Source organism: Vulpes vulpes, chromosome 5, assembly GCF_048418805.1.
Source record: "Vulpes vulpes isolate BD-2025 chromosome 5, VulVul3, whole genome shotgun sequence".
NCBI lineage: Eukaryota > Metazoa > Chordata > Mammalia > Carnivora > Canidae > Vulpes > Vulpes vulpes.
In genome coordinates this window covers 76,856,577-76,928,665 of record NC_132784.1, presented here as the reverse complement: position 1 = coordinate 76,928,665, position 72,089 = coordinate 76,856,577, and the positions used below count along the sequence as shown (strand labels likewise).

Sequence of the window (72,089 nt, the reverse complement as noted above, 5' to 3'; positions counted from 1 at the left end):
ATGACTGATGATATTGTGGCCACAGAAGCATGTGTATTTTTTTTGTCTGCCTTTGTCAGGTGATGTGTTGTTATAGGTAGTTCTAGATTGCTCATTCTCATGTCTGTGGACAGATCCATTTTATGAATACATCACAAATTAGTTATTCATTGTGCTCTGATAAAATGTTAGAATTGGTCTCAATTTGTAGTTTTATGACTAGGGATATAAATATTCCATTTCATCTGATTTTGGTGAGCATGACTTACTTTTTCACATCGTTGGGTTATAAAAAATTAAATTTGGATTTTTGTAATGTATTCATGAAAGAGAATTATTTACACATTATAAAAAATATTGCCCTGATACACAGACACATTTCCTGAAAATGGTAGTTAAAAACAGCTACTCCCACAGCCTTCATATCCACACTACTATTTAATCGAGATCAGTTTAATCTTGGATGTATTTCTATTTGGGTATATCCTTCATACTGAAATTTTTGAGTAGTAAGATATACATATCATCATTAATAAATACTACCTGATGAGTTTGCAGTTTTTATATTGATGTGCATTCCTATTAGCAGTGCAAATACTTATGGTTGCTTAATATCCTTGTCTACATTCAGTATTTTCCATCATTTTCTTTCTTGCCTGTGAAAATGTGCATGGCATCATTGTGGTTTTAGTTTGTATTATTCTAATGTGGAATGCAATTTAAAGCCTTATATTTCTTTAATGGCAATTTAGATATTTTCTTTGAAATATGATTGTTAAAAATATCATTTGTCACCTTTGTATTGTATTTCATGTAAATTCTTTATGGATTTGTAAGAGGTACATTTATGTTTGGAATATGAGTCCCTTCTCAGCTCTTTGTCTGATTCTGTAGGTATGATAAAAGTATCCTCTTCCACTATGAGAGATTATTTTTATCATAATTAATTTTTTTTAAGATTTTATTTATTTATTCATGAGAGACAGAGAAAGAGGCTGAGGCATAGGCAGAAGGAGAAGCAGGTTCCAAGTGGGGAGCCCGATGTGGGACTCGATCCCAGGGCCCCAGGATCACAAGCTGAGCCAAAGGGAGATTTTCAACCACTGAGCCACCCAGGTACCCTTCACATTATTAATTTTAGCCAACAGAATTTCTTAAGATAGTTCAATTGATCATTTTAAATCTTAGATAGCTATTGGTTTTTGTGTCCTATTTAAAATGATGTACATATTTAATATCACAATTATGTCCTACTATGTTTCCTTTTAAATGCTGTTTGCATTTCACAATTAGATCTTTAATCCAAGTAGAAGTGAGTCTCCATAGGGTCTGGTTACAAGTCCAGATTCTTTTTCTCTCCCCACCCCAAATAAACATACAAATTACTTAATAGCATCTATTGAAAAGATCATTCTTTCTCATTTAGAAAACAGGGATGAATCTATCACAAGTTAGGTCACAATCTATGTGTGGATCTGTTTCTAACATCGCTCTTGTATTCCATTAATCAGTCTGATTTCTGGAAAAGATTTTATTTCTTTCTTTTATTGAAGTATAGTTGACACACAATGTCACATTCTTTTCAGAAATCCAACACAGTTAATGAACATGTTTATACATTCTGTTGTACTCACTGCAAGTGTAGTTACCACCTGTCACCATGCTGTGCTATTACAATACTATTGACTGTATTTCCTATGCTGTACCTTATGCCCCATAACTTACTCATTCCATAACTGGAAGTCTGTGTCTTCCCTTCCCCCTTCCCACTTATCTCGTACCCATTTATCCCTGCCCTCTGGCAAGTATCAGTTTGTTGTTGGTATTTATGGGTCTGTTTCTGCTTTTTGTTGGTTTATTTGTTTTGTTTTTAGATTCCTTAAGTGAATTCAAAATGTATTTCTATTTGTCTGATTTGTTTATCTTAGTATAATACCCTCTATGTCCATCCGTGTCATCACAAATGGCAAGTTCTCATCCTTTCTTTTTTAAAAGAATTTTTATATTCTTTTATTGGAGTTCGATTTGCCAACATATAGTGTAACACTCAGTGCTTATCCCATCAAGTGCCCCCCTTACTGCTTGTCACCCAGTCACCCCATCCCCCTGCTCAACTCCCCTTTCACTATCCCTTGTTCATTTCCCAGAATTAGGAGTCTCTCATGTTTTGCCACCCTCTCTGATTTTTCCCACTCAATTTCAGTCCTTTCTGCTGATCCATTTCACTATTTTTTAATATTCCCTGTATGAGTTAAACACAAAAGCATAAGATACCTATGAATAAACCTAACCAAAGAGATAAAGGATCTATCCCCTAAACACTACAGAACACTTATGAAAGGAATTGAGGAAGACACAAAGAGATGGAAAAATATTCCATGCTCATGGATTGGAAGAATTAATATTGTGAAAATGTCAATGTTACCCAGGGCAATTTACACGTTTAATGCAATCCCTATCAAAATACCATGGACTTTCTTCAGAGAGTTGGAACAAATCATCTTAAGATTTGTGTGGAGTCAGAAAAGACCCTGAATAGCCAGGGGAATATTAAAAAAGAAAACCATAGCTGAGGGCATCACAATGCCAGATTTCAGGTTGTACTACAAAGCTCTGATCATCAAGATAATGTGGTACTGGCACAAAAACAGACACATAGATCAATGGAACAGAATAAAGAATCCAGAAATGGGCCTTCAACTCTATGGTCAACTAATATTCCACAAAGCAGGAAAGGCTATCCACTGGAAAAAGTCTCTTCAATAAATGCTGCCATGTAGACAGCCACATGCAGAAAAATGAAACTAGACCATTCTCTTGCACTATATACAAAGATAAACTCAAAATGGATGAAAGATCTAAATGTGAGACAAGATTCCATCAAAATCCTAGAGGAGAGCAAGGCAACACCCTTTATGAACTTGGCCACAGGAACTTCTTGCAAGATACATCTATGAAGGCAAGGGGAACAAAAGAAAAAATGAATTATAGGGACTTCATCAAGATAAAAAGTTTCTGCACAGCAAAAGAAACAGTCAACAAAACTTAAAGACAACCTACAGAATGGGAGAAGGTATTTGAAAATGACCTATCAGATAAAGGGCTAGTATCCAAGGTCTATAAAGAACTTCTTAAACTCAACAGCAAAGAAACAAACAATCCAATCCTGCAATGGGCAAAAGACATGAATAGAAATTTCACCAAAGAAGACCTACACATGGCCAACAAGCCCATGAGAAAATGCTCCGCATCACGGGCCATCAGAGAAATACAAATCAAAGCCACAATGAGATACCACCTCACACCAGTGAAAATGGGGAAAATTAACAAGGCAGGAAACCACAAATGTTGGAGAGGATGTGGAGAAAGGGGGACACTCTTACACTGTTGGTGGGAATGGGAACTGGTGCAGACACTCTGGAAAACTGTGTGGAGGTTCCTCAAAGAGTTAAAAATAGAACTGCCTTATGACCCAGCAATTGCACTGCTGGGGATTTACCCCAAAGATACAGATGCAGTGAAAGACCGAGACACCTGCACCCCAATATTTATAGCAGCAATGTCCACAATAGCGAAACTGTGGAAGTAGCCTCAGTGTCCATTGAAAGGTAAATGGATAAAGAAGATGTGTAGATAGATGATAGATAGATAGATGATAGATAGATAGATACATAGAGTAGAATATATATAATAGAATGTTACTCAGTCATTAGATCTCTTCCTTTTATATGACCGAATAGTATCCCATTCTATACATATTCCACATCTTCTTTTTTTAAAGATTTTATTTATTTATTCATAAGAAACACAGAGAGGAGAGAGAGAGAGAGAGAGAGAGAGAGAGAGAGAGAGTCAGAGACACAGGCAGAGGGAGAAGCAGGCTCCATGCAGGGAACCTGAGGTGGGACTCCATCCTGGGTCTCCAGGATCACACCGTGGGCTGAAGGCGGCGCTAAATCACTGAGCTACCCGGGCTGCCCTCCACATCTTATTTACCCAATCATCTATCAAAGGCTATTTGGGTTCCTTCCATATCATGGCTACTGTAAATAATATTGCAATGGACATAAAAATGCACATATCCTTTCAAATTAGCATCTTTATGTTCTTTGGCTAAATACACAGAGTGAAATTACTCGATCATATGGTATTTCTATTTTTAAATTTTAGAGGAACATCTATATTATTCCTTAGGGACTATGACAACTAGGAAAATGTTTTCTTAATTACTAAACCTTTGATATAGGTAATGAGGGCAGCCGGGGTGGCTCAGCAGTTTAGCGCCACCTTCAGCCCAGGGCGTGATCCTGGAGACCCTGGATGGAGTCCCCATTTTGGGTTCCCTGCATGGAGCTTGCTTCTCCTTCTGCCTGTGTCTCTGTCTCTCTCTTTGTGTCTCTCATGAATAAATAAATAAAAATCTTTAAGAAAAAGAAAAGAAATAGGTAATGAAATCTGGTAGTGGAACTCCTGCCACTTTATTTTCTTTCTTCTAGACTATCTTTATATTTTAGGCATTTTGCCTTTCTGAGTAAATTTTAGAGTCAGCTCCATCATTCTAAAAGAAAGAAGAAAAGACAAAGAGGAATGAAGAAATGAAGGAAGAATTAAAAAATTAAAATAGCTCAAAAAATAATTTTAAAACCTAATCTAGTTTTACAAAAGACATTCATCACTTTTTTTGGAATACCTCTATGTTCTTTCTTCTTCTAAGATAGTCTAGATCCTTTGCATTTACACATGATTCTTAAAATCAACATGAGTATCCAAAATACTGTTGTATTTTGAATGTCACTGTATTAAATGCATTGAATAATTTAGGGGAAACAAACCACATGACATTTATTCATCCAAACAACGGTATGGTATATGTAACATTATGTCTTCCTTAATAATTCAAGGTTTTGTAGTTTCCAGCAGGAAAATAATGCCAATCCTTCACTAAAATTTTTCTAAGGTATTATACAGTTTTATTTCAATTAAATTTTTAGTTTAAAATTAATATTTTTATGGATTTTTTTGCTAAGTTGTAGTAAAACAAACAAAAACATAAAAACCCCAGATGTCTTAAATGCTGACCTTATATGCACCAATCTTGCAAAACTCAGGTATTATTTTCTAATGTTTCAGAAATAAGCAATTTTGAATTGTTGCTATACACATTTATGCTACCTAAAATAATCACATTTTTATTTCTGCTTTCCTAAGCATATACAGGTTCACATATCAACATGTAACAGACTGAGATGCAACCCACCACAATGGGTTAAATGTTAGTTCTTAAGGCAGACATTGTTGATTATTCATTGATGTGCATATTCCTTACACAAAGAACATTAAGTTCCATCTTCTCTGTGCCATTTGCCAGTATGGTGGGCATATTTATTTCATATTTAATAAAAGACATAAAATAACTATGAAAAAAATATTATCACGGTGTGATGTATTTAAAAGAAAACAAACAGAGCAAACCAAAACTTGCCTTCAGTTGCAAAATAAGTACTTGGTAATGTGGGAACAGTGGTCTGGACTTGTCTTAGCACTTAAACCAAAGCTGGTATGAGAAGAATGATCACTACTGGAATACCTATGAGTCGAAAACAGGAAAAGTATTTCTACCTTTCCACGACTTCTACACATTACTCCTTTCTAAGGCCAATGACATGTCCTAAACAGAAGTCTGTAACCTATTTTATTACAGGTACTGCCTATATTGAACTCTACATAGGCGGTTTATGCAGGTTTTTCCATATTCTATGCAGGGCATCTTTTACCTCTTTGTTCCTTAGGCTGTAGATAATGGGATTCAGCATAGGGATTATCAAAGTGTAAAATATAGAGGCAATTTTATCAGTATCAAAGGAATGACTGGATTTGGGCTGCACGTACATGAAGAAGAGAGTGACATACAATACAACAACCACCGTCAGGTGGGATCCACAGGTGGAGAAGGCCTTGTGCCTGCCCTCTGCAGAGTTCATCCTAAAGATGGCCATAAGGATGAGGATGTAGGACACAAGCACTATGAGAAGGGAGGAAATCAAATTAAATGCTGAAAAGATCAGTATTATCAACTCAATGTCACGTGTGCTTGAACACAGCAAAGTTAACAAAGGAAGATTGTCACAGTAAAAATGTCTAATGACATTATGTCCACAGAAGGATGACATAAAAATCTTGATGGTGATTATCAGAGAGAGACAGGCACTGTAGACATAAGGGATTGCTACTAGCACCCAGCACACCCTTTGTGACATAACAACGGTGTAGAGCAGAGGGTTACAGATGGCCACATAACGGTCATAGGCCATTGCTGACAGAATGAAAAGCTCACTGATGATGAACAAGATGAAGAAAGCCAGCTGGGTAGCACACCAGTTATAGGGGATTGTATTTTGATCAGCTACAAAATTTACTAACATTTTGGGTGCCACAGCTGATGAGTATCCAAGATCAATGGAAGCCAGGTGTCTGAGGAAGAAGTACATGGGTGTTTGGAGCCTGGAGTCCACCTTGGTGAGGATGATCATGCCCAGGTTGCCCACCACTGAAACTGTGTAGATGATGAGGAAAAGCCCAAAGAAGGGAGCCTGCAGCTCAGGACGGTCGGTGATTCCCATTAGGATGAATTCTGTTAACACTGTTAGATTTTGTCTGTTCATCCAGGTCATTAAACGAAATTGCTGTGGGAACAACCATCACAAGAGTCATTGGGTATCAGGAGACAACATCTGTGGATCAGATTGGTCTAATTTTTTAGATGGGTTAATTTAAATAAGACTCACCTCCATCACTGAACCTGGCACCAAAAATAAGAGGTGTTGGCAGTGGTGGTGCCTGTGGAGATGCCTGGACCTGCAAGATTTCCCAGAATTACTTCTGTCAGCTTGCTAAAGAAGGAGTAGGAGAGGGAGCTTACTTTTAAGGTTGTTCAGTGGACTGATATAGGCAAGTTGGCAAAGAGTACGGTCCCTAAGTCACCTGTCCCCACCAACTTACCTAGATAACTTTCAAATCATCCCAAAAACCTACGAATTCAGCCTGAGATTTAAAGAGACAACAGCTTAAATGCTACAGTGAGGAGAGTTTGTACTTCTATCAAGGTAGGAAGATGGACAAAAAAATAAAGAAATAAAAAAGCATCCAAGGGGGAGGGGCCCTGTGAGGAACTGGCTAAGGCAGAGCAGCGAGTGTCCCCAGGACAGGAAAGCCCAGACCCGGAGAAGCAAGAGCTTCACCAATCTTCCCAGACAGAAAGGCGCTAGCAGGGACCTCGGGCAGGATCCCAGGAGGGGCGGGGATGCCCTCAGGCTCCCAGGAGCACTAACAGAGGACCTGCGTCTGGGGGAGAGAGTCCCACACACCTCGGCCGAGCTCCCTAAAGGGCTGCAGCATGCCCGGCAGGGGGCCTGGGAGCAGCTCAGAGGCAGCTCTGCAGGGAGGGGGCTGCGGGACCCTGGAGCTCAGGGCGCCGGGGGACACAGCCCTGGATCCGGCACTCCCCTGGGACAGGCAAATGCCAGGAGGACACAGGGCAGCAAGGACACTCCTGCGGCAGGGTGCCCTGAGCTGTGCAGGTCATCTAGGACCCTGTGGACTGGGAGCTGCAGTAGTTACTGTGGGAGCTGACTCCAGAGCTGGACAGCTAGCCACCACCACTGTTTTTGTTCCTCCTGGTGTCACCTTGTACCTGGGACTGAGCAGGGGCGCCACAGGATAGACAGCTCCCACTGAGCCATGCACCTGACAGGGGGCTGGGCAGCTCCCCCAGGTGCACACACCTCAGAATCAGCACAGCAGTCCCCTCCCCCAGAAGACCAGCTGGAACAACAGGGGAAGAGAAAGTCCTTAACCAAGCAGCACTGGAAAGTTCCAGGGGAAGTCGAGGGATTTACAGTATATAGAATCAGAGGATTCTCCCCTTTGTTTTTTGTTTACTATCCAAGAGACTTCATGAGTGCAGAATTTAGATCTAATCAGAAATTAGATCTAATCTAAATTTAAAATCAATTAAATGAGATGCAATCCAAACTGGAGGTCCTAACAATGAGGGTTAACAAGGTAGAAGAACAAGTGAGTGACATAGAAGACAAGTTGAAGGCAAGGAAGGAAGCTGAGGAAAAAAGAGAAACACATTAAAAGATCATGAGAATGGGTTAAGGGAAATAAATGACAGCCTCAGAAGGAAAAATCTATGTTTAATTGGGATTCTAGAGGGTGCCGAAAGAGACAGAGGATCAGAAAGTGTATTTGAACAAATCATACCTGAGAACTTCCCTACCTTGGGAAGGGAAACAGGCATTCATACCCAGGAGATAGAGAGATCCCCTGCTAAAATCAATAAAAACTGCTCAACACTTCGACATTTAATAGTGAAACTTAAATTCTAAAGATAAAGAGAAGATCTTTAAAGCAGCAAGAGATTCCTAACCTTTATGGGGAGAAGTATTAGGTTAACAGCAGACCTCTCCACAGAGACCTGGCAGGCCAGAAAGGGCTGGCAGGATATATTCAGGATCCTAAATGAGAAGAACCTGCAGCCAAGAATACTTTATCCAGCAAGGCTCTCATTCAGAATAGAAGGAGTGATAAAGAGCTTCCTAGGTAGGCAGAAACTGAAGAATATGTGACCACCAAACCAGCTCTGCAAGAAATATTAAGTTGGATTCTGTAAAAGAAAGAGGAAGACCAAGAAAACAATCCACGAAAACAGGGAATGAATAGGTATTATGATGACACTAAATTCATATATTTCAATAGTAACTCTGAACGTGAATGGGCTTAATGACCCCATCAAAAGGTGCAGGGTTTCAGACTGGATACAAAAGCAAGACCCCGCTATTTTCAGTCTACAAGAGACTCATTTTAGACAGAAGGACACCTACAGCCTGAAAATAAAAAGTTGGAGAACCATTTACCATTCAAATGATCCTCAAAAGAAAGCAGGGGTAGCCATTCTTATATCAGATAAATTAAAGTTTATCCCAAAGACTGTAGTAAGTGATGAAGAGGGACACTATATCATACTTAAAGGATTTATCCAACAAGAGGACCTAACAACCTTCAATATTTATGCCCCAAATGTGGGAGCTACCAAGTATATCTATCAATTAATAACCAAAGTTAAGACATACTTAGATAATAATACACTTATACTTGATGACTTTAATGTAGCATTTTCTACAATCTATAGATATTCTAAGCACAACATCTCCAAAGAAACAAGAGCTTTAAATTATACACTGGACCAGATGGATTTCTCCAATATTTACATAACTTTACATCCAAATGCAACTGAATACACATTTTTCTCAAGTGCACGTGGAACTTTCTTCAGAATAGACCACATACTGGGTCACAAATCAGGTCTTAAATGATACCAAAAGATTGGGATTGTACCCTGCATATTTTCAAACCATCATGCTTTGAAACTAAAACTAAATCACAAGAAGAAATTTGGAAGGATTTCAAACACATGGAGGTTAAGGATCATCCTGCTAAAAGATGAAGGTGTCAACCAGGAAGTAGAGAAGAATTTAAAAGATTCATGGAAACTAGTGAGAATAAAGATACAACTGTTCAAAATCTTTGGGATACAGCAAAAGCAGTCCTGAGGGGGGGGATATATCACAATAGAAGCATCCATCCAAAAACTAGAAAGAATGCAAATACAAAAGTTAACGTTGCACCTAAAGGAGCTGGAGAAGGAACAACAAATAAAACCTTCACCCAGCAGAAGAAGAGAGTTAATAAAGATTCGAGCAGAACTCAATGAAATAGAGACCAGAAGAACTGTGGAACAGATTAACAAAACCAGGAGTTGGTTCTTTGAAAGAATTCATAAAATAGATAAACTATTAGCCAGCCTTATTAAAAATCATAGAGAAAAAACTCTAATAAAATCATGAATGAGAAAGAAGAGATCACCACCAATACCAAGGAAATACAAATGATTTTAAAGACTTATTGTGAGCAGCTATATGCCAATAAATTAGGAAATCTAGAAGTAATGGACGCATTTCTAGAAAACCACAAACTACCAAAACTGAAACAAGAAGAAATAGAAAACCTGACCAGGACAATAACCAGGGAGGAAATTGAAGCAGTCATTAAAAACCTCCCAAGACACAAAAGTCCAGGGCCAGATGGCTTCCCAGGGGAATTCTATCAAACGTTTAAAGAAGAATCCATACCTATTCTACTAAAGCTGTTCTGAAAGAAAGAAATGGAGTACCACTAAACTCATTCTATGAGGCCAGCATCACATCAATTCCAAAACAAGACAAAGACCCCAAAAAGGAGAATTATAGATCAATATCCCGGATGAACACAGATGCAAACATTCTCAACAAGATACTAGCCAATTGGATCCAATAGTACATTAAGAAGATTATTCACCATGACCAAGTGGGATTTATCACTGCGATGCAAGGCTGGTTCTACACTGGTAAAGCAATCAATGTGATTCATCATATCAGCAAGAGATAAACCAAGAACCATATAATCCTCTCAATAGATGCAGAGAAAGCATTTGACAAAATACAGCATCCATTCCTGATCAAAACTCTTCAGAGTGTAGGGATAGAGGGAACATTCCTCAGCATCTTAAAAGCCATCTACGAAAAGCCCACAGCAAATATCATTCTCAATGGGGAAACACTCGGAGCCTTTACTCTAAGATCAGGAATAAGACAGGGATGTCCACTCTCACCACTGTTATTCAACATAGTACTTGAAGTCCTAGCCTCAGCAATCAGACAACAAAAAGAAATAAAAGGCATTCAAATTGGCAAAGAAGAAGTCAAACTATCCCTCTTCACAGATGACATGATACTGTATGTAGAAAACCCAAAAGCCTCCACCCCAAGATTGCTAGAACTCATACAGCAATTTGGCAGTGTGGCAGGATACAAAATCAATGCCCAGAAATCAGTAGAAGTTCCATACACTAACAATGAGACTGAAGAAAGAGAAATTAAGGAGTCAATCCCATTTTCAATTGCACCCCAAAGCATAAGATACATAGGAATAAACCTTACCAAAGAGGTAAAGGATCTATACCCTAAAAACTACAGAGCACTTCTGAAAGAAATTGAGGAAGACACAAAGAGATGGAAAAATATTCCATGCTCATGGATTGGCAGAATTAATATTGTGAAAATGTCAATGTTACCCAAGGCAATTTACACATTTAATGCAATCCCTATCAAAATACCATGGACTTTCTTCAGAGAGTTAGAACAAATCATCTTAATATTTGTGTAGAATCAGAAAAGACCCGGAATAGCCAGGGGAATATTAAAAAAGAAAACCATAGCTGGAGGCATCACAATGCCAGATTTCAGGTTGTACTACAAAGCTGTGGTCATCAAGACAGTGTGGTACTGGCACAAAAACAGACACATAGATCAGTGGAACAGAATAAAGAATCCAGAAGTGGACCCTCAACTTTATGGTCAACTAATATTTGACAAAGGAGGAAAGACTATCCAATGGAAGAAAGACAGTCTCTTCAATAAATGGTGCTGGGAAAATTGGACATCCTCATGCAGAAGAATGAAACTAGACCACTCTCTTACACCAGACACAAAGATAAACTCAAAATGGATGAAAGATCTAAATGTGACACAAGATTCCATCAGAATACTAGAGAACACAGGCAACACCCTTTTTGAACTTGGCCACAGCAACATCTTGCAAGATACCTCTATGAAGGCAAGGGAAACAAGAGCAAAAATGAATTATAGGGTACTTCATCAAGATAAAAAGCTTCTGCACAGCAAAAGAAACAGTCAACAAAACTTAAAGACAACCTACAGAATGGGAGAAGATATTTGAAAATGATGTATCAGATAATGGGCTAGTTTCCAAGATCTTTAAAGAACTTATTAAACTCAACAGCAAAGAAACATACAATCCAATCATGAAATAGGCAAAAGACCTGAACAGAAATTTCACCAACGAAGACATAGACATGGCCAACAAGCCCATGAGAAAATGCTCTGCATCACTTGCCATCAGGGAAATACAAATCAAAGCCACAATGAGATACCACCTCACACCAGTGAAAATGGGGAAATTTAACAAGACAGGAAAAAACAAATGTTTTTTTTGATGTGGATAATGGAGAACCCTCATGCACTATTGGTGGGAATGTGAACTGATGCAGCCACTCTGGAAAACTATGTGGAGGTTCCTCAAAGAGTTAAAATTAGATCTGTCCTACGACCCAGCAATTGCACTGCTGGGGATTTATCCCAAAGATACAGATGCAGTGAAATGCCGGGACACCTGCACCCCAATATTTATAGCAGCAATGTCCACAATAGCCAAACTTTGGAAGGAGCCTCGGTCTCTATCGACAGGTGAATGAATAAAGAAGATGTGGTCTATGTATACAATGGAATATTACTCAGCCATTAGAAAAGACAAATACCCACCATTTGCTTCCACGTGGATGGACCTGGAGGGTATTATGCTGAGTGAAATAACTCATTTGGAAAAGGACAAATGTTATATTTTCTCATTCATTTGGGAATATAAAACATAGTGAAAGGGAAAAAAGGGAAAGGAGATAAAATAAGAAAATGTCAGTGAGGATGACAAAACATGAGAGACACCTAACTCTAGGAAATGAACAAGGAGTAGTAGAAGGGGAGGTGGGCAGGGGTTGGGGGGCTTGGTGATGGGCACTGAGGAGGGCACTTGACGGGATGAGCACTGGGTGTTATTCTATATGTTGGCAAATTGAACTCCAATAAAAAAAAACCTAAAAGAAAAAAACTAAAAAAAATAAGAGATGCTATAGCCTAAGACATACAGTAGTCAGTTTTTGTGCCGTTTGCTCGCTATTATTACCAACTCAATACCATCTGTTTATGGTCTGTCAACAGGTATCATTAGACGCATCTGGTCTTAATTGGTAATCCTGATATCTTTTTAGATATGCTTTTACTTATCTATAATTGGTTAACACATCATAGCTAGGAAAGTATTCTAATATAAGTAAAAGCCTTTGCTTCTCATCCTTGAAATTTTATCCCAACCTTTGTCCCAAAGAAAACCATGATTAACTCATGCAGTAGACTTTGGTTTACATTTCTCATTATAGCTCTGCATATTTAAGACCATCCTCTTCCCACCATTCATATCATTTTTAAAACTGTATTTTCAGGATGCCTGGGTGGCTTATCGGTTGAGCATCTGTCTTTGGCTCAGGGCGTGATATCGGGGTTCTGGGATTGAGTTCCACATCAGGCTCCCTGTGAGGAGTCTGCTTCTCCCTCTGCCTTTGTCTCTGCCTCTCTGTTAGTCACTCATAACTAAGTAAATAAAATCTTTAAAAAAATAAAACTGTATTCTCATTCTATTATACTTTTATGGGTTTTAAAGAGTGTTTATAATTTTTTATAATAATAGACAACAATTTAACACTCTAACAGAAGTGCCAACTAGTGCATTCTAATGCACATAGATATCTTTTATTTCCCATAGAGTAGTGCATGTGGATTCTCAGCAACTGGGTGTTGACTCTTTCAGTGTGTGATTTGTATTTGTTGATGTATCACCTAAAATCATCCAGTAAGCTGCTATAAATGTACTCACCCTACCAAGAATATCACGCCAACACTGGGTGTGCTATCTCAAATTCAATACAGGCTGGCAAATCACATTGCCTGAAGCAGATGAATGAAAGACATACATAGTAGTGGGAAATGAGGGGAAAGACATATAGCATGATTCAGTAGAAGTATTTACTTTGTATTTGTTTAAATGGCATGGATCAGGACAAATGATTACTTGATCCAGATAAAGCCAACAGGGCATGGCTTTGGGAGAAATGGAATACACTTATATATTTTAATTTAAATCCTATTCTTACACCTTTATTTCATCTTCTATCAACTATAGGTGAAATGTTTCTTGTAAATTCAGTTTATTTAAGGATTGCACTTTATCTACTTCTTCTTTTCCAAGTCTGTTTTCCTTCAGATTGTTTTCAAAAGTAGATACTTCTAAAGTTTTATGGGGAAAAAATCATCTGATTTCATTACAAAGTCTTCTAAAGTATTAAAATGAGGACTACATTGTGACTCATTCTAGGAAACCCTAAATCCTGATTTAAACATACACATACTTGTATATGCAAATTATAATATTTTGTTACTTGTATATGTTAAAGCTCACTAAATATTTGGGCCTATAATTTCACTTATGCAGCTGTAAAACTGTAAACAATATTAATATATTATTTATATATGTATAAAAATGTCTAAGAGTGATAAAACACTTGTTCAAGCTGGGTTGATCCTGTGTTTGGCTGGACAGTTTTCTTCTGGAAAACCTGGAATTAGAATTTACCACATCATCAAAAAGAATTAGGGGATAAACGAGCATCTGAATAGATGAGTTAATACCAGTTAGAATGGACAAAAGCAACTAAAATTAAGAATAAAAGTGAAATCCCATATTGATGGAATATTTCATAGAAACAAAATGTACTCCTCAAAAGAGAAAAATTCAAACCCTTTGGGGATGCATTATAGAAGTCCTAAATAAATGAACAGAAACTCAATGTTCCTGGATTGTACAACCTGATGTGACAAAATGTTACTTGTGCTGAAATTGGTCTATTTGTTCAATGTCCTTACGATCAAAAATCACTAAGGATATTTATAGATTTTGATATTGATTTAAAATGCATTTTGAAAATGCAAACTGTTAAGAAGAAGAAGCAAGACACTTTTGAAGGGACTTGTTTTACCAGATAATAAAACTTTTGCTGGATTTCTTGAGATGATATGGTAGACATCAGTGAAAAAGAATGGGAACCTCGGGAAAAGACCCATGCATGCAAAGAATTGAAACTGTGGGCGACCACGAACTAGCTGGAGTAACTGAACCAAACCAGGCCCGGACTTGCATCCCTCATTCACTCAAAAGGCTCGGGAGCCTAAAGGGTGAATAGTTGGTTGACGCTTGAGAAAGGGCTTGAGCAATGGTTCTCAGGGCTCGCTTGTACATGATCGCCCACATAACACAATAGATACAACTTATTCTGACCTGGTCATAAATGTAAATAAGGGTCTGTGCTGTCCTTGCTGGTCTGTTTACCATACCTAATATTCCTTTGAAATATGCACATATGGAGCAACAAGCTTATCTATTTACCAAGGTCTTCTGGCACCTGTGAGTCTGTCTTGCATGCTGAGAAAGGGGAACTTTGGAGGGTTTCACAAACCTGCTAAAAAATAAACACCTTCTTGGCTTTGTTTTGCTCATGCTATAAAATGTTGTAAAACCTTGAATAAAGCTGGCACTGCTTGGACATCATCCACTGTGTCCCTCCTGTCCCCATCTCTTTACTTTTCTTTTATTTTCCTCATCCCCTTATCCTCAGGACCCTGATCGTGTTGCCACAGCATGCACAACATGTAATATATGAGAAAAGTGGCATATCAGGACAGGCATGAAAAAAGGGTCTCCATTGGATCTGGGGAATGTGATTATCCCTACAAAGGATGATGAACTTGGATGTTCTGTTCATCCACACAAAATCAACTGTAGACTTGTCAGGACATATTGTTATAAGAAACTATTTGACATTCATAACCTTAAAACTAAAAGCTATGGATGCCCTTAAAAAAGGAAATTTTCAAAAAATAGAATAGCAATTTAACATTATTTTGGCAGATGAAACTACTTCACAAAATTTACTCTGTCCAAAAACCTATTCAAATTAACAAAATATTCACAGCAAAGCACTTTGAAACATTCATTAGCAGTGAATGAAATGAATGAAAACGAATGAAAAACTCTAATGCTTTAAGCTACAAAAATTATACCCCAAAGGACTATTCCATAGCAGTTTGTAGAGTTGGCAAATCTCTTCATCTCAACATGCATTTTATTGTGATTTTTACAAATGCCTGCAGTTCCCCTGAAACTCACTTGAGTGAATATTTATGTGGTACTCCTTCCCTCAGTCCTACCCAAGCACTGTCTGGAAAAAGCAAGGGAATTGAGCATCAAACCTGACTCTTATCAGACGGAAGCAGGAACTCAGACCTGTTCCAGGGCTTGGGGTTAGACAGGGAGCCCAAGGGTGCGAACACCTAATCTCAATCAATATTCTATAACTTTTTGTAAATAGCCTCAGCAGAGATTAATGGGTCCAATTGAGAACATTGCAATCCCATTAAAAGGAGAGAGGGGTCCAGAGGGGAGGGAAGGACAGATGAGGATCCTAAGCTGAGGTTGCCAAAGTGCTTACTCCTCCTTCCTGATGTTTATTGTCTAGAATCTCAATCTAAATGTAGAGATAATCAGAAATAGAAATGAGGTCCCTTACCACCTTCAGAGAACATACTAATAGTGGTAAACATATATCCTTACTCCAGGAAATCTAGTTAGGAAAAGAGATGAGTAATATATATGATGTACTAGTTGGCATTGGTGACAATACTCATATGTGTCCTTTAAATAGAACAAGGAGGGAAGTCTAGGTGGCTCAGTGGTTTAGTGCTGACTTCAGCCCAAGGCATGATCCTGGAGACCCGGGATCGAGTCCCACGTCGGGCTCCCTGCATGGAGCCTGCTTCTCCCTCTCACTGTGTCTCTGCCTCTCTCTCTCTCTCTCTCTCTCTCTCTCTCTCTCTCTGTGTGTGTCTCATGAATGAATAAATAAAATCTTAAAAAAAATTGAACAAGGAATCAAGAATCATCACTGCAGGTAATTCAGCAATAATAATCGGTGGCAGCTACTCACCTTAAGTGGTGACTGGCTTCCTATTTTCTTGTGTGATTACCAGCCTGACTATAGTCGGAAGAATTTATGAGCATCTCCTTTATTTGAGACACTCCTCTGGGAACTTGAAAGCAATTCTTGGTTATTCCCAAAGCATCTGAGAGCAGGAAATGATGTCACTCATCTTTCCTAATTATTCCATGAGTTTTATTTCCCTATTGAGGGTAATTATATAATTTTATGTATATATAATTTTATATATATTACATATAATAAATATATAACTTTGCTTCTTATTTGCTATTTTTGTTGTCTTCACTGAAATATCTGCTTTTAAATAGATCATTTCTCAGATACATGCTTTATTCATCTAGAAATTACATAGACTTTCAGCATTTCCCACAAGTTTCTTACATGTGTTATATCTGAGGATTAACAAACTATTTAAACATGTCCTATAGTGTGTTAGAAGGTTCAGAAGGAATAAAAATTATGAATATATGTGTTTCTCCTATTTTTTTCTTTTTCTAATCTAAGGGTTAAAATTGAGTTAATGATACTGTAATTCCACACCCGAGGTGCATACTGAAACTAATTTCCCGTGTCCGCTTCTAGTTCTCTTTCCCATGGGTACCTCTTTTACAAAAGCTGATATATGTCTTTAAAATGGAATATAGCTTTATAAAGTAAAATAACGTATGTTTTAAAGTGCACAATGTGTTATATATAACTCATTCAGATATCTAATGGTTTTCACTCAACTATGTTTTTGAATTATATTCATTTTATTACATTAATATAACTGAATTATATTCATTTTATGCATACCAATATTTTGCTGACTCTGAATAAAATTACTACACTCTCATTCTACCCCCCATTTACTATAGGTTTGCTCTAATTCTAATAGGCATTTAGAGAGATACCGACCTTTGGATTCTCCATATATTATCACAATTAAGAACTTTGAGTGTGGTTCTTGCTAACCCATGAATGCACATGTCTACAATGTATCTTGCATTCACGACTGGGGAAAAATAAGTACAGTTAATTGATTTAAATAAATTAGCTCTAAATAAAGATTTCTTTCATTAATGTGTATTCCACCCTCACTATCCTAGTGTTTTCAGACCCTGGACATCCAACTTATGAATATGCACCACCTGTACAAATGGTAAAAGTTGCAACAAATAATTACATGAAATTTAGCTTGACAGAGCTAAATGGTTTCACTTGTTTTAATACATTATTTTTTCAAGGAATCCAAATATTGTTCTTGACTGGAAGTAGAAAAATGCACTAAGTATAATCCCTGTCATCAAAGAAGTTCAGGGATTATAATGGAGACATATACTATTGATTTTAATATAACTTTAGTATTTGAATGTCTGTCACAGTGATAGTGCGGATGGAGTTGTTGTTAGAGTGACAAACATTCGCACACAGTTTGTAGCTGAATCTGGGAGGGGAGGCCACCAAATCCTACTTTTCCTCCTGGGTACCTGGAAAGCTGACTTCTTCTCATCCTCCTGGCAGGTGTGCAGAATTGACTGAGCTGCAGCCTGACTCTCCTGTGGTGGCACAGCCCCTCCCTGTGTGCAGCCATCCTTTACCCCTGCATGCTGGTCCTGGGGGCCTGCCACACTGCCTTTCTGTTTCAGAGTCTGTAATTCCCTGTGGTTGAAGCATGAAATACACATAAAATGCTGAAAAATCCTGAGAAAAAAAATGCAAGGAGAAAGGTGATTACAAAGAGATTAAGAAACAGAGATTAAGAAAGATTAAGATTAAGATTACAGAGATTAAGAAACTGCGAGTTTGCCCCCAAATTTGATTAGTCTGTGATCTATCACCCAAGTTTTAGGCATCCATATCTAAACATGAAAGTATCTTATTTACTTATTTCATAAAGATTTTAAATTAATATAGCATAATCTCAGCTCATACCTTAATCACTTTTTGGCTGTATATACATTAATAACTTTGATCATTCAGTAAGTTATTAGATCTTTAAATACATATTTTAAGTATTTTTAAAGAATCATTAGTAATGTCTTCTGACAATTATAACTCAAACTACTTTTGTGTTTAGATGCTTTTTAAATAGAAGTACAATGAACACAGAATTCTGTATTAGTTTCAGGTATATTGCATATGGGTTCTATTAATTGTGTACACTACTAGTGCTCATCATGATAAGTGCAGTCACAGTCTGTCACCATACAATACTACTATAATATTATTGACTCTATTCTCTGTAGAGTGCTTTCCATATCTGTGACTTATTTATTTTAAACTGGAAGTGTGTATCTTTTAATCCCCTCTATCTTTTTTGCTCATTTCCTCTCCTCTACACTTCCTTTGTGGAAAAAAAAAAAAGACTAGTGTATTCTCTTTATTTAAGAACCTGTTTGTTCATTTGCTTTGTTTTTATAGTCCACAGATATGTGAACTCACAAAGTATTTGCTTTTCTCTCTTGAATTTATTATACTTAGCGTGATCCCTCTAGGTCTTTCTATGTGGTCACAAATTGAGAGATCTCAGTGGTCGTTATGACTGCGTAATATTCTATTCTGTATGCTTTTAAAGAAGTAGTCATTTTCATATTACATTATAGGTAACTCAATGATGTACATTTTGTGAGCTGAGGTAACAGTTGGTTATCAAAACTATTTTTGTCAACATAATTTCTCTAATCCAAAAACAATGATTGTTCATAAAAATAGCTTTATAAATATTGAAGGAGTCAAAACCAGTCCTGAAGGGAAGGTTGGAACAGTGACATGGAGCATAACTTATGGAAGGACATCAAACTTCATAAACAGTATTTCTGTTTAATAGAAGGAGAGAAAAAATATGTAGCCTTTACTGAGACACAGAGAGAAAAGAAGAGTGGTACAAAGAGAAGGAGTAAAACAAGGAATAATGATAAGGTTTAAAATAGGAGATGTAAGAAGACAGTGGGAAATTAATTTGTGGTGCTGTAGTTAAGTATCTCTAAACATAAAGAGGCAATGTGACAGGATACAAAGTCAATGCCCAGAAATCAGGGGCATTTCTATACACTAACAATGAGACTGAAGAAAGAGAAATTAAGGAGTGAATCCCATTTACAATTGCACCCAAATGCATAAGATACCTAGGAATAAACCTAACCAAAGAGGTAAAGGATCTATACCCTAAAAACTATAGAACACTTCTGAAAGAAATTGAGGAAGACACAAAGAGATGGAAAAATATTCCATGCTCATGGATTGGCAGAATTAATATTGTGAAAATGCCAGTGCTACCCAGGGCAATTTACATGTTCAGTTCAATCCCTATCAAAATACTATGGACTTCTTCAGAGAGTTGGAACAAATCATCTTAAGATTTGTGTAGAATCAGAAAAGACCCCGAATAGCCAGGGGAATATTAAAAAAGAAAACCAGAGCCAGGGGCATCACAACGCCAGATTTCAAGTTGTACTACAAAGCTGTGATCATCAAGACAGTGTGGTACTGGCACAAAAACAGACACAGCGATCAATGGAACAGAATAGAGAACCCAGAAATGGGCCCTCAATAGTCAACTAATATTCCACAAAGGAGGAAGGACTATCCACTGGAAAAAGGATCATATTCAATAATTGGTGCTAGGAAAATTGGATTGCCACATGCAGAAGAATGAAACTAGACCATTCTCTTACACTATACACAAAGAAAAACTCAAAATGGATGAAAGATCTAAATGTGACACAAGATTCCATCAAAGGAGAACACAGGCAACACCCTTTTTGCACTTGGCCACAGCAACATCTTGCAAGATACTTCTATGAAGGCAAGGGAAACAAAAGCAAAAATGAATTATAGGGACTTCATCAAGATAAAAAGCTTCAGCACAACGAAAGAAACAGTCAACAAAACTAAAAGACAACCTACAGAATGGGAGAAGATATTTGCAAATGACATATCAGATAAAGGGCTAATCCAAGATCAATAAAGAGCATATTAAACTCAACAGCAAAGAAACAAACAATCCAATCATGAAATGGACAAAAAACATGAACAAAAATTTCAGCAAAGAAGACATACATGTGGCCAACAAGCCCATGAGAAATGCTCTGCCTCACTGGGCATCAGAGAAATACAAATCAAAGCCACAATGAGATCCCACTTCACACCAGTGAGAATGGGGAAAATTAACAATACAGGAAACCACAAATGTTGGAGAGGATGTGGAGAAAGGGGAACCCTCATGCACTGTTGGTGGGAATGGGAACTGATGCAGCCACTCTGGAAAACTGTGTGGAGGTTCCTCAAGGATTAAAAATAGATCTGCCCTATTATCCAGCATTGCACTGCTGGGGATTTACCCGAAAGATACAGATGCAGTGAAACACCAAGACATCTGCTCCCCAATGTTTATAGCAGCAATGTCCACAATAGCCAAACTTTGGAAGGAGCCTCGGTGTCCATCGAAAGATGGATGGATAAAGATATGGTCTATGTATACAATGGAATATTCCTCAGCCATTAGAAACGATGAATACCCACCATTTGCTTCAACGTGGATGGAACTGGAGGGTATTATGCTGAGTGAAGTAAGTCAATTGGAGAAGGGCAAACATTATATGGTCACTCTTACAGGGAATATAAGACATAGTGAAAGAGAACAGAGGAGAAAGCAGGGAAACCGAGTGGGAAAGTCAGTGAGGATGACAGAACCTGAAAGACTCCTAACTTTGGGAAATGAACAAGAAGTAGTGGAAGGGGAGGTGCAGGGTGATCGGGTGACGGGGTGATGGGCACTGAGGGGGGCACTTGATGGGATGCGCACTGGGTGTTATACTATATGTTGGCAAATCAAACTCCAGTAAAAAAATATACAAAAAAAAAAAAAAAAACCATAAGGAGAACTGATGCTACCGTAGAAACCTCTATCTTGTCTCCTGTCACTCGTATCTGCAGTGATTTCTACTTCTTTATTGATTTTCCTTGAAAGGATGTTTTCCCTTCCATGGAAATGGCTTGTGGAAGCAGACTTTTGGAAACCAGAGATGATAGATGGGACTCATAGCATGGAGATATCTGGCGAAGCCTTATGGACTTGCCGGGAGATGGCATTAGCAGCTCAAACCAAGCTTGTCTAGACCTGAAGACAAGAAAATCTCCATTGGAAGTTTTGCATTTGCTTAGATTAACCTTTCAACTGAAAAATTCAGAAACATGCCAATTACTGTTACCTATCAGACGATTGATAAAGGAGGAAACAATCATGCTACACACATCTATTGGGTCATAAGTAAAATGTTGGGATATATGATGATGGTGCTTCAAAACAAAAGGACCTGCTGTGAAAATACTCCTTCAGTAAGTTTTTGGGTCAAAATGGCATTTTCTAGGCTGAATTTGAGAAACTTGGATGGTTTTTCTTATTTTCGTGGTCTTGAAAGGATTCTTTGTGTGGCACTGTGATGCTTACTGCCTAGAACATCCCTATATACAGAGTGGGGTCAAAGCTACCACTACTGTGGCAGCTGCAAAAGGAGGGGCTCTGTGGTGCTGTTTGATGTGTGTCCTATCTCTCACAGGTGCTGTCATACCTTGTTTTGTGACTGTCTTGCATCTTCCCTCTGTAGGGGGGATTTTGTTGTCACACACTAGGGGGATTTTGTTGTCACTGTCTGGACACAAATGCCATGGAACCTGCAGAGCAGGTAGGTGATGATTAGCTGGAAGTACAGGTGACTTAGCATCTGGCAGGTTGGAAGCTTGATCCAATGGAGATCAGTGCTGCCACATAAATGAGTTTCCCTACCTACTTCAAGGAAAGGTGGTACTGGGCTCATGTGCCTGCCTGGTTAGTTGAATGTGTGGATTTGTCAATTCTGATAAATGTGTACAAGTGATATGTGAGTGGGTGTGCATGTGCGCATGTGCATGTGCTGTGTTACCTTTCAACCTAATGAACTTATCTTATCCTTCATTTAGAGTGGGCATTGTGTAGAGTTTCTTTAGGGTAAATTTTGTAGCTAACACATGCAGAAAGGGTATATACTATGTAAGCTTTTGAGAGACTATCCCCTTGAGTACTAGTGAATGAGACAGGTGCAAGGTTTTAGATTGCCCAGCTAAGATACTATGCCAATATACAGATGTAGATGTTTTAGGCAGAATCACGTATGCCCACCTACCCACCAAGGATGCCCATTCCCTATCCCCAGGACTGTGAACATGCTGTCTTCCATGAAAAAAGAGACCAGAAGTATCAAACACACAGTGTGACTTTGTATTTTCAGCTTTGTTGTTTTTTTATGAATAAATTGACAAATGATTCATAGACCCGAGTGTCATGCTCCCTATACTTGCCTTCTTTCTGACATCCCACCTCCCCCAATTTCATACCATTTCCAGATGTTGCCTGTCTTGCATGCCCTGACCAGTCTCCCTTACTCATTGTAAATTAGGAACATTTTACATGTACAGAAGTAGATATGGCACATGATGACTCTTAATTTTTTTCCATCAGAGTTCCCTTGAGAGTTGGTGTCCCTTTGAAGACAAGGTTTTTATTTTCATTCCAATGAGATTTTTCTCCAAAACATACTAAATACAAATGTCAAAAGAAATGGAGTTTGCTGTTATGAATCTATCACACAGACAATGAGCCTTATACCACAACGTTTGCTCTGAGAATAAGACATGGAGAATGTTAATTTTATGGCACACTGGAATGAAATATCAACATTTTGCTTCATCTATATGTAACACATGATAGTAGTGGAAACGTGGAATCTCCTTTTGTATGTTTCCTTTTTCTGTTTGCTACAGGTTCTCTTTCAATGTTTATCTAGGCACTTTCTGCTGTTTTTAGTTTCTCCTAAAGATTTCTTTTTCTGTGATTCAAATTCATGTTAGGTGCAAGACAAAAATGAATTTAAGAAAGCTAAGATATATGAATCACAAAAATACAGCAAAAAGGAAAAATAAAACTTTCAACAATTGAAAAGAACAGTTCTATGGCAAGGACGATGACCCAAATCTTGACCATCTTCAGAGAAATGGTGTTCATATAATTTCTCCAACCCTCAGATACTCCGCTCCTTGATCACAAATTATTAAAACCCAGTAGCAAATTGTGTTGTACTTACTTTGAAAATATTGTTTACCACTTAATTAAACCCATTTTGTATGGTCAACTAATATGTCTTTGTATTAGGGATAGTTGGATATTTGACGGTGGAATAGAAAGAGTTAAGATGTACCCATTGAAACCACAAAATTTATAACTATTTATTGCCTCTACTTAGTAGATACTAGCTTTTCAGGAGCAAATAAAAACCCTTAAATAAGAGAACTGAATCTTTAAATTTACACTAATTTGAAAGCCTGGCAAGGGCTCTTTAGGAATCTCTTGAATGCATCCTTCACATCCTTGTTCCTTAGGCTGTAAATGAGGGGATTCAGCATCGGTATCACCAGGGTGTAGAAGACAGAGGCCATTTTATCAGTATCTAATGAGTGGTTGGTCCTTGGTTGCAAATACATGAAGAGAAGGGTCCCATAGAACACAGTGACAGCCATCATGTGGGAGGCACAGGTAGAAAAGGCTTTTCGTCGTCCCTCTGAGGAACGTATCCTCAAAATGGCAAGGACAATGTGGAAGTAGGAGGTTAGAACAATAATCATGGAGAAAAACAAGTTGGTCCCTGAAAAGGCAAACACCACTGTTTCTGGAATGTAGGCATCAGAACAGGACAATGCCAACAAAGGGACATTATCACAGTAAAAATGGTTGATGACATTGGAAGAGCAGTATGACACAGAGAACACACAGCAGGAGACGGTCAGTGCTGTAGTCAGACTGTAGAGGTATGTGAGGGACACCAGCAGAAGGCAGATCTGCGGAGATACCACCACCATGTAGAGCAGGGGGTTGCAAATAGCCACGTAGCGGTCGTAGGCCATTGCAGCCAGCATGAAAATCTCCCCCACGATAAAAACTAAGAAGCCCCCCAGCTGGGCTGCACATCCATAGTAGGATATGGTTTTCTTTGAAACCAAGAAGTTGACCAGCATCTTAGGGGCAATGACAGTAGAATCGCCAAGATTGATGATAGCCAAGTGCCTGAGGAAGAAGTACATGGGTGTTTGAAGCTGCGAGTCAACACTGGTGAGGGTGATGATGCCCAGGTTCCCTGCCACGGTCAGCCCATAGATCACCAGGAAAACAAAGAAGAGTGGCATCTGGAGGTCTGGGCGGTCTGAGACTCCCCTGAGAATGAACTCAGTCAGGTGGGTCAGGTTCCCTGAGGCCATTTAATTTGTTCTTCTCATCTTTTAATGGAGAAAATGGAAGGAGGTTAATAGATGGTCAAGTTGATTTTTCTGGTTCATGTTGGATAGTAGACTGTTTCTTTTAAATGGGACACTTTTTTCACATGTGGAAGTGTCAGAATTTAATTGTATTTCTCATAATCTTTTGTAAAATTCAGAAATAGAAACTTTCTAGAGACCAATTTTAGGTTGTTAGACCTGTTGTGCCAGGTGGTACTGTATAGGTTGAGTGTCTACCTTGCACTCAGGGCGTGATCCCAGTGTCTTGGGATTGAGTCCCACATTAGGCTCCTTGAAGGGAGCTTGCTTCTCCCTCTGCCTGTGTCTCTGACTCTCTCTGTGTCTCTCATGAATAAATAAAATCTTAAAAACAATAGAACTATTGTGCCAAGCTCTTCATTTTTCAACTGTTTTAGATATAATTTATATTCCTTGATTATTTATTAATCTATTATATTACATGTAGTAATATTTATTTTCATATGTTAACATTACTAATTATACTATACATGAATATGTATTTACACATGTACATGTCTCTGTGTCTGCTTCCAATTATAAGGTAGCTGTGTAACAGAAGTTGATGAGCCAGAAGGACTTTCTGTAACTGTGCCTTTTCCTTGGCTGCCTCTGGCTTTCCCTTTAGCCCATACCTTGTTATCATCCTGGGGAATTTTGTATTTCTGTGGGAAAAAAATACTTTGAATATGCTGGGTTTTTCCTTGTCAGTTTTGCCACACCTCAATAACCTTCTGACTCAGTTGCCCAACACCAGACCACCACTCATTAACCTTCCTTCTTAGTGTTAGTCAGAAACAGATTTATTTAAAGGAACACAATTCTTTAGCCAAATACACTACTCCTTTCTGTCACTTTGCTCTCTATCTGATCAAATGCTTTTCTATTATCATGGTCTAGCAGCCCTTTCTTTTTTTTCCCATCTTCCCATACCTCTTTCCTTTAAATTATTTAAAACTTGTTTTGTAGTTTTAAAAACTATTACTTGTAGGTTTGATTTGCTCAAGTGTGATTACTTTGTTTTCTTTGTACAGAGAAATGAATATACAGAAGTGCTAACATTATCCATTATGTACTGTACTCTATGCCCAGAATAATGCAGGTCATTTCAAAATAATAATCTCATTATTTTACAGGAGTGTCCTAGGAGACATATAGAATTATTTCTATGTCTGATAAGACAGTTGAGGCTCATGATTTAATGAGATTAAATCATGGAAAGAATCTGTGTGCAATATTGTTTAATGCTATGATTTTATGGTTTTGCTTAATGTGTTTTGTTTGCTTGTTTGTTTGGTCACTTGGTTGGTTGAATGTCCATCCATCAATTACTAGCTGTGAGATTTTTATCAAGTGTTTACATTCTAGTCTTGTGTGAATGTAATGAAATACTACACAAACTCAAGTTAGTACAGAACTTGCTAACAAGAAATGCAAAATATCTGCTTCCAGCAGTTTTTGTTATTAGCATGTTTTGAATGATTTTCTAATATGGTTTCCTGTTTGTTCCCAGCACCTCATTCTATCTCACTTAGGATTTTCATAGTTGAAATGTGAATAACAAGTGAATTATAATTTTGCATATCCAAGCAACTGGGACACATGATATCTAGGTATATACTTAACAAACAAGTCAGATTATGTTCTCCCACAACCAGATTCTTTCTTAAATATGTGGTTTTTGTTGAATCAAAGATACTTTACTCCACACATCAAATATATGTCTCCTCAGGTTATATAACTGTGTGGCAATATTCCATATCTCTTTTCTCCTAATACCACATCTGTAAATAAATAGAAAGTTAAGTTTAAGGTGGAAAATTCAATAGCAACACTCACTTTAAGCAAAACATTTCTTGTTTCTTTGCTGCATGCAAAGCAGCTCTGTGCATGTGTCATTCCAGAACATAATATACTCAATAACTGTATCCTTGATTTAGCAAAGCAAAAAACAAAAAAGAAAGAAAAGAAAAGGGAAAAAAACCTACCAATAAGAATAATTATGGACTATGTACCATGAATTTGTGTAATTAGCTGTTAAAAATATATTTGCATATATCATTAAATCTTATTAATCATTTTTGTAAAGAAGTGTTACTAGTGGCAAAGCTAGGATTGTTTTTTTTATTTTGATAAGTATATATCATTGATATAAGTATTTTTCTTATGTTTCCTAGGAGACTTTCTGAATTAAGTGTTTCTGATAAAGCTAGGTTAATTTTTTATACATATTTTTCAAGTTTGTTTTGAAAAGAAAAATTTTTTGAGTCTACTAAAATAATAGCATCTCTTGAAAAGAACTTCAAAAGTATACCTAATGTTAATCATTTATATTACAATTTGGCCAAGAAATCACATTGCGAATGTTTATAATTAGCTACTAAAATGATTTCAAGAGATATTCTATTGGTCTCTAACTGTTCAATTCGTCTTGAACTTACTTAAACCTGACTTGTGTTGAGACAAAAGGCATCTTGACATGAACTGTCAGTGTCCACCAGCAACTTATGGCCTGCCAGTTCACATCAGGGAATCTTTCCTTGTTTGATTTGTCACCCTGACAAAATGAACATCCAGAAGGGTAGAAACATTTTTTTTCCACATTGTGCAATTTAGTAGGTCTTTCTTGAAGAAGAAATCTGGTATTTCAAAGACACTTAAAAGGCTTCCTTTCTGGCATAGAGTGCCTTCTAAAATATCAATCCTACAAACTCTAAGGCAGAAACCTTCCTTTTTATCCCAAGATGAAATAGAATCCTCATGATGACTCTTCTTTATTCCATAGAAATGTCCATGCTGTTGAATTTATCAGCAGGGATACTGGGCACCCTGGATTGAGTCATTTGCCTGTCTCTTTCACTAAGCCTTCAGAGAACAGTCCCCGGGAAAAGAGAACAGAATAGGTATCATTTCGGTTCCAAGTCTGATTTGAATCCATAAATAACCCTCTACATGGAGTTCATAGCCAGGATGAGTACTAAGTGAAATTATTGGGTTTAACCTACCTGTCCCAGAAATCTGTTGAGACCCACTACAAAAGTTCTACAGGAGGCACGCTGATGAGATTTACAAGTGTCTGATGTCCCTGAAGACCCACACACTGAGTAAGCTTCTTTATGGGTTGAGTCCCTACACAAGAAACAGGAATGCCCAGATAAATTTCTGATTCCCCAGGGAAAGAAGCCAATTATTGAAATCTCCACACAATTACGCTCACAGAGTGAAAATGTCAAGATAGCCTAGGGATATGCTTAGATGATCCTACTGAACAATAATGTGCAATGATTCCACCCTCTGTGTGTTTGTTTCTTTTGAATTGTCCCCTGTAATGGTTAAGAAGTGTGGCTGCAAATAGAACTGAATGCAAAACTTCCATTCTCATGTCAAAAACAAGCCCTGGTGTATCTTGCCATGAAATACAGATGACATACACCCTAAATTCAAAATGTGCAGTTTTAAGAACTCTAAATGTCAGTTATTTTAGAAACTTTTAGAAAGCACCCATCATATGCCTGGCCCTATTGCTATTTTTTAATTAAGATTGTGTGATGGAGAATACATTTTTCACAATCTTGTCATCTTTCCTCATGCATGTATAAATTTTGTAATTAAATATTGATAACACTTTTATTTTACTTCTTGTGTGGTATTTTCTAGTCTGTAAACTTCATAAGTGAAAAGGATATATCTAAATAGTTTTCCTTTGTTTTTGTAACTTCTGAAATGCCCAGGAAAGAGTAGGTGTTCAAAAATATTTGCTGACTTACTGTTGGAATGAATGATGGAGATAAGAATGAGTGAATATAAAATCCATCTTAAAATTTTGAAATATGAGGTTTAGTCTTCAGGTCTGTCATTTATCTTTAATATGATTTTTAAGTTTAATAAAGAAGCATTGACCGCTTGCTTCCCATTCCCTAGAATATCCCTTACTTTAGAGCAGGACACACTGTTCTTTCTTCACTGTAGCGTTCCTAATATCAAACAAGGGTGTGGCACATTCCAGGCTTTACGTTTTGAGGTAACATATTGTGGGTCATAAAGAGGAAATACCAAAGATTTTCTTTAATGATTTATTTATTTATTCATGAGAGACACAGACTGAGAGAGAGAGAGAGAAAAACAGAGACACAGGCAGAGACACAGGCAGAGGGAGAAGCAGGCTCCCCACAGGGATCTTGATGCGGGACTCAATTCTGGTTTCCGGGAGCACGACCTGAGCCAAAGGCAAGTGCCCAACCGCTAAGCTACCCAGGTGTCCCTACCAAAAATTTTTATACACCTTAGGTTACCCATGAAAATGAATTGAAATCCTTGAGGTCCTTTCCAGATTCCAAGATTCCACAGGAAGTTTGTATTGTTCCTTCCCCTGTAATGTCATTTGTAGATTATCTGTTATGTACCAAAGTTAGCCTGCACCCTGTTCAGTCAGCAGAATTTTATTCCCTGATGAGCTCTGCTAGCTTCCCCATCTATTTAGCATTCTCACAATGTCATAAAATTTTTTAGAAAATTACTTTTTACCGTTTCCATTCTTATTGATGTTTTAGAGTTTTATCTCTCATTTAAAGCTTATTATTTATTGCATAAGAAATATTGCCCATTTCTTAAGTTGTGAGTATGAAATAAAATAAACTTACTTTGATTAAGGATATAAATTCTAAGACACAATAGTACCATCCTAGATTGTCTGTATGTGGCCAAAGTTCACCTGTACCCTGTTCAATCAACAGGACTTTATTCCCTGATGAGCTCTGCTAACTTCTCCATCTATTTAGCATTCCAACAATATAAAATTTAAAAAGATAAAAGTACTACTTTTACAGTTTCCATTCTCATTGATGCTTTATATAAGAGTTTGATCTCTCATTTAAAGCTTATTGTTTATTGCACAGGACGTATTGTCCATTTCTGAGGTTGTGAGTATGACACAAAATAAACTTACTTTGATTAAGCATATAAATTCTAAGACACAACAGTACCATCCAGATGACAAAACTACACTTTTCAAAGTATTTGTAAGAAACACACACATGTCACCTACATATACATACCCACATAGATATGTGCAGGAAATGATATTACAGACACTGTAATATTTCCATGCTGTACCTGAAAGAATAGTTCTCTCTTACATAATTCATTATTTTAAATTTTTAAATTAATTATACAGAAGCTGAATATGTACTAATCCATTTTCCCCATTCCCTCTACCTCATGTAGTTAATAGTTATATATGACCTTTTTGGTTTTTCCAAATCTATTTATTGATTTTTATTGTGATAAGAAACATATCATGAGATCAATACCCTTGACCAATACTTGAGTATACAATCAGTAATGATGATTAAAGCACAATATTTTATAACAAATCTCTACAACTCAATCATCTTGCAGAAGTGAAGCTTCCTACCAATTGAATACAATTGACTTTACATGGACACATTAGCCAGTTTTTGTTTTGTTTTGTTTTTTTAGAAAGAAGGGTAAGAGAGAGATGGAAAGAAACCTTTATTTCCCCCCAGATTATTTATTTACTCATGAGAGACACAGAGAGAGGCAACACAGGCAGAGGGAGAAGCAGGATCCCTGCAGGGAGCACAAAGCAGAACTCAATCCCAGGACCCCAGGATCACAACCTCAGCCAAGGCAGACACTCAAACACTGAGCTATCCAGGTGTCCCACAGTCCCACATTAACCACATTAGCCAGTTGATTGACTTTCACCATAGAATGCCTTTTTCTTGTAAAATTGAATCTCCGTTTACCCTTTCATCCTTCTATTAATCCTGGTTTGATCCCATCTCGTTATCTGTTTTGGTACATTTAAATCTTATTTACACTGTGTCATTCATATGCAGGTTTTTACTGGTTAACTATATATGAATTTACCTCTTAACAGAATGGCATAATTTTGCAGGTATTTAAATTAATGTATATTATATGCCAAATGTCTCTTTCTGCAAGTTCACTTAGAGTAGGACAGGTACGTAGAAATCAATCTCTAAATATATATTGAATTCATCTAGTTTTGCTTTTACCTGTGAAAGAATACATAACTAGGTTTAATATTGATAGGAACCACATGGTATGATAATTAAGAGAAGATATTGCATACTTTTTGCCACTTCCTTTGTCCTGCATATTTGACATCTTTGTTCCTCAAAAGCTATATAGGTAAAGGGATTTAGTGTGAGGATTAGAAGAGTGCAAAATAGGCACACCACTTTCAATGTCAAAGGAATGACTGGACTCATGTTGCATGTATATAAATATCAAAATCCCATAGAGCACTGTAGCCACTGTCAGGTGGGACCTACAGGTGGGAAAAGTCTTGTGTCTACCTTCAGCTGAGTTCATCCTGACAATGGCTACCGGGATCACCAGGTAAGAACTATCAGAAGAAAAAAAATTTTCAAATAAAAACTGGAAAATCAAAATCATCATTCAATTTTATGCATATTTGAGCAGAGCAAAGACAACAAAGGGAGACAGTGATAGTATAAATGACTGATGACATTGTGGTCACAGAAGCATATGTATTTTTTTGTCTGGCTTCTTTTAGCTGATGTGTTGTTATAGGTAGTTCTAGAGTGCTCATTCTCATGTCTGTTGACAGATCCATTTTATGTATATACCACAAATCAGTTATTCATGGTGCTATAATCAAATGTTAGAATTGGGTAGCCCAAGTGGCTCAGCGGTTTAGTGCCACCGTCGGCCCAGGGTGTGATCCTGGAGACCTGGGATGGAGTCCCATGTCAGGCTCCCTGCATGGAGCCTGCTTCTTCCTCTGCCTGGGTCTGTGCCTATGTCTTTCATGAATAAATAAATAAAATCTAAAAAAAAAACAAATATTAGAATTGATCTGAATTTGCAGTTTTATGACGAGGGATATAAACATTCCATTTCATATGATGTTTTGATGAGCATGAAGCTTTCTTTTTCACACCGTTGCATTATAAAAAAAATAAAATTTGGATTTTTGTAATGTATTTATGAAAGAGAGTCATTTATACTTTATAAAAAATATTGCCCTGATACACAGACACAATTTCCTGAAAGCAGTACTTAAAAATACTGCCTCCCTCGGCCTTCACATCCACACTACTATTTAATCGAGATCAGCTTAAACTTGGATGTGTTTTTATTTGAGTATATGCTTCACACTGAAAGTTTTGAGTAGTAGGATATACATATTATCATTAATAAATACTACCTGATGAGTTTGCAGTGTTTATTTGATGTGCATTCCTATTTGAAAGCAAATACTTACGGTTGCTTAATATCCCTGTCTACACTCAGTATTTTCCATCATTTTCTTCACAGGTTCTTTTTTTTTAAATAATAAATCTATTTTTTATTGGTATTCAATTTACCAACATACAGAATAACACCCAGTGCTCATCCCGTCAAGTTCCCCCCTCAGTGCCCGTCACCCAACCACCCCCACCCCCCACACTCCTCCCCTTCCGAAACCACCCCTAGTTCGTTTCCCAGAGTTAGGAGTCTTTATGATCTGTCTCCCTTTCTGATATTTCCCACACATTTCTTCTCCCTTCCCTTCTATTCCCTTTCACTATTATTTATATTCCCCAAATGAATGAGAACATACAATGTTTGTCCTTCTCCGATTGACTTACTTCACTCAGCATAATACCTTCCAGTTCCATCCACGTTGAAGCAAATGGTGGGTATTTATCATTTCTAATGGCTGAGTAATATTCCATTGTATACATAAACCACATCTTCTTTATCCATTCATCTTTCGATGGACACCGAGGATCCTTCCACAGTTTGGCTATTGTGGACATTGCTGCTAGAAACATTGGAGTGCAGATGTCCCGATGTTTCATTGCATCTGAATCTTTGGGGTAAATCCCCAACAGTGCAATTGCTGGGTCATAGGGCAAGTCTATTTTTAACTCTTTGAGGAACCTCCACACAGTTTTCCAGAGTGGCTGCACCAATTCACATTCCCACCAACAGTGTAAGAGGGCTCCCTTTTCTACACATCCTCTCCAACATTTGTGGTTTCCTGCCTTGTTAATTTTCCCCATTCTCACTGGTGTGAGGTGGTATCTCATTGTGGTTTTGATTTGTATTTCCCTGATGGCAAGTGATGCAGAGCATTTTCTCATGTGCATGTTGGCCATGTCTGTCTTCCTCTGTGAGATTTCTCTTCATGTCTTTTGCCTATTTCATGATTGGATTGTTTGTTTCTTTGGTGTTGAGTTTAATAAGTTCTTTATAGATCTTGGAAACTAGCCCTTTATCTGATAGGTCATTTGCAAATTGTCCAATATTCCCAGCACCATTTATTGAAGAGACTGTCTTTCTTCCAATGGATAGTCTTTCCTCCTTTGTTGAATATTAGTTGACCATAAAGTTCAGGTTCTACTTCTGGGTTCTCTATTCTGTTCCGTTGATCTATGTGTCTGTTTTTGTGCCAGTACCACACTGTCTTGATGACCACAGCTTTGTAGTACAACCTGAAATCTGGCATTGTGATGCCCCCAGCTATGCTTTTCTTTTTTAATATTCCCCTGGCTATTCGGGGTCTTCTCTGATTCCACAAAGATCTTAAAATAATTTGTTCTAACTCTCTGAAGAAAGTCCATGGTATTTTGATAGGGATTGCATTAAACGTGTAAATTGCCCTGGGTAACATTGACATTTTTACAATATTAATTCTGCCAATCCATGAGCATGGAATATTTTTCCATCTCTTTGTGTCTTCCTCAATTTCTTTCAGAAGTGTTCTATAGTTTTTAGGGTATAGATCCTTTACCTCTTTGGTTAGGTTTATTTCTAGGTATCTTATGCTTTTGGGTGCAATTGTAAATGGGATTGACTCCTTAATTTCTCTTTCTTCAGTCTCATTGTTAGTGTATAGAAATGCCATTGATTTCTGGGCATTGATTTTGTATCCTGCCACACTACCAAATTGCTGTATGAGTTCTAGCAATCTTGGGGTGGAGGCTTTTGGGTTTTCTAGGTAGAGTATCATGTCATCAGTGAAGAGGGAGAGTTTGACTTCTTCTTTGCCAATTTGAATGCCTTTAATATCTTTTTGTTGTCTGATATCTGAGGTTGGACTTCCAGTACTATGTTGAATAGCAGTGGTGAGAGTGGACATCCCTGTCTTGTTCTGATCTTAGGGAAAAGCTCCCAGTGCTTCCCCATTGAGCATTATATTTGCTGTGGGCTTTTCGTAGATGGCTTTTAAGATGTTGAGGAATGTTTCCTCTATCCCTATACTCTGAAGAGTTTTGATCAGGAATGGATGCTGTATTTTGTTAAATGCTTTCTCTGCATCTATTGAGAGGATCATATGGTTCTTGGTTTTTATCTTGCTGATATGATGAATCACATTGATTGTTTTATGAGTGTTGAACCAGACTTGTGTCCCGGGACTAAATCCTACTTGGTCATGGTGAATAATTTTCTTAATGTATTGTTGGATCCGATTGGATAGTATCTTGTTAAGAATTTTGCATCCATGTTCATCAGGGATATTGGTCTGTAATTCTCCTTTTTGGTGGGGTCTTTGTCTGGTTTTGGAATTAAGGTGATGCTGGCCTCATAGAACGAGTTTGGAAGTACTCCATCTCTTTCTGTTTTTCCAAACAGCTTTAGTAGAATAGGTATGGATTCTTCTTTAAACGTTTGATAGAATTCCCCTGGGAAGCCATCTGGCCCTGGACTTTTGTGTCTTGGGAGGTTTTTGATGACTGCTTCAATTTCCTCCCTGGTTATTGGCCTGTTCAGGTTTTCTATTTCTTCCTGTTCCAGTTTTGGTAGTTTGTGGCTTTCCAGGAGTGCGTCCATTTCTTCTAGATTGCCTAATTTATTGGCGTATAGCTGTTCATAATATGTTTTTGAAATCGTTTGTATTTCCTTGGTGTTGGTAGTGATCTCTCCTTTCTCATTCATGATTTTATTAATTTATTTATTACTTTATTAATTCATGATTTTATTAATTAGTCTTCTCTCTCTTCTTTTAATAAGGCTGGCTAATGGTTTATCTATCTTATTAATTCTTTCAAAGAACAAACTCCTGGTTTTGTTGATCTGTTCCACAGTTTTCTGGTCTCGATTTCGTTGAGTTCTGCTCGAATCTTAATTAACTCTCTTCTTCTGCTGGGTGTAGGATCTATCTGCTGTTTTTTCTCTAGCTCCTTTATGTGTAAGTTTAGCTTTTGTATTTGAGTTCTTTACAGTTTTTGAATGGATGCTTGTTTTGCGATGTACTTCCCCCTTAGGACTGCTTTTGGTGTGTCCCAAAGATTTTGAATGGTTGTATCTTCATTCTCATTAGTTTCCATGAATCTTTTGAATTCTTCCTTAATTTCCTGGTTGACCTTTTCATCTTTTAGCAGGAATGTCCTTAACCTCCACGTGTTTGTGGTCCTTCCAAACTTCTTGTTGTGATTTAGTTCTAATTTCAAGGCATTATGGTGAGAATATGCAGGGGATGATCCCAATGTTTTGGTATTGGTTCAGACCCGATTTGTGACCCAATATGTGGTCTATTCTGGAGAAAGTTCCATGTGCAATTGAGAAGAATGTATATTTAGTTGAGTTTGGATGTAAAGTTCTGTAAATATCTGTGAAATCCATCTGGTCCAGTGTTTCATTTAAAGCTCTCGTTTCTTTGGAGATGTTGTGCTTAGAAGACCTATCGAGGGTAGAAAGAGCTAGATTGAAGTCACTAAGTATAAGTGTATTATTATCTAAGTATTTCTTCACTTTGGTTATTAATTGATTTAAATATTTGGCAGCTCCCACATTCGGGGCATATATATTGAGGATTGTTAAGTCCTCTTGTTGGATAGATCCTTTAAGTATGAGATAGTGTCCCTCTTCATCTCTCACTACAGTCTTTGGGGTAAATTTCAGTTTATCTGATATAAGGATGGCTACCCTTGCTTTCTTTTGAGGACCATTTGAATGGTAAATGGTTCTCCAACCTTTTATTGGTTCTCCAACCTATTCTCCTACACCTGAAGGCTCTAGGTGTCCTTCTGTCTAAAATGAGTCTCTTGTAGACAGCATTAGATGGGTCCTGTTTTTTTATCCAGTCTGACACCCTGCGCCTTTTGATGGGGTCATTAAGCCCATTCACGTTCAGAGTAACTATTGAAAGATATGACTTTAGTGTCATCATAATACCTATTCAGTCCTTGTTTTTGTGGATTGTTCCACTGGACTTCTTCTTAAAGGGGAATTTTAAGAGTCCGCCTTAAAATTTCTTGCAGAGCTGGTTTGGTGGTCACATATTCTTTCAGTTCCTGCCTGTCTTGGAAGCTCTTTATCTCTCCTTCCATTCTGAATGAGAGCCTTGCTGGATAAAGTATTCTTGGTTACATGTTTTTCTCATTTAGGATCCTGAATATATCCTGCCAGCCCTTTCTGGCCTGCCAGGTGTCTGTGGAGAGGTCTGCTGTTACTCTAATACTCCTCCCCATAAAAGTCAGGCATTTCTTGTCTCTTGGTGCTTTAAGGATCTTCTCTTTATCTTTGGAATTTGCTAGCTTAACTATTAATTGTCGAGGTGTTGAATGGTTTTTATTGATTTTAGGGGGGGATCTCTCTATTTCCTGAATCTGAATGCCTGTTTCCTTTCCCCGATTAAGAAAATTTTCAGCTACGATTTGTTCAAATACATATTCTGGCCCTCTGGCCCTTTCGGCGCCCTTAGGAACCCCAATTAAACGTAGGTTTTTCTTCCTCAGGCTGTCGTTTATTTCCCTTAATCTGTCTTCATGGTCTCTTAATTGTCTGTCTCTTTTTTCCTCAGTTTCCCTCTTTGCCATCAACTTGTCTTCTATGTCACTCACTCATTCTTCCATCTCATTAACCCTCGTCGTCGTTAGGACTTCTAGCTTGGATTGCGTCTCATTCAGTTGGTTTTTAATTTCTGCCTGATTGGATCTAAATTCTGCAGTCATGAAGTCTCTTGAGTCCTTTATGCTTTTTTCTAGAGCCACCAGTAGCTGTATAATAGTGCTTCTGAATTGGCTTTCTGACATTGAATTGTAATCCAGATTTTGTAACTCTGTGGGAGAGAGGACTGTTTCTGATTCTGTCTTTTGAGGTGAAGTTTTCCTTGCAGTCATTTTGCTCAGTGCAGTGTGTCCAAAAACAAGTTGTATTGGGAAAAGGAAAAAAGAGAGAGAAAGAAGGAAAGAAAAGAGAAAAAGAAAAAAGAAACAGATGAGAAAAAGAAGAAAAAGAAATGAAAAAAAGGGTGGGGGAAGGAAACAAATCAAAAAGCAAAAAGAAAACAAAACAAAACAAAAACAACAACAACAACAACAACAACAACAACAACAAAAAAAAAAAACCACGGGGGAGTATCTTCTGATTCTGTATACTTTAAGTCCCTTGACTTCCCTTGGAACTGGTCCGTCTCGCTGGTCTTCTGGGGGAGGGGCCTGTTGTGCTGATTTTCAGGTGTTAGCACTTGGGGGAGCTGCTCTGCCCCTGCCTGGTGCAGGGCTCAGGGGGGGTTGTTTACCCCATGAGGCCCCAGGAGGAACAACTGCAGTGGCGGGGCCAGCTCTGGAGCCCTGGAGTCAGCTCCCGCAGTAGCTCCAGGGCTCTCCGTCTGCAGGGCCTGGAGGCTCCGGGGCGGGGCCGCTGATCTGCTCAGCTCGGGGCAGGAGCGCCCTCGCTGTCCTGGGCCCTCCCGGCCTCTGCCTGTCCCAGGGGAGGCCGGATCCTGGGCTGTGTCCCGGCGCCCTGTGCTCCGGAGCCTGCGCTGGTGGATTCGCGCTCCCGCCCCGCAGCCCCCTCCGCGGAGCCGCCGCCCGAGCCCCTCCGAGCTGCTCCTGGAGCCCCGCAGCCCCCTCCGCGGAGCCGCCGCCCGAGCCCCTCCGAGCTGCTCCGGGTCCCGCCAAGCGCTGCAGCCCTTAGGGAGCTCGGCGCACTCTCCCGGGGCGCAGGTGCCTGTTAGTGTCCCAGGGAGCCCGAGGGCATCCCCGCCCTCCTGGGTCCTGCTCTAACTCCCTGCGAGCCCCTTTCCGCCCGGGAAGGTTGGTGCAGCTCCTGCTCCTCCGGGACGGGGCTCTCCTGTCCTGGGGACACTCGCTACGGCCTCAGCCCGGCTCCTCGCGGGCCCCTCCCCCTTGGAGGCCTTTTGTTTCATTATTTCTTTTTCCCCATCTTCCTACCTTGATAGAAGCCGAACTCTTCTCACTGTAGCATTCCAGCTGGTCTCTCTTTAAATCTCAGGTCTCTCTTTAAATCTCGAATTCGTAGATTTTCAGGATGATTTGAAGTTTTTCTAGGTAATTTCGTGGGGACAGGTGACTTGGGGACCCTACTCTTCCCCCGTCTTGCCCCTCCTCTCTCCTCACAGGTTCTTACTTGTGAAAATGTGCAAGGCATCATTGTGGTTTTGGTTTGTACTATTCTAATGCTGAATGCAATTGAAAATCTTTATGTTTAATGGCAACTTAGATATTTTCTTGAAACATGATTGTTAATATCATTTGTCACCTTTGTATTGTATTTCATGTAAATTCTTTATGGATTTGTAAGAGGCACAATGGCAAGATCTCCATGTTTTGTAGGACCGAATAATATTCCATTCCATACATATTCCACATCCTCTTTATCAACTCATCTATCAAGGGCTGCTTGGGTTGCTTCTGTATCATGGCTACTGTAAATAATATTGCAATGGACATAAGAATGCACATATCTTTTCAAATTAGCATCTTTATGTTCTTTGGGTAAATACACAGCAGTGAAATTACTTGATTATATGGTATTTCTGATTTGAATTTTTAGAAGGACATCTATATTACTCCTTTAGGGACTATGACAATTAGGAAAATGTTTTCTTATATACTAAACCTTTAAAATATATAATGAAATCCAGTTGTGCTACACCTGTCATTTTGTTCTCTTTTTTCAAGATTATCTTTATATTTTAGGCATTTTGCCTTTCTGAGTAAATTTTAGAGTCATCTCCATAATTCTAAAAGAATGAAGAAGAGACAAAGAAGGAATGACGAAAGGAAGGAAGAATTTAAAAATTTAAAATAGTTCTAAAAATAATTTAAAAACCTGATCTAGCTTTAAAGGAATTCATAACTGTTATTGGAATACCTCTGCGTTCTTTCTTCTTCTAAGATAGTCTAGATCCTTTTTTTTAATTAGTATGTTTTTAATTCTACAGAAACATATAAATATTTAAATTTATAGCAAAAGAACAATTGTACCATTCAGTAATGCTTACAATTTTTAAAATTACACATGATTCTTAAAATCAACCTGAGTATCACAAAATACTTTGGATTCTGAATGTCACTGTATTAAATGCATTGAATAATTTAGGGGAAACTAACCACATGACATTTATTCATCCAAATAATGGTATGGTATATGTAACATTATGTCTTCCTTAATAATTTAGCAAGGTTTTGTAGTATCCAACAGGAAAATCATACAAATCGTTCACTAAAATTTTTCTAAGGTATTATAAAGTTTTATTTCAATTAAATTTTTAGTTTTAAATTATATATATATATATATATATATATATATATATATATATATTTACTTTTTTGGTACTTGTAGTAAAAAAAAAAAACAAACAAAAACATAAAAACCCCAGATGTCTTAAATGCTGACCTTATATGCACCAATCTTGCAGAACTCGGGTATTATTTCTAATGTTTCAGAAATAAGCAATTTTGAATTGTTGCTGTACACATTTATGCTATGTAAAATAATCACACTTTTATTTCTGCTTTCCTTTTTTTTAATAAATTTATTTGTTATTGGTGTTCAATTTACCAACATACAGAATAACACCCAGTGCTCATCCTGTCAAGTGCCCCTGCAGTGCCCGTCACCCATTCACTCCCACCCCCTGCCCTCCTCCCCTTCCACCACCCCTAGTTCATTTCCCAGAGTTAGGAGTCTTTATGTTCTGTCTCCCTTTCTGATATTTGCCACACATTTCTTATCCCTTCCCTTATATTCCCTTTTACTATTATTTATATTCCTGAAATGAATGAGAACATATAATGTTTGTCCTCCGATTGACTTACTTCACTCAGCATAATACCCTCCAGTTCCATCCACGTTGAAGCAAATGGTGGGTATTTGTCTTTTTTAAAGGCTGAGTAATATTCCATTGTATACATAAACCACATCTTCTTTATCCATTCATCTTTCGATGGACACCGAGGCTCCTTCCACAGTTTGGCTACTGTGGACATTGCTGCTATAAACATCCAGGTGCAGGTGTCCCGGTGTTTCATTGCATCTGTATCTTTGGGGTAAATCCCCAGCAGTGCAATTGCTGGGTTGTAGGGCAGGTCTATTTTTAACTCTTTGAGGAACCTCCACACAGTTTTCCAGAGTGGCTGCACCAGTTCACAATCCCACCAACAATGTAAGAGGGTTCCCTTTTCTCCACATCCTCTCCAACATTTGTGGTTTCCTGCCTTGTTAATTTTCCCCATTCTCACTGGTGTGAGGTGGTATCTCATTGTGGTTTTGATTTGTATTTCCCTGATGGCAAGTGATGCAGAGCATTTTCTCATGTGCTTGTTGGCCATGTCTATGTCTTCCTCTGTGATATTTCTCTTCATGTCTTTTGCCCATTTCATGATTGGATTGTTTGTTTCTTTGGTGTTGAGTTTAATAAGTTCTTTATAGATCTTGGAAACTAGTCCTTTATCTGATACGTCATTTGCAAATATCTTCTCCCATTCTGTAGGTTGTCTTTGAGTTTTGTTGACTGTATCCTTTGCTGTGCAAAAGCTTCTTATCTTGATGAAGTCCCAATAAGCATACACAGGCTCACATATCAACACGTAACAGACTGAGATGCAACCCACCACAATGGGATAAAATGGGATAAATGGGATAAAGTTAAAGTGTTAGTTCTTAAGGCAGACAGTGTTGATTATTCATTGATGTGCATATTCCTTACACAAAGAACATTAAGCTCCATCTTCTCTGTGCCATTTGCCAGTATGGTGGGCATATTTATTTCATATTTAATAAAAGACATAAAAATATGATAAAAAGATTATCAGGGCATGATGTATTTTAAAGAAAACAAACAGAGCAAACCAAAACTTGCCTTCAGTTGCAAAATAAGTACTTAGTAATATGGGAATAGTGGTCTGGACTTGTCTTAGCACTTAAACCAAAGCTGGCATGAGAAGAATGATCACTACTGGAATACCTATGCGTTAAATACAGGAAAAGCATTTCTAGCCTTCCACGACTTCTACACATTACTCCTTTCTAAAGCCAATGACATGTCCTAAACAGAAGTCTGTAACCTATTTTATTACAGGTACTGCCTATATTGATCTCTACACAGGCAGTTTATGCAGGTTTTTCCATATTCTATGAAGGGCACCTTTTACCTCTTTGTTCCTTAGGCTGTAGATAATGGGATTCAGCATAGGGATTATCAAAGTGTAAAATATAGAGGCGATTTTATCAGTATCAAAGGAATGACTGGATTTGGGCTGCATGTACATGAAGAAGAGAGTGACATACAATACAACAACCACCGTCAGGTGGGATCCACAGGTGGAGAAGGCCTTGAGCCTTCCTTCTGCAGAGTTCATCCTAAGGATGGCCATAAGGATGAGGATGTAGGACACAAGCACTATGAGAAGGGAGGAAATCAAATTAAATGCTGAAAAGATCAGTATTATCAACTCAATGTCACGTGTGCTTGAACACAGCAAAGTTAACAAGGGAAGACTATCACAGTAAAAATGTCTAATGACATTATGTCCACAGAAGGATGCCATAAAAATCTTGATGGTGATTATCAGAGAAAGACAGGCACTGTAGACATAAGGGATTGTTATCAGCCCCCAGCACACCCTTTGTGACATAACAATGGTGTAGAGCAGAGGGTTACAGATGGCCACATAACGGTCATAGGCCATTGCAGACAGATTGAAAAGCTCACTGATGATGAACAAGATGAAGAAAGCCAGCTGGGTAGCACACCAGTTATAGGGGATTGTATTTTGATCAGCTACAAAATTTACTAACATTTTAGGTGCCACAGCTGATGAGTAGCCAAGATCAATGAAAGCCAGGTGTCTGAGGAAGAAGTACATGGGTGTTTGGAGCCTGGAGTCCACCTTGGTGAGGATGATCATGCCCAGGTTGCCCACCACTGAAACTGTGTAGATGACGAGGAAAAACCCAAAGAAGGGAGCCTGCAGCTCAGGATGGTCGGTGATTCCCATTAGGATGAATTCTGTTAGCACTGTTAGATTTTGTTCATCCAGGCCATAAAGTGAAATTGCTGTGGGAACAACCATCGCAAGAGTCATAGGGATTCAGGAGACAACATCTGTGGATCAGATTGGTCCAATTTTTTCGATTGGTTAATTTAAAATAGGACTCACCTCGACACTGAACCTGGAACCAAAATAGGAGGTGTTACAACCTAAGATATACAGTAGTCAGTTTATTTATTTGTGCTGTTTGCTGGCTATTGTTACCAAGTCACTATCATCCATTTATGGTCTGTCAACAGGTATCATTAGACACATTTGGTCTTAAGTGGTAATCCTGATATCTTTTTAGATATGCTTTTACTTAACTTATCTATAATTGGTTAACACATAATAGTTAGGAAAGTATTCTAATATAAGTAAAAGCCCTTGCTTCTGGTCCTTGAAATTTTATCCCAACCTTTGTCCCAAAGAAAACCATGATTAATTCATGCAGTAGACTTTGGTTTACTTTTATCATTGTAGCTCTGCATATTTAAGACCATTCTCTTTCCACCATTCATATCATTTTTAAAACTATATTTTCAGGATGCCTGGGTGGCTTAGCAGTTGAGCATCTGTCTTTGGCTCAGGGCCAAGTATAGGGGTTCTGGGATTGAGTCCCACATCAGGCTCCCTGTGAGGAGTCTGCTTCTCTCTCTGCCTTTGTCTCTGCCTCTTTGTTAGTCTCTTATAAATAAGTAAATAAAATCTTAAAAAAATAAAACTGTATTCTCATTCTCTTATGCTTTTATGTGTTTTAAAGAGTGTTTATAATTTGTATATAATAGACAATAATTTAGCACCTTTACAGAAGTCCCAACTAGTGCATTCTAATGCACATAGATATCTTTTATTTCCCATAGAGTAGTGCCTGTGGATTCTCAACACTTGGGTGTTAACTCTTTCAGTGTGTGATTATTGCTATTTTTCATTCCAAATAAGGCCACATCTAGAAGTTATTCAATACGGCAAAAAATAAAAATAAAGTGGTCCTTCCCATATTTGCCTTAACTTACCCCTAATATCTCAGAGGTAGGCGTAATGTAATTAGATTTCTCTAGCACATTTTTTAAAGGATTTTATTTATTCATGAGACACACACGGAGAGAGAGAGAGAGAGACAGAGAGAGACAGAGATAGAGACAGAGACAGAGACAGAGGCAGAAGGAGAAGCAGGCTCCATGCAGGGACCGCAACATGGAACAGGATCCCAGGTCTCCAGAATCATGTCCTGGGCTGAGGGTGGCACTAAACCGCTCAGCTACCCAGGCTGCCTGGTCGAGCACATTTTAAGGAAAAAGTCATTAAATTGTATTTGTTGATGTATCTCCTAAAATCATCCAGTAAGCTGCTATAAATGTACTCACCCTACCAAGAAAAATATCACGCCAACACTGGGTGTGCTATCTCAAATTCAATACAGGCTGGCAAATCACATTGCCTGAAGCAGATGAATGAAAGACATACATAGTAGTGGGAAATGAGGGGAAAGACATATAGCATGGTTCAGTAGAAGTATTTACTTTGTATTTGTTTAAATGGCATGGATCAGGACAAATGATTACTTGATCCAGATAAAGCCAACAGGGCATGGCTTTGGGAGAAATGGAATACACTTATATATTTTAATTTAAATCCTATTCTTACACCTTTATTTCATCTTCTCTCAACTATAGGTGAAATGTTTCTTGTAAATTCAGTTTATTTAAGAATTGCACTTTATCTACTTCTTCTTTTCCAAGTCTGTTTTCCTTCAGATTGTTTTCAAAAGTAGGTACTTCCAAAGTTTTACGGGGGAAAAAAATCATCTGATTTCATTACAAAGTCTTCTAAAGTATTAAAATGAGGACTACATTGTGACTCATTCTAGGAGACCCTAAATCCTGATTTAAACATACACATACTTGTATATGCAAATTATAATATTTTGTTATATTTATATATGTTAAAGCTCACTAAATATTTGGGCCTATAATTTCACTTATGCAGCTGTAAAACTGTAAACAATATTAATATACCATTGATATATGTTTAAAAATGCCTAAGAGTGATAAAACACTTGTTCAAGCTGGGTTGATCCTATGTTTGGCTGGACAGTTTTTTTCTGGAAAATCTGTAATCAGATTTTACCACATCATCAAAAAGAATTAGGGGATAAATGAGCATCTGAATAGATGATGAATTAATACCAGTTAGAATGGACAAAAGCAACTAAAATTAAGAATAAAAGTGAAATCCCATATTGATGGAATATTTTATAGAAACAAAACCTACTCCTAAAGAGAGAAAAATTCAAACCTTTTAGGGACGCATTATAGAAGTCCTAAGTAAATTAATAGAAACTCAATGTCCTGGATTGCACAACCTGATGTGACAAAATGTTACTTGTGTTGAAATTGATCTATTTATTCAATGACCTTACAATAAAAAATCACTAAGGATATTTATAGATTTTGATATGGGTTTCAAATACATTTTGAAAATGCAAACTGTTAAGAAGAAGCAAGACACTTTTGAAGGGACTTGTTTTACCAGATAATAAAACTTTTGCTGGATTTCTTGAGATGATATGGTAGACATCAATGAAAAAGAATGGGAACCTCGGGCAAAGACCCATGCATGCAAAGAACTGTAATATATGAGAAAAGGGGCATGTCAGGACAGGCATGAAAAAATGGTCTTCACTGGATCTGGGGAAGGTGATCATCCCTACAAAGGATGATGAACTTGGATGTTCTGTTCATCCACACAAAAATCAACTGTAGACTTGTCAAGGACATCATGTCATAAGAAACTGTTCACAATTCATAACCTTAAAAACTAAAAGCTCTGGATGCCCTTAAAAAAGGAAATTTTCAAAAAATAGAATAGCAATTTAACATTATTTTGGCAGATGAAACTACTTCACAAAATTTACTCTGTCCAAAAACCTATTCAAATTAACAAAATATTCACAGCGAAGCAATTTGAAACATCCATTAGCAGCAATCAAACAAACGAAAAACTCTAATGCTTTAAGCTACAAAAATTATACCCCAGAGGACTATTCCATAGCAGTTTGTAGAGTTGGCAAATCTCTTCATCTCAATATGCATTTTATTGTGATTTTTACAAATGCCTGCAATTCCCCTGAAACTCATTTGAGTGAATATTTATGTGGTACTCCTTCCCCCAGTCCTACCCAAGCACTGTCTGGAAAAAGCAAGGGAATTGAGCATCAAACCTGACCCTTCTCAGATGGAAGCAGGAACTCAGAACAGTTCCAGGGCCTGGGGTTAGACAGGGAGCCCATGGGTGGGAATACCTAATCTCAATCAATATTCTATAACTTTTTGTAAATAGCCTCAGCAGAGATTAATGGGTTGGTCCAATTGAGAACATTGCAATCCCATTAAAAGGAGAGAGGGATGCAGAGGTGAGGGAGGGACAGTGGAGGATCCTAAGCTGAGGTTGCAAAAGCACTTACTTCCCCCTTCATGATGTGTATTGTCTAGAATCTCAATCTAAATGTAGAGATAATCAGAAATAGAAATGAGGTCCCTTACCACCTTTAGAGAACATACTAATAGTGGTAAACATATATCTTAGCTCTAAGAAATCTAGTTAGGAAAAGAGATGATTAATATACGTGATGTACTGAGTTGGCATTGGTGACAATACTCATATGTGTTCCTTAAATTGAACAAGGAATCAAGAATCATCACTGCAGGTAATCTAGCAATCATATCGGTGGCCGCTACTCACCTTAAGTGGGGACTGGCTTCCTATTTCCCTATGTGATTACCAGCCTGACTACAGTGGGAAGAATTTATGAGCATCTCCTCTATTTGAGAAACTCCCCTGGGAACTTGAATGCAATCCTCAGTTATTCCCAAAGCATCTGAGAGCAGGAAATGATGTCAATCATCTTTGCTAATTATTCCATAAGTTTTATTCCATATTGAGGTAATATATTATATATACATAAAATATAATGTTATATATATACAAATATGAACATATATATGAAGTCACATATATATACATGAAATTTACTTTGCTTCTAATTTGCTATTTTTGTTTTTTTACTGAAATATCTGCTTTTAAATAGATCATTTCTCAGATACATGCTTTATTCATCTAGAAATTACATAAAATTTCAGCATTTTCCACAAAAGCTTCTTCCATGTGTTATATCTGAGGATTAACAAAACTATTTAAACATCTCCTATAGTGTGTTAGAAGATTCAGAAGGAATAAAAATTATGAATATGTGTGTAACTCCTATTTTTTTTCTTTTTCTAATCTAAGGGCTAAAATTGAGTTAGTGATAATGTAATTCTACACCCGAGCAGAACACTGAAACTAATTTCCCGTGTCCGTTTCTAGTTTTCTTCCCCATAGGTACCTCTTTCACAAAAGCTGATGTATGTCCTTAAAATGGAATATAGCTTTATAAAGTAAAATAATGTATGTTTTAAAGTGCACAATATGTTATATATAACTCATTTGGATATCTGATGGTTTTCACTCAACTATATATTTTTGAATTATATTCATTTTATTACATGCATACCGATATTTTGCTGACTCTGAATAAAATTGTTACACTCTCATTCTACCCCCCATTTACTATAGGTTTGCTCTAATTCTAATAGGCATTTAGAGAGATACCGACCTTTGGATTCTCCATATATTATCACAATTAAGAACTTTGAGTGTGGTTCTTGCTAACCCATGAATGCACATGTCTACAATGTATCTTGCATTCACGACTGGGGAAAAATAAGTACAGTTAATTGATTTAAATAAATTAGTTCTAAATAAAGATTTCTTTCATTAATGTGTATTCCACCCTCACTATTCTAGTGTTTTCAGACCCTGGACATCCAACTTATGAATATGCACCACCTGTACAAATGGTAAAAGTTGCAACAAATAATTACATGAAATTTAGCTTGACAGAGCTAAATGGTTTCACTTGTTTTAATACATTATTTTTTCAAGGAATCCAAATATTGTTCTTGACTGGAAGTAGAAAAATGCACTAAGTATAATCCCTGTCATCAAAGCAGTTCAGGGATTATAATGGAGACATATGCTATTGATTTTAATATAACTTTAGTATTTGAATGTCTATCACAGTGATAGTGCTGATGGAGTTGTTGTTAGAGTGACAAAACATTCGCACACAGCTAGTAGCTGAGTCTAGGAAGGGAGGCCAACAAATCCTACTTTTCCTCCTGGGTACCTGGAAAGCTGACTTCTCATCCTCCTGGCAGGTGTGCAGAATTGGCTGAGCTGCAGCCTGACTCTCCTGTGGTGGCACAGCACCGCCCCGCGCCACCCCCCCCCCCCCCCCCCCCGCCCACCATGCAGTCATCCTTCACCCCTGCGTGCTGGTCCTGGGGGCCTGCCACACTGCCTTTCTGTTTCAGAGCTTGTAATTCCCTGTGGTTGAAGCATGAAATGCACATAAAATGCTGAAAAATACTGAGAAAAAATGCAAGGAGAAAGGTGATTACAACAGAGATTAAGAAACTGCTAGTTTGCCCCCAAATTTGATTAGTCTGTGATCTATCACCCAAGTTTTAGGCATCCATATCTAAACATGAAAGTATCTTCTTTACATATTTCATAAAGATTTTAAATTAATATAGCATAATCTCAGCCCATACTTTAATCACTTTTTGACTGTGTACACAGTAATAACATTTATCATATAATAACATTAACTTATTAGATCTTTAAATATATATTTCAAGTATTTTAAAGAAATAATTAGTAATTTCTTCTGACAATTATAATTCAAACTACTTTTTTGGTTAGATGCTTTTAAATCGAAGTATAATGAACACAGAATTCTGTATTAGTTTCAGGTATATTACATATGGGTTCTATTAATTGTGTACAGTATCAGTGCTCATCATGATAAGCACAGTCACAGTTTGTCACCATTCAATACTATTATAATATTATTGACTATTCTCTGTAGAGTGCTTTCCATATATGTGATTTACATATTTTAAACTGGAAGTTTGTATCTTTTAATCCCCTCTATCTATTTTGCTCATTTCCTCTACACTTACTTTCTGGAAAAAAACTAGTGTGTTCTCTATATTTAAGAATCTGTTTGTTCATTTGCTTTGCTTTGTTGTTCATTTGCTTTGCTAATATGTGAAATCACAAAGTATTTGCTTTTTTCTCTTGAATTTATTATACTTAATGTGATCCCTCTAGGTCTTTCTATGTGGTCACAAACTGAGAGAACTCGTGGTGGTTATGATTGTGTAATATTCTATTCTGCATTCTTTTTAAGAAGTAGTCATTTTCGTATTTATATTATAAGTAACCTAATGTCTTGTACATTTTGTGAGCTGAGGTAAGAATTGTTATCAAAACTATGTTTGTCGACAAAATTTCTCTAATTCAAATAATGATTGCTCATTAGCTTTATAAATATTGAAGGAGTCAAAACCAATCCTGAAGGGAAGGTTGGAACAGTGACATGGAGTATAATTTATGGAAGGGCATCAAACTTCATAAACAGTAGCTCTATTTAATAGAAGGAAAGAAAAATTCAGTAGCCTTTATTGAGACACAAAGAGAAAAGAAAAGTGGTACAAAGAGAAGGAGTAAAACAAGGAATAATGATAAATTTTGAATCTGGAGATATAAGAAGAGTAGTGGGAAATTAATTTGTGGTGCTGTAGTTAAGTTTCTCTAAACATAAGAAGGCAGTGTGGCAGGATACAAAATAAATGCCCAGAAATCAGTAGCATTTCTATAGATTCACCATGAGGCTGAAGAAAGAGAAATTAAGGAGTCAATCCCATTTACAATTGCACCCAAAAGCATAAGATACCTAGGAATAAACCTAACCAAAGAGATAAAGGATCTATACCCTAAAAACTACAGAACACTTCTGAAAGAAATTGAGGAAGACACAAAGAGAAGGAAAAATATTTCATGCTCATGGAATGGAAGAATTAATATTGTGAAAATGTCAATGTTACCCAGGGCAATTTACACGTTTAATGCAATCCCTATCAAAATACCATGGACTTTCTTCAGAGAGTTAGAACAAATTATTTTAAGATTTGTGTGGAATCAGAAAAGACCCCGAATAGCCAGGGGAATATTAAAAAAAGAAAACCAGAGCCAGGGGCATCACAATGCTGGATTTCAAGTTGTATTACAAAGCTGTGATCACCAAGACAGGGTGGTACTGGCACAAAAACAGACACATAGATCAACGGAACAGAATAGAGAACCCAGAAATAGTCCCTCAACTCTATGGTCAACTAATATTCCACAAAGCTGGAAGACAATCCACTGGAAAAAGGACAGTCTCTTCAATAAATGCTGCTGGGAATATTGGACAGCCACGTGCAGAAGAATGAAACTGGACCATTCTCTTACACCATACACAAAGATAAACTCAAAATGGATGAAAGATCTAAATGTGAGACAAGATTCCATCAAAATCCTAGAGGAGAACACAGGAAATACCTTTTTGAATTTGGCCACAGCAACTTCTTGCAAGATACTTCTGTGAAGGCAAGGGAAACAAAAGCAAAGCTGAACTATTGGGACTTCATCAAGATAAAAAGCTTCTGCACAGCTAGAGAAACAGTCAACAAAACCAAAAGACAACCTACAGAATGGGAGAAGATATTCGCAAATGACCTATCAGATAAAGGGCTAGTATCCAAGATCTGTAAAGCACCTATTAAACTCAACAGCCAAGAAACAGATAATCCAATCATGAAATGGACAAAAAACTTGAACAGAAATTTCACCAAAGAAGACCTACACGAGGCCAACAAGCCCATGAGAAAATGCTCCACATCACTGGCCATCAGAGAAATACCAATCAAAACTACAATGAGATGCCACCTCACACCAGTGAGAATGGGGAAAATTCACTGTTAAACAAGACAGGAAACAACAAATGTTGGAGAGGATGTGGAGAAAGGGGAAACCTCTTGCACTGTTGGTGGGAATGTGAACTGGTACAGCCACTCTAGAAAACTGTGTGGAGGTTCCTCAAAGAGTGAAAAATAGACCTGCCCTACAACCCAGCAATTGCAGTACTGGGGATTTACCCCAAAGATACAGATGCAGTGAAAGACTGAAACACCTGCACCCCAAAGTTTCTAGCAGCAATGTCCACAATAGCCAAACTGTGAAAGGAGCCTCGGTGTCCATCGAAAGATGAATGGATAAATAAGATGTGGTTTATGTATACAATGGAATATTCCTCAGCCATTAGAAACAATGAATACCACCATTTGCTTCAATGTGGATAGAACTGGAGGGTATTATGCTGAGTGAAGTAAGTCAATCGTAAAAGGACAAACATTATATGGTCTCATTCATATGGGGAATAAAAAATTGTGAAAGGGATTATAGAGGAGAGGAGAGAAATTGAGTGGAAAATATCAATGAGGGAGACAGAACATGAGAGACTCCTAACTCTGGGAAAGTAACAAGGGGTAGTAGAAGGGGAGGTGGGGTGGATGGGGTGACTTGGTGACGGACACTGAGGGGGGCACTTAACAGGATGAACATAGGGTTTTTACTATATGTTGGCAAATTGAACTCCAATAAAAAATACAAAAAAAAAAAAATAAAACCATAAGGAGACCTGATGCTACCATAGAACCCTCTATCTTGTCTCCTGTCACTCATATCTGCAGTGATTTCTACTTCTTTATTGATTTTCCTTGAAAGGATTTTTTTCTTTCCATGGAAATGGCTTGTGGAAGCAGACTTTTGTTAGTTCTTTTTTTAATTTTTTTTTTTTTTTTTTTTTGGAAGCAGACTTTTGCAAAGCAGAAATGATAGATGGGACTCATGGCATGGAGATATCTGGTGAAGCCTTTTGGACTTGCAGGAAGATGGCATTAGCAGTTCAAACCAAGCTTATCTAGACCTGAAGAGACAATAAAATCTCCATTGGAAGTCTTACATTTGTTTAGATTAACCTTTCAACTGAAAAGTTCAGAAACATGCCAATTACTGTTACCTATCAGACAATTGATAAAGGAGGAAACAATCATGCTACAGACATCTATTGGGTCATAAGTAAAATGTTGGGATACATGATTATGTGCTTCAAAACAAAAGGAGCTGCTGTGAAAATACTGCTTCAGTTAGTTTTCGGGTCAAAATGGCATTTTCTAGGCTGAATTTGAGAAACTTGGATGGTGTTTCTTATTTTCGTGGTCTTGAAAGGATTCTTTGTGTGGCACTGTGATGCTTACTGCCTAGAACATCCCTATATACAGAGTGGGGTCAAAGCTACCACTACTGTGGCAGTTTCAGGAGGGGCTCTGTGGTGCTGTTCGATGTGTGTCCTGTCTCTCACAGGAGCTGTCAGACCTTGCTTTGTGACTGTCTTGCATCTTCCCTCTCCCCTCACCGCTAGGGGGATTTTGTTGTCACTGTCTGGACACAAATGCCATGGAACCTGCAGAGCAGTTAGGAAGGTATAAACTGGAAGTACAGGTGACTTAGCATCTCGCAAGTTGATAGCTTTGACCAATTGGAGATCAGTGCTGCCACATAAATGAGTTTCCCTACGTTACTTCAAGGGAAGGTGGTACTGGGCTCATGTGCCTGCCTGGTTGGTTGAATGTGTGGATTCGTCAATTCTGATAAACGTGTACAAGTGATATGTGAGTGGGTGTGCATGTGTGTGTGTGCATGCACTGTGTTACCTTTCAACCTAATGAACTTATCTTATCCTTCATTTAGAGTGGGCATTGTGTAGAGTTTCTTTAGGGTAAATTTTGTAGCTAACACATGCAGAAAGGGTATATACTATGTAAGCTTTTGAGAGACTATCCCCTTGAGTACTAGTGAATGAGACAGTTGCAAGGTTTTAGATTGCCAGGCTAAGATACTATGCCAATATACAGATGTACATGTTTTAGGCAGAATCATGTACGCCCGCCTACCCACCAAGGATGCCCACATCCCTATCCCCAGGACTGTGAACATGCTATCTTCCATGAAAAAAAGAGACCAGAAGTATCGAACATACAGTGTCACTTTATATTTTCAGCTTTGCTGTTTGTTTATGACTAAATTGACAAATGATTCATAGACCCGAGTTTCATGTTCCCTATAGTTGCCTTCTTTCTGACATCCCACCTCCCCAAATTTCATATCATTTCCAGATGTTGCCTGTCTTGCATGCCCTGACCAGTCTCCTTTACTCATTGTAAATTAGGAACATTTTACATGTACAGAAGTAGATATGGCACATGATGACTGTTTTTTTCCATCAGAGTTCCCTTGAGAGTTGGTGTCCCTTTGAAGACAATGTTTTTATTTTCATTCCAATGAGTTTTACTCCAAAACACACTATGTACAAATGTCAAAAGAAGTGGAGTTTGCTGTTATGAATCTATCACACAGACAATGAGCGCTATACCACAACGTTTGCTCTGAGAATAAGACATGGAGAATGTTAATTTTATGGCACACTGGAATGAAATATCAACCTCGTCAACCTCGGCAATATTTTGCCTCGTCTACATGTAACACATGATAGTAGTGGAAACGTAGAATCTCCTTTTGTAGGTTTCCTTTTTCTGTTTGCTATAGGTTCTCTTTCAATGGATATCTAGGCATTTTTTGCTGTTTTTAGTTTTTCTCCTAAAGATTTCTTTTTCTGTGATTAAAATTTATGTTAGGTGCAAGACAAAAATGAATTTAAGAAAGTCAAGATATATGAATCACAAAAAATACAATATTGTGTTTTACCTTAAATATGCTTACTTTGAAAATATTTTATACCACTTAAGCGTATTTTGTATGGTCAACTAATATGTCTTTGTATTAGGGATAGTTGGATATTTGACGGTGGAATAGAAAGAGTTAAGATGTACCCATTGAAACCACAAAATTTATAACTATTTATTGCCTCTACTTAGTAGATACTAGCTTTTCAGGAGCAAATAAAAACCCTTAAATAAGAGAACTGAATCTTTAAATTTACACTAATTTGAAAGCCTGGCAAGGGCTCTTTAGGAATCTCTTGAATGCATCCTTCACATCCTTGTTCCTTAGGCTGTAAATGAGGGGATTCAGCATCGGTATCACCAGGGTGTAGAAGACAGAGGCCATTTTATCAGTATCTAATGAGTGGTTGGTCCTTGGTTGCAAATACATGAAGAGAAGGGTCCCATAGAACACAGTGACAGCCATCATGTGGGAGGCACAGGTGGAAAAGGCTTTTCGTCGTCCCTCTGAGGAATGTATCCTCAAAATGGCAAGGACAATGTGGAAATAGGAGGTTAGAACAATAATCATGGAGAAAAACAAATTGGTCCCGGCAGAGGTAAACACTACTGTTTCTGGAATGTAGGTATCAGAACAGGACAATGCCAACAAAGGGACATTATCACAGTAAAAATGGTCGATTATGTTTGAAGAGCAGTATGACACAGAGAACACACAGGAGGAGACGGTCAGTGCTGTGGTCAGACTGTAGAGGTATGTGAGGGACACCAGCAGAAGGCAGATCTGCGGAGATACCACCACCATGTAGAGCAGGGGGTTGCAAATAGCCACGTAGCGGTCGTAGGCCATTGCAGCCAGCATGAAAATCTCCCCCACGATAAAAACTAAGAAGCCACCCAGCTGGGCTGCACATCCATAGTAGGATATGGTTTTCTTTGAAACCAAGAAGTTGACCAGCATCTTAGGGGCAATGACAGTAGAATCGCCAAGATTGATGATAGCCAAGTGCCTGAGGAAGAAGTACATGGGCGTTTGAAGCTGTGAGTCAACACTGGTGAGGGTGATGATGCCCAGGTTCCCTGCCACTGTGAGCCCATAGATCACCAGGAAAACAAAGAAGAGTGGCATCTGGAGGTCTGGGCGGTCTGAGACTCCCCTGAGAATGAACTCAGTCAGGTGGGTCAGATTCCCTGAGGCCATTTAATTTGTTTTTCTCATCTTTTAATGGAGAAAATGGAAGGAGGTTAATAGATGGTCAAGTTGATTTTTCTGGTTCATGCTGTTTCTTTTAAATCAGATTTAAAAGACTGTTTCTTTTAAATCAGATTACTTTTGTTCACAATTGGAAATGTCAAACCTTACTTGTATATCTCCCAATTTTTAACAAAATTCAGAAATACAAAGACCAGTTTTTCTAAAGATCAGTTTCAGCTTAATGAAACTGTTTTCCCAAGCTATTTTTAACTCTGTGCTAAATACAATTTATATTGGTTTTATATGTAGTAATTTACTATATGTATTGAAATTTTATTCACATAATCATATTAATTACAATATTCCCCAAATATATGTTTACATCAACACTCCTGCTTCTGTGTATGTTTCTAACTACATTTGAGAAGTTGATGAAACAGATGACTTCCAGTGACTTTCAGTTATTTTTAACTTTCTGCCAATGGCTTTCTCTACAACCTGTTTCTTATCAGCCTGGGGATTTTTATGTATCTGCATGAAATACTTGACTATATTGGGTTTTCCTTAACTATGTCTACAACATCATGCTGTTTCAGCTGCCACCAACAGACTGTACCTCAGTCTGTTCCTTCTCAGTGTTATTCAGAACCTGAATTTAAAAAAAAAATAATCATGTTTCTTCAGCCAAATAACTTGGTCCTTTTATCACTCTAACCTGTATCTGCTCAGACAGTTTTTTATTAATGTGTCCTGGCAGCCTCTCTTTTTTTTTTCCATCTTACAGCTGTTTCCTATAAAATATTTGAAGCTGTTTTGATATTTTGAAAAATATTACTTGTAGGTTTGATTTGCTCAAGCTTGATTTGCTCAAGCTTTTTCTTGCTTAGATAAACGTGTGGAGAAGACTGCTAACATTATTCACTATGTGGTGTACTCTGGGCCCAGAATGATGCTAGTCATTTCAATATAATGATCTCATTATTCTACAGGGGAGTCCTAGAAGATGGTTGTAATTATTTGTATGTCTGATAAGACAGTTTATAAGTTACACAGAATCTGTGTACAATATTGATTGATACTATGGTTTTATGGTTTTGCTTTATGTGTTTTGTTTGCTTGTTTGTTTGGTCACTTCATTGGTTGGCTGTTAGTCCACCAATTACTGAGTGTGTGATTTTTTTGTATCAAGTATTTATGTTTTTGTGTTGTGTGAATGTAATGAAATAATACACAAACACCAGTTAGTAGGGCCTGTTAACAATGAATGCAGAAAAATTGGCATCAGCAGGTCTGGCTATAGCATGTTTTAAATGATTTTCTAATGTAATTTCCTGTTTATGTCCTCGTAACCCATTCTTCCTCACTAACCAGTTTTATAGTTGAAATGTGAAATATTGAAGTATAATTTTCATATTCAGGTAACTGGGATACATGGTATCTGGCTATCTACTTAATGAACAAATCAGGTTGTATTCTCCCAAAATCTGATTATTTCTTAAGTCTGTGGTGTCTGTTTAATTAAAGATACTACATTCCATATTCCAAAATATGTCTGATTAGGTTATAGGACTATATTGCACTAGATATTCCATATCTCTTCTCCTACCACCACATCTGAAAAGAAATGCACAGGCGAGTTTATGATGGTAACTAGAGTGGCGATACTCACTTTAAACAAAACATTTCCTGTTTTTTTCCTGCTCATAAAGCAGCTCAGTGCATGTTTTACTCTTGAGACCTAGATACTCAATAAATATATCCTTAATATACAAAGAGGAAAAAAAGAGCACCGATAGTCATTGTGGATTCTGAGCTATGAATTCATGCAATTAACTTTTAAAAAACATATTTGCATGAAACATTACCTGTTATTAATTCCTTCTTCTAAAGCAATATTACTAATGTCAAAGCTTGGTAGTTTTTTCTCTTGGTAAGTATGCCACTGAAATAAAGTACTTTTATTAATTCAGGATGGTTTCAGATTTGTTTCTGATAAAGCTATGTTAGTTTTTTACACATATTTTTTCAAGTTTGCTTTGGAAAAGAAATATTTTATGAATCTATCAAAATAAAATGTCATAAAAAGAACTTTAAAGATGTACATAATGTTGAGGTGCCAGGGTGGTACCATTGGTTAAGCATTCAACACTTGGTTTCAACTCAGGTCTTGATCTCACGTTCCTGAGATCCAGCCCTGAGTGGGACTCCTTGCTTAGTGCAGAATCTGATTGATATTCTCTCTCTGCTCCTCCCACTCCTTCTCTCTATCTCTCTAAAATAAAAATAAATAAATAAATAAATAAATAAATAAATAAATAAATAATATACCTAATGTTAAGCATTTATATTACATTTTGGCTGAGAAATAATATTGAAAATATTTATAAGTAATCTTCTGAAATGATTTTAAGAGATGTTCCATTGGTCTCTAATTGTTTAATTTTGTCTTAAACTTATTTAAACCTGAGTTGTGTTTGAGATAAACTGCATCTTGACATGACCTGGCAGTGTCCACCAGCAACTGAAAGCCTTCTGGTTGACACCAGGGAACCTTTCCTTGTTAGATTCATCACCTTGGCAATGTGAACAACCAGAAGGAGAGAAACATTTTTCTTGATATTAAGCAATTTAGTAGGTCTTTCTTGGAGAAGAAATCTATTTCAAAGACATATAAGAAGCTTCCTGTCTGATGTAGAGTGCCTTCTAAAACATCAATTGTACAAGCTCTAAGGCAGAAACATTCCTCTTATCCTAATGAAAAATAGAATCCTCATAATGACTCTTTGTTATTCTGCAGAGATACCCATGCTGTTGTGTTTATCGGCAGGGATTCTGGGCACCATTGTTGGAGTCATTTCCCTTCCCTTCCAGTTAGCTATCAGGAAAAGTGAATAGAGCAGATATCAGTACAGTCCTGAGTCTGACTTGAATCCATAAAGCTCCCAAGATACTTGGTCTTCACATCCAGGATGAGTATTAAGTAAACTGTTGGGGTGAACCTACCTGACCCAGAGATCTGCTGAGACCCATTGCAAAGGTTCTGCACACTGAAGAGATTTACAAGTGTCTGAAATCCCTGAAGGCCCAACACTGAAGTAAACTTGTTTATGGATCCGGTCCCTACACAGGAAAACAGAAATTCCCAGATAAAGTTTTGATTCTCCAGGGAAAGAAAGACCAATTAATGAAGTCTCCACACAAGAATTATACCTACAGAGTGAAAATATTAGATAGCCTAGGGATGTACTTAGATTATTTTACTAAGTAGCAATCATGGGCAATTATTCCACTATTTGTTTGTTTTGAATTGTCCCCTGTAATCTTTTCAGAAATGTGGCTGCTGGCCCTGGGGTGGAGAAAATCCAACATTTGGGAAACTGGGGATTCTGGCCCTAATGTTCCCCTTTACTGTGAATATTGGGAATAGAACTGAATGCAAAGCTTCTATTCTCATGTTGAGAACAAGCTCTGGTGTATCTGCATAAGATAGAGATGATATATACCATAAACATAAAATGTACATCACTGTGAAAATACTACCGATTGTTTTACTGAAATTCTGAAGTTACCCATCATATTCCTGGTCATTTCCTAATTTTTAATTAAAATTGTTTGATGGAAAATGAAGTTTTCATATAATCTTGTGATCTTTTCTTACACATGTATACATATTATAATTAAACTGATAACATTTTATTTCATTTTTTGTGTGTGGAATTTCTTTTTTTTTTAATTTTGATAATGTATTTTATTAAGCTCAATATGTTCCAAATATCATATCCATACATAAACAATATAAAATTATTGATGTATTTTGCATTTTTAAAATAATAAATTTATTTTTTATTGGTGTTCAATTTGCCAACATATAGAATAACACCCAGTGCTCATCCCGTCAAGTGCCCCCCTCAGTGCCCGTCACCCATTCACCCCCACCTCCCGCCCTCCTCCCCTTCCACCACCCTTAGTTCGTTTCCTAGAGTTAGGAGTCTTCATGTTCTTCATGTTGAAATCCTTGTGGTTCTTACTAGAGTCCAAGTAACCAAAGGCAGCTTGTTACTTCCTCTGTAAGTTGTCACTTGTCTGTCATGTGGCTGATAGTCTTTACCCTGGTGAGTTAACAGTACTTCCATTCCTTCATCAACTCTGAAATTTCTCATCTGTTCAGCATCCCCATAACATTGTATTTAAAAAAATAGTTTTACACTTTCCATTGTTATTGGTACTTAATTTTACAGTTTAATCTCTTACTTAAAGCTTATATTTATTGCACAAGATATATTTTCCATTTCCTAAGTTCTGCGTGTGCTGTATAAAAACATACTTTGGTCAAGCAAATAAAATTCTAAGACGGAATAGGACCATTAGTAGATCCAAACTTTCACCTTTCAGGGTGTTTGTAAGCAGGGCACACAGACATATTCCTACAGGCAGACTGCAAATGTTTCCTTTATCTTCTCATAAGAAGATATCATTTGATAGTCCCAGACTTTTCAATGTCTGTCAGTGGTATAAGTGTGCAAAAGTGTTTTACATCATTTTACATTCACATTTCCCTAATGGCTATTAAGGTAATGTATATGGATTGGTCTAAAGAACTTTCTTTTCTTGTGAATTGTCTGTGTGTATTCTTTGTTCATAATTCTATGGAATTTTAGTCTATTATTTATTATTTGAACTAGATGCATAATTACTTTTATTTTCTTGAGTTTATTATTATTTCTTTTACTATATTTGTGATTATTTTTTTCATTCAGACCTTCACAATTTTATTTTTTTTAAAGATTATATTTATTTATTCAAGAGAGACACAGAGAGAGAGAGGCAGAGACATAGGCAGAGAGATAAGGAGTCTCCATGCAGGGAGCCCGACGTGGGACTCGATCCCAGTTCTCCAGCATCACACCCTGGGCCGAAGGTAGTCACTCAACCACCGAGCCACCCAGGCATCCCCAGACCTTCTTCACAATTTTAAAGCATAAAATGTATCTATTTTAGTGATTATGAGTTGCATTTAAAGATCTCTTTAATGTTGAATCATAAATACACACACAGTCACTCTTCATTTGCATGGTTTAGATATGCAAGGATAATGCTTATCAGTGACCATATTTTAGTTTTGTGCTTGAAGAAAGGAACCATGTGAATAGCAATGGAAAGAGCCTGTAAACAGGAGAAAATAAATGCAGAGATATCATGGTGGGAATATATGGTGATAAGAAATGTTCTGTATACTAACTGGTGAGTTGTTATTTAGTCCTTTAGAGAAATACTAATCCACTCTAGAGAAATATATTTAGGCTAGACTCTAATTCTTTCAACTTTTTAAAAAATATTTTATTTATTTATTTGAAAAAGAGAGAGAGAGAGAGAGAGAGAGAATGACTGAATATGTAGGGGGGAAGAGCAGAGGGAAAGGGAGAAACAGACTCCCTGCTGAGCAGGATGCTTGACATGGGGTTCCATCCTAACACCCTGGGATCATGAATTGAGCCAAAGGCAGAGGCTTAACCTACTGAGAAATCCAGGTGCCCCTAGGCTGGACTCTAATTCTAAGGAGAATGCCCTGTTGGAATTAAAGAATACAGACACTCCCTTAAGAAAATAGTTTTAAAAAAACAATAATTAAAGATTAATATATAAAAGTGAAAGAAGAGAGAACATCACAACCTAAAATTATCCTTGAAGGAGACATATCTTTGCAATGGCAATAATATCTACTGGAAAGAGGGCAAAGCATACAATAGAAGGGACTCTCTTTTGTACCTTGATTCTTGGTCCTGGGCACTGAGGAGTGGTGAATCTGCAAGGGCATCAGAGAGTGAAGGTCAAAGGAAAACAGAACTAAAAGCTGAACTGGGCCAAGCCTTCAAGGATCTCATAGGAATAATTGGACTTAGTTCTGGGAAGAGTCAAATGTGCCAGCCAGTTTTTTTTTTTTTTTTTTGAGGGTGAAAATGCTGCATTTATTTCTACAAAATGCTTATCAAAGTAAGGGGAAAAGTTCTCTGGCTTTGACAGGAAGTCTTTTTTTTTTTTTAATTAATTTTTATTGGTATTCAATTTACCAACATACAGAAAAACACCCAGTGCTCATCCCATCAAGTGTCCACCTCAGTGCCCGTCACCCATTCCCCTCCAACACCCGCCCTCCTCCCCTTCCACCACCCCTAGTTCGTTTCCCCGAGTTAGGAGTCTTTATGTTCTGTCTCCCTTCCTGATATTTCCCAACATTTCTTCTCCCTTCCTTTATATTCCCTTTCACTATTATTCATATTCCCCAAATGAATGAGAACATACACTGTTTGTCCTTCTCCGATTGACTTATTTCACTCAGCATAATACCCTCCAGTTCCATCCACGTTGAAGAAAATGGTGGGTATTTGTCGTTTCTAATTGCTGAGTAATATTCCATTGTATACATAAACCACATATTCTTTATCCATTCATCTTTCGATGGACACCGAGGCTCCTTCCACAGTTTGGCTATTGTGGCCATTGCTGATAGAAACATCGGGGTGCAGGTGTCCCGACGTTTCATTGCATCTGAATCTTTGGGGTAAATCCCCAACAGTGCAATTGCTGGGTCGTAGGGCAGGTCTATTTTTAACTCTTTGAGGAACCTCCACACAGTTTTCCAGAGTGGCTGCACCAGTTCACATTCCCACCCACAGTGTAAGAGGGTTCCCTTTTCTCCGCATCCTCTCCAACATTTGTTGTTTCCTGCCTTGTTAATTTTCCCCATTCTCACTGGTGTGAGGTGGTATCTCATTGTGGTTTTGATTTGTATTTCCCTGATGGCAAGTGATGCAGAGCAATTTCTCATGTGCTTGCTGGCCATGTTTATGTCTTCCTCTGTGAGATTTCTCTTCATGTCTTTTGCCCATTTCATGATTGGATTGTTTGTTTCTTTGGTGTTGAGTTTAATAAGTTCTTTATAGATTTTGGAAACTAGCCCTTCATCTGATACGTCATTTGCAAATATCTTCTCCCATTCTGTAGGTTGTCTTTTAGTTTTGTTGACTGTATCCTTTGCTGTGCAAAAGCTTCTTATCTTGATGAAGTCCCAATAGTTCATTTTTGCTTTTGTTTCTTTTGCCTTTGTCGATGTATCTTGCAAGAAATTACTGTGGCCAAGTTCAAAAAGGGTGTTGCCTGTGTTCTCCTCTAGGATTTTGATGGAATCTTGTCTCACATTTAGATCTCTCATCCATTTTGAGTTTATCTTTGTGTATGGTGAAAGAGAGTGGTCCAGTTTCATTCTTCTGCATGTGGATGTCCAATTTTCCCAGCACCATTTATTGAAGAGACTGTCTTTCTTCCAATGGATAGTCTTTCCTCCTTTATCGAATATTAGATGACCATACATTTCAGGGTCCACTTCTGGGTTCTCTATTCTGTTCCATTGATCTATGTGTCTGTTTTTGTGCCAGTACCACACTGTCTTGATGACCACAGCTTTGTAGTACAACCTGAAATCTGGCATTGTGATGCCCCCAGCTATGGTTTTCTTTTTTAAAATTCCCCTGGCTATTCGGGGTCTTTTCTGATTCCACACAAATCTTAAAATAATTTGTTCTAACTCTCTGAAGAAAGTCCATGGTATTTTGATAGGGATTGCATTAAACGTATAAATTGCCCTGGGTAACATTGACATTTTTACAATATTAATTCTGCCAATCCATGAGCATGGAATATTTTTCCATCTCTTTGTGTCTTCCTCAATTTCTTTCAGAAGTGTTCTATAGTTTTTAGGGTATAGATCTTTTACCTCTTTGGTTAGGTTTATTCCTAGGTATCTTATGCTTTTGGGTGCAATCGTAAATGGGATTGACTCCTTAATTTCTCTTTCTTCAGTCTCATTGTTAGTGTATAGAAATGCCATTGATTTCTGGGCATTGATTTTGTATCCCGCCACGCTACCAAATTGCTGTATGAGTTCTAGCAATCTTGGGGTGGAGGCTTTTGGGTTTTCTATGTAGAGTATCATGTCATCGGCGAAGAGGGAGAGTTGGACTTCTTCTTTGCCAATTTGAATGCCTTTAATGTCTTTTTGTTGTCTGATTGCTGAGGCGAGGACTTCCAGAACTATGTTGAACAGCAGTGGTGAGAGTGGACATCCCTGTCTTGTTCCTGATCTTAGGGGAAAGGCTCCCAGTGCTTCCCCATTGAGAATGATATTTGCTGTGGGCTTTTCGTAGATGGCTTTTAAGATGTCGAGGAAAGTTCCCTCTATCCCAACACTCTGAAGGGTTTTGATCAGGAATGGATGCTGTATTTTGTCAAATGCTTTCTCTGCATCTAATGAGAGGATCATATGGTTCTTGGTTTTTCTCTTGCTGATATGATGAATCACATTGATGGTTTTACGAGTGTTGAACCAGCCTTCTGTCCCAGGGATAAATCCTACTTGGTCATGGTGAATAATTTTCTTAATGTGTTGTTGGATCCTATTGGCTGGTATCTTGTTGAGAATTTTTGCATCCATGTTCATCAGGGATATTGGTCTGTAATTCTCCTTTTTGGTGGGGTCTTTGTCTGGTTTCGGAATTAAGGTGATGCTGGCCTCATAGAACAAATTTGGAAGTACTCCATCTCTTTCTATCTTTCCAAACAGCTTTAGTAGAATAGGTATGATTTCTTCTTTAAACGTTTGATAGAATTCCCCTGGGAAGCCATCTTGCCCTGGACTCTTGTGTCTTGGGAGGTTTTTGATGACAGCTTCAATTTCCTCCCTGCTTATTGGCCTGGAGAGGTTTTCTATTTCTTCCTGTTCCAGTTCTGGTAGTTTGTGGCTTTCCAGGAATGCGTCCATTTCTTCTAGATTTCCTAATTTATTGGCGTACAGCTGTTCATAATATGTTTTTAAAATCGTTTGTATTTCCTTGGTGTTGGTAGTGATCTCTCCTTTCTCATTCATGATTTTATTAATTTGAGTCTTCTCTCTCTTCTTTTTAATAAGGTTGGCTAATGGTTTATCTATCTTATTAATTCTTTCAAAGAACCAACTCCTGGTTCTGTTGATCTGTTCCACAGTTCTTTTGGTCTCGATATCATTGAGTTCTGCTCGAATTTTAACTAACTGTCTTCTTCTGCTGGGGGTGGGGTCTATTTGTTGCTTTTTCTCTAGTTCCTTTATGTGTAAGGTGAGCTTTTGAATTTGAGATCTTTCCAGTTTTTGAATGGATGCTTGTATTGCGATGTATTTCCCCCTCAGGACTGCTTTTGCTGCATCCCAAAGATTTTGAACGGTTGTATCTTCATTCTCATTAGTTTCCATGAATCTTTTTAATTCTTCCTTAATTTCCTGGTTGACCTTTTCATCTTTTAGCAGGATGGTCCTTAACCTCCACGTGTTTGTGGTCCTTCCATACTTCTTGTTGTGATTAAGTTCTAATTTCAAGGCATTATGGTCTGAGAATATACAGGGGACTATCCCGATATTTTGGTATCGGTTCAGACCCGATTTGTGACCCAGTATGTGGTCTATTCTGGAGAAAGTTCCATGTGCACTTGAGAAGAATGTGTATTCAGTTGAGTTAGGATGTAAAGTTCTGTAGATATCTGTGAAATCCATCTGGTCCAGTGTATCATTTAAAGCTCTCGTTTCTTTGGAGATGTTGTGCTTAGAAGACCTATTGAGGGTAGAAAGAGCTAGATTGAAGTCACCAAGTATAAGTGTATTATTATCAAGGTATTTCTTCAGTTTGGTTATTAATTGGTTTAAATATTTGGCAGCTCCCACATTCGGGGCATATATATTGAGGATTGTTAAGTCCTCTTGTTGGATAGATCCTTTGAGTATGAGATAGTGTCCCTCTTCATCTCTCACTATAGTCTTTGGGGTAAATTTTAATTTATCTGATATAAGGATGGCAACCCCTGCTTTCTTTTGAGGACCATTTGAATGGTAAATGGTTCTCCAACCTTTTATTTTCAGGTTGTAGGTGTCCTTCTGTCTAAAATGAGTCTCTTGTAGACAGCAAATAGATGGGTCCTGCTTTTTTATCCAGTCTGAAACCCTGCGCCTTTTGATGGGGTCATTAAGCCCGTTCACGTTCAGAGTTACTATTGATAGATATGAGTTTAGTGTCATCATATCTATTCAGTCCTTGTTTTTGTGGATTGTTCCACTGAACTTCTTAAAGGGGAATTTTAAGAGTCCCCCTTAAAATTTCTTGCAGAGCTGGTTTGGAGGTTACATATTCTTTCAGTTGCTGCCTGTCTTGGAAGCTCTTTATCTCTCCTTCCATTTTGAATGAAAGCCTTGCTGGATAAAGTATTCTTGGTTGCATGTTCTTTTCATTTAGGACCCTGAATATATCCTGCCAGCCCTTTCTAGCCTGCCAGGTCTCTGTGGAGAGGTCTGCTGTTACCCTAATATTCCTCCCCATAAAAGTCAGGGACTTTTTTTCTCTTGCTGCTTTAAGGATCTTCTCCTTATCTTTGGAATTTGCAAGCTTCACTATTAAATGTCGAGGTGTTGAACGGTTTTTGTTGATTTTAGGGGGGGATCTCTCTATTTCCTGGATCTGAATGCCTGTTTCCCTTCCCAGATTCGGAAAGTTTTCAGCTAGGATTTGTTCAAATACATATTCTGGCCTCTGTCCCTTTTGGCGCCCTCAGGAACCCCAATTAAATGTAGGTTTTTCTTCTTCAGGCTGTCATTTATTTCCCTTAATCTATCCTCATGGTCTTTTAATTGCTTGTCTCTTTTTTCCTCAGTTTCCCTCTTTGCCATCAACTTGTCTTCTATGTCACTCACTCGTTCTTCCACCTCGTTAACCCTCGTCGTTAGGACTTCTAGCTTGGATTGCATCTCATTTAATTGATTTTTAATTTCTGTCTGATTGGATCTAAATTCTGCAGTCATGAAGTCTCTTGAGTCCTTTATGGTTTTTTCTAGAGCCACCAGTAGCTGTAAAATAGTGCTTCTGAATTGGCTTTCTGACATTGAATTGTAATCCATATTTTGCAACTCTGTGGGAGAGAGGGCTGTTTCTGATTCTTTTTTTTGAGGTGAGGTTTTCCTTCTAGTCATTTTGCTCAGTGCAGAGTGGCCAAAAACAAGTTGTATTGGGAAAAGGAGAAAAAGAGAGAGAAGGAAAGAAAAGAGAAAAAGAAAGAAGAGAAAGAAGAAAAAAAGGGGAAAAAGAGAAGAAAAAGAAAGAAAGGAGAAAAAAGAAAAAAAAGGGGTGGGGTGGGGTAAGCTATCAGAAATCAAGAAGAAAGAAAGAAAAAAAAAACACAAAACAAAACAAACAAACAAACAAAAAAAAACACAAAAAAACCAAAAACAAAAACAAAAAAAACCAAAAACAAAAACCACGGGGAGTATCTTCCGATTCTGTATACTTTAAGTCCCTTGACTTCCCTTGGAACTGGTCCGTCTACCTGGTCTTCTGGGGGAGGGGCCTGCTGTGCTGATTCTCAGGTGTTAGCACTTGGGGGAGCTGCTCTGCCCCTGCCTGGTGCAGGGCTCAGTGGGGGGTGTTGACCCCGTGAGGCCCCGGGAGGAAGCCACAGTGGGGGGGCAGCTCTGGGACCCTGGAGTCAGCCCCCGCAGTAGCTCCGGGGCTCTCCGTCTGCAGGGCCTGGGGGCTCCGGGGCGGGGCCGCTGATCTGCTCAGCTCCAGGCAGGAGCGTCCTCGCTGTCCTGGGCCCTCCCGGCCTCTGCCTGTCCCGGGGGGAGGCTGGATCCTGGGCTGTGTCCCGGCGCCCTGTGCTCCGGGGCCTGCGCTGTTGGATTCGCGCTCCCGCCCCGCAGCCCCCTCCGCGGAGCCGCCGCCCGAGCCCCTCCGAGCTGCTCCGGGTCCCGCCGAGCGCTGCAGCCCTTAGGGAGCTCGGCGCACTCTCCTGGGCGCAGTTCCTCTGTTACTGTCCCAGGGAGCCCGAGGGCATCCCCGCCTTTCTGGGGATCCTGCTCCAATTCCCCGGGAGCCCCTTTCCGCGGGGAAGGTTGGTGCAGCTCCTGCTCCTCCGGGACGGGGCTCTCCTGTCCTGGGGACACTCGCCCAGGCCTCAGCCCGGCTCCTCGCGGGGCCCCTCCCCCTTGGAGGCCTTTTGTGTCTTTATTTCTTTTTCCCCGTCTTCCTACCTTGATAGAAGCGCGAACTCTTCTCACTGTAGCGTTCCGGCTGGTCTCTCTTTAAATCTCAGGCCGAATTCGTAGATTTTCAGGATGACTGGATGGTTTTCTAGGTAATTTGTTGAGGACAGGTCTGTGCCAGCCAGTTTTGCCTTACTTTCCAAATTGTACTTCTTTTTGTCATTCTTGAATGTAAGTGTGATCTGATCTCAATAAATGCTAATGCTTAGACTTTGTTTTCTTGAGATATTAAAGCATTTTTTCAAAAGTGATAAACTTCTTTTTTTTATAAAGATTTTATTTATTCATAAGACATAGGCAGAGGGAGAAGCAGACTCCATGCAGGGAGCCTGATGCAGGACTCGATCACAGGACTCAGGGCACACCCTGACCCAAACGCAGACACTCAACCGCTAATCCACCCAGGCATCCCAAAATTAAAGCATTTTATTGCCCATGCTCTGTAAAAAATAACACAAAAGGGAGAAACACATCATCACAAATAGTGTGTCAGAAACTACAGGGATTTGAACATACTGCCTGTGATCCCTGAATCATAGTCTGGGACTAGACTGCTGCCAATGCATGGGTCTAATGATGGATCAGAGTTCTCTGAACTAGAATCTGAACCAATGACTCCATTGAAAGTGGGCTGGAATTATGTGAGATGTGGCTTTGCTACCAATTAGGTGATAGTTGATCAAGCTAGTCAGATATAGTGTTATTTATAATTGCAGATATTATAGTTTATACGTTCAGGTAATACAGAGATGGAAGAAAATAGTATACAACATTGCAAAGTAAAGGTTACATACATACGCGCCCATGTGTGCATTTGTGTTATACCCATTAGTAGCTTCTACAAACATATATGTGTGTACACATACATATATAAGTGTATGTGTATATACATATATCATCAGGAACATTTAAAAAGAAAATGAATAATATACATTTTCTGCATATGAAAATAGTATGAGCAGAGGATTGACTATGATCTTTATTTTAAAATACCTAGGGAGAAAAAAATATCCAAGGAAAGCAAGAATACATTAATAAGCTAAAACAAAACATTTTCATCATATCTTCCTGATATTGAAATGTAGAGAAAGCATCACTCATTTTTTAATTTAATTTTTACTGTGAAAATATACTTTGTTGACAAATCAATTTTTCCTAAACACTTTCTGCATTGCATCTTTTACATCTTTGTTCCTCAAACTATAGATGATAGGATTCAGCATGGGAATCACAATGCTGTAAAATATTGACACTATCATGTCATGGTCCAGGGCATAGCTGGAACTTGGTCTCACATACATGAAGAGAACTGTACCATGAAAAATTGACACTCCAGTTAAGTGAGAGCCACATGTAGAAAAGACTTTTCGTCTGCCTTCAGCAGAATGCATCCTCAGAATTACCAAGACAATGAAACCATAGGAGATCAGGACTACCAGTATAGTAGTTATCTCAATAAATCCCGCAAAATAGAAGAGCAGTAGCTGGTTTGTGTGGGTGTCAGAACAAGAAATGGCAAGTAGTGGAGGGATGTCACAAAAGACATGTCTAATTTCATTGGATGCACAGAAGGATAGGCTGAACGTGGCCACTGAGTGTACAGAAGCATGCAAAATGCCACCAACATGGGAAGCAATGATGAGTGGCACATAGACTCTCGGTGACATGCTCACAGAATACAGGAGAGGGTTGTAGATTGCTACATAGCGATCATAAGCCATGGCAGCCAAGAGAAAGCATTCTGTGGTCCCAAAAGTAACAGCAAGAAACATCTGTGCTGCACATCCAAGGAATGAAATGACTTTATTCTTTGACATAAAATCTACTAGCATATTTGGGGTAATTACTGAAGAATAGCAGGCATCCACAGATGATAATACACTCAGAAAATAGTACATGGGGTTGTGGAGCCGGGAATCCCCAATGACCAATGCAACCAGTCCTAAATTTCCCATCAGAGTAAAGACATAGATTGTTAGAAACAGGAAGAATAAGATGATCTGTAGCTCAAGTTTGTCTGTGAAGCCCTTTAGTACAAATGTAGTAACTTCAGTGACATTTTTCATGTTGACACTTCAGGGAAAAAACTTGAAGATATTCATAAAATAATCTATTCGCTAGAAAAAGAATAAACAATATTGTGATTCAATACTTTAACTGAAGGGAACATGTGTTATGCCCTCATATTTATTTTTTGGCAATGTAAAATTTCCCAGTTGTAGATCAGAAGACAATGACAAAATGATCAAATGTTCATACTACTTGCTGCAGAATCAAGTGGAAGATATGGGTGTTCACTCACTGGCTTAATCCCTTTCATTTCTAAAACAATCAGGTCAATGGGCTAATTTGCCACTGCATTTTATTAGCTGTTTTCATATTAAGTCACAGTAAACCACCACATGATTGGCTAAAAAATAATTTCCTTCATCTATACATGCAAAAAAGTGTATCAGTGTACAGACATTGGAATAAAATCTCAGCATTCTAGACCTTTCAGTCATTGTGTAAAATAATCAGTTATAACCTATTCACCTGTAGAATGGGAATGTTAATATTTATAATAAAATATTGGGGCAAATATTGAAAGACAAAATATGTTAATAAGATTGAATCTTCAAAATTATGTTAAACATAGAACATGTTAAATTATATTGGTTCTTTTTTTAAAGATTTTATTTATTTATTTATTTATTTATTTATTTATTTATTTATAAGAGGCACAAAGAGAGACAGAGACACAGGCAGAGGGAGAAGCAGGCTCCCTGCAGGGAGCCAGATGCAGGACTGGATCCTGGACCCCAGGATTAAGCCCTGAGCTGAAGTCTGATACTCAACTGCTGAGCCACCTGGCCATTCCTAAATTTTGTTGATTCTATAGAGCAGTAATATTTTGTGAGGTAAGCTGTAAAAATTTTCTACCTCTATAGGATCTTGAGTGTATCTGACAAAACTAAGATTTTTTTTTTTCAGGATAATAGGACATGATTGAATTAAGCAATTATATGACCACTTATATTTCATTCAAATTATTTCTTTTTTGACTGGATATATGGTTATAGGTTTTATTTCTGGATATCTAATTTCTATATGCTTTTTGACTCCTTCAAAAATGGGTGAAAAAGAAAAAAATTATTCTGAAAATCTATATAATATGTTTTTAATATTATTCTTATCTAGGTATTATTTATTACTAGTGAAATAACAACTGTACACTTATTAACTAAGAGTTACAAGTAAGCTGTTCATTAAAAAAACAGTAATTAAAATATAACAACAAAATGAATAATACACCAAGACATAAAATATTCAAGAGCGAAAAAATAGGAAAAAATGAAAAAAGAAATAGGACTCTTTCCTGGATAATCCTATTGTTAAAAAATCAGGAGTCAGACCAACATTTGAATCCAGAGTTTCAATTAGCCAATTATATTCACAAGTTAAAGGATAAGTTTTATTGAAGTCATTCTTTATTTTCTTTCTTTCTTTCTTTCTTTCTTTCTTTCTTTCTTTCTTTCTTTTTCTTTCTTTCTTTCTGCTTTCTTTATTTATTTTTCTTTTTTAATTTTTTTAATATAGTCACTCACATTGAATTTAAATCAGTCTTGAGAGTACATGATCTGCTGCAAATAAAAATGTATGCTTTATTTAAATCCATAATTTAAGTCAAGCTCTTGTTTCAATGCATTGACATGGATCCCATCAGTAAGAGAGAGAGCCATATAGTGATGGAAGCAGAAGGAACATCCCAACAACCTTGTGAAAAAGACAAAATTAGGAATGCCTCAAAAAATTGTCAGTATTAGTAGAAAACATTTTAATAGAGTTACTGGAAAAATTAAAGGCAAAGAAAACAAAAAAAATACTCATATAAAATAATCAAGAAAGCAGGTTTTTAGATTGAATCGTATGTATTAGAAATAAAAAAATATAGACGAAACAAATTAGAACCCACAAGTTATGTAATCCAATTAAATGATTATTTTGAGTGACTCTCATATTTAAAAATGCTTTTAAATGTATAATTTAATTAAAATGTCTCAGTGACTTGATAGGGCAAACTTCATATGTTTTTTATTCTTATTTTAAAAAGCCATAGGGAACAATATGACCTTAATATTTATTAAGTCAAGTGTTTATTTAGACAAGGGGTGAAAGAGTTTATGTATCTGAAGTAAAAGCTACATTCAAAAGAAATGAAATGCGAACTTTGATGAATATGATGAAATATATATATATAATTTTTTAAGTCTGACTGGGAGTTGCAAGAAGATCAGCCCCAATGCAATTTTTGACATCAGTTCAGTGATATGCCTTGTTCAAGACAACACAGGATTTAGAATCTGAAAGTGTGAATTCAATAGCCATGTTCATGAATAAAAGACCTGTGTGATGTTAGGTTTTCATTTTGAAGTTTACTTCTCTTCTGAAAAATAGTAACGTATTTTAATGATGAAGCAGACAAAATAATATTCTTCTTTCTTCTTTCTTTCTTTCTTTCTTTCTTTCTTTCTTTCTTTATAAATAAATAAAGGCAGGCAGACTCATTAAATGTATAAAGCAATAAATAAAACATACAGCAAATTTAAGATGGTCTTATAATTGAATGTTTGTAATCAGATGTACTTATTTTTAAATAATTAGCAAATATTGGGTCATGAAATTACTATTTTAAATAATCATTAAAAAATCAACATTTCCAGAGCCCTGAACCAAATATTTCATTCTTCAGCTATATATGATATGTTGTTTTAGTGATTTTTAATACACACTAAAACATTATTCTCTCAGGATTAAATCCAATGACTCTTATTTTCATTATGATTTTTTCTTACTCTTTAAGTCTGTATTATTCTTTAGAGAGTAAAGAAGTTTTGTCAATTGTGGGATCTGCTTATACCAAAAATACACATACATACATCACCATGAATTCATTTGTTACATTACAGTGGGCTTAAGTTTACTTGGGCAAATAAGATAGGGGAAGACTATAATGTTAAGAACTTTAGCTGGATTCTCTTGAAACAGGAATTTGACTAGATGTCCAAATAAAACTCATATTAAATATAAGTAAATGTCAGAATATATTGAAAGGACTCAGAGAGAGAAAATGACTATGATTCTTGAGGAATTTAATACAACTTCAACTGTTAAAATTAAGGTAAAGCCACCTTCAAAAAATACAATTGTATTAGAGGGCAGAAAATTCCAAATATATTTGGCTCAACATTGCAACACTGTTTGCAAAAGAGAAGAAAAGTAACAGCTGTGTATTGAACACCTGTGGTAGAAACAGACTTTGGTGTATTACTTTATTTCAGGCTTGGAGCCCAGATTCACTCTCATGTGCCACTCCTAGTGCATGCACTTTTTACTATTTTACACTATCTCCTGTTACACGATGGCTTCACTCTGTTAACTGACCTCACAAGCCACCTCTACTGGAATAAAATATGATTCTTTTTAAATATTTTATTTATTTATTCATGAGAGACAGACAGAGCAGAGGGAGAAACAGACTCCCCACACAGTCAGGACCCCAATGCAGGCACTTGATCCTGGGACCCTGGAGTCATGACCTGAGCCTAAGGCAGACACTCAGACGACTGAGCCAATCAATGCACCCTAAAATATGATTCTTGATAAATATTTAGATAATGTTTAAACTCCAAGACTAGAAAAACATTATGAAAAAGCAACAAATCAA

General features: G+C 37.6%; 5 protein-coding genes across 5 annotated transcripts; all 5 read right to left on the bottom strand.

Annotated features, from left to right (window-relative positions):
- Positions 1–5,699: 5,699 nt before the first annotated feature.
- LOC112930615 (olfactory receptor 8K3-like) lies at positions 5,700–6,650 on the bottom strand. The gene has a single exon (XM_026012957.2). It carries the CDS (start codon positions 6,648–6,650, stop codon positions 5,700–5,702), a length of 951 nt encoding a protein of 316 aa, XP_025868742.2.
- Positions 6,651–24,079: 17,429 nt separating this feature from the next.
- LOC112930623 (olfactory receptor 8J2-like) lies at positions 24,080–25,027 on the bottom strand. Its single transcript, XM_026012964.2, has one exon. The coding sequence runs from the start codon at positions 25,025–25,027 to the stop codon at positions 24,080–24,082; it is 948 nt and encodes a 315-aa protein (XP_025868749.2).
- A 16,385-nt stretch (positions 25,028–41,412) lies between these two features.
- LOC112930559 (olfactory receptor 8K3-like) lies at positions 41,413–42,387 on the bottom strand. Its single transcript, XM_026012903.2, has one exon. It carries the CDS (start codon positions 42,385–42,387, stop codon positions 41,413–41,415), a length of 975 nt encoding a protein of 324 aa, XP_025868688.2.
- A 10,944-nt stretch (positions 42,388–53,331) lies between these two features.
- Positions 53,332–54,279, bottom strand: LOC112930625 (olfactory receptor 8J2-like). The gene has a single exon (XM_026012966.2). It carries the CDS (start codon positions 54,277–54,279, stop codon positions 53,332–53,334), a length of 948 nt encoding a protein of 315 aa, XP_025868751.1.
- A 13,248-nt stretch (positions 54,280–67,527) lies between these two features.
- On the bottom strand, positions 67,528–68,448 carry LOC112930560 (olfactory receptor 5T2-like). The gene has a single exon (XM_026012904.2). The coding sequence runs from the start codon at positions 68,446–68,448 to the stop codon at positions 67,528–67,530; it is 921 nt and encodes a 306-aa protein (XP_025868689.2).
- Between the last annotated feature and the right edge of the window lie 3,641 nt (positions 68,449–72,089).

What these genes read in the sequence shown, in the direction of transcription:
- LOC112930559 (XM_026012903.2), bottom strand. Translation starts at nt 42,387, where the DNA reads ATGGTTGTTCCCACAGCAATTTCACTTTATGGCCTGGATGAACAAAAT.
- LOC112930615 (XM_026012957.2), bottom strand. Translation starts at nt 6,650, where the DNA reads ATGACCTGGATGAACAGACAAAATCTAACAGTGTTAACAGAATTCATC.
- LOC112930625 (XM_026012966.2), bottom strand. Translation starts at nt 54,279, where the DNA reads ATGGCCTCAGGGAATCTGACCCACCTGACTGAGTTCATTCTCAGGGGA.
- LOC112930560 (XM_026012904.2), bottom strand. Translation starts at nt 68,448, where the DNA reads ATGAAAAATGTCACTGAAGTTACTACATTTGTACTAAAGGGCTTCACA.
- LOC112930623 (XM_026012964.2), bottom strand. Translation starts at nt 25,027, where the DNA reads ATGGCCTCAGGGAACCTGACCCACCTGACTGAGTTCATTCTCAGGGGA.